The following is a 71,881-nucleotide window of genomic DNA, read 5'->3' as shown; positions in this document are numbered from 1 at the left end:
GTATTACATCTATTTTCAAGTGGAGCCCTAGTTCCATCTCTACTCTGCAGGTATGAACTACCTCCACACCAGTAGGGTCGCGGGATAGCTAGCTCCGAGTGGCTCGCCAGCGGAGGCGACCACCTCAGCACCGACGGCGGCGACCACCTCTGCACCGATGACTCGCCAGCAGTGGCGATCACCTCAGCATGTGCGCCATTGCGAAAAGGTCCTCGCCCCCGTCTTCCTATGGGGGGGCGACAACGAGGCCATTAAAGCCAAAGAGTTGGAGGCTCGGCGGCAGGTGGCACTGATGGTCTTGCCAGCGGAGGCAACCACCTCTGCAATGGGCAGCCTCACCAGCGACGACGACCACCTCAGCACCGACGACAGGGCCACCCCTACACCAGTGGGCGACAGCTGCCTCAGCACGCGCGAAGAGGTCCTCGCTCCCGTCCTCCTACAGAGTCAGGACAAGACCATCCAAGAACACGGCGGTCGCTCCCGCGGCGTACGACGTCTTGTACGACCCCCGGTACGGCCGGCGGCGCGGGAGAAGCCGTGGATGTGGTGGACCTGCGCACGACGCGACCATCGCCCGTGCGGTGGACAGGCAGCCACGCCCCGACCAGGTAGCAGGAGGCAGCGTCGGAGGCGGCGCCGAAGCCACCTAAGCCGAGGCACCGGGCACGCGGTGGCTGGCGGCGCCTGCAGTCGGCCGGCCCCGCGTACCCGAAGTTCACCTCCTTCGCAAGGCTGGTAAACACCCTTCTCCCCCGAATGCTGGAGGAAGAAGCGGGCCGCCAGCCCATGCGAAAGACGGGGCCCCAACTCGGCTCACCCTCCTCCCTAGCGCGGATGATGAACATCCTTGAAGCTGAGGGCAGGGGGGAGGCCGCAGCCCGGCTCACTTCTCTCCACCACAAGGCTGGTGGTCATCCCTCTAGATGACCACTGGCAGGAGATTGCAGCCGGGCTGCATGATGAAAATCCTTGAAGCCGAGTGATGGCGGAAGAGCGCCAACCCCCACGGGGTTGCGCTCCTCTAACAGCAGTAAGAAGAAGACAAGATCGGTAGCGCCACAACGAGCGCGAGCTCTCCGGCGGTGAGATCGCCAGAGGGGATGGCCCTGATGCGAATCCCTCCAGAGAGTACTAGCGCACCCCATCTGGAGGCCCAAAAGGCGGAAGGGCGCGAAGAATGCAAGAGGAGCGAGGCATGGCTACTGCCCGGGAGATCGACCCCTTTTTAAAGGCAGATTTCCCCCTCGCGCCCCGAAGCGTCACGGGCAAAGTCTCCCCCGACGAGCACCAGGGTTCCCACCCTATGACACGGGGGCCAGGCCCCACATGTCATGCAGACTGACCTGAGGCACGAAGAAGGCAAACCACCGCACAAGGAGCGTGCAACTGCCCCGCGGTTATGCGCCCCTTCATTTTCGGGGCAACCAGCGGTCAGGAAGACGAACCACTGCACAAGGAGCGTGCAACTGCCCCGCGGTTATGCGCCCCTTCATTTCCGGGGCAACCAGCGGTCAGGAAGACGAACCGCCACATAAGGAGCATGCAACCGCCCCGCGGTTGTGCGCCCCTTCATCTTCGCCGAAACCAGCGGTCGAAAAGGCGAACCGCCACGCAGGAAGCGTACAACCGCCCCGCGGTTGTGCGCCCCCTCAGCTTCGCTGCAACTGGCGGTCCAACATCGGGTCCCAGGCCCACATGTCATGCAACCGGCGCGCCGGTTACCGGGTGCGGAAAAATCGCACCGCCGCTCGCGCCAATGCCACGTCTTCTCGGGGTCGTCGCGGAGGACTGAAAAGATAAGTTTTCAGAACCAGTGCGGCAACTCGAGGCATCCCGCGCATGGCCCAACAGTGACATTAAGTACAAAGGTCATGGGTCAGTCAACCGTGGGAATAGGCGTAGCAGTCGGCATGACCGTAGGCGGGCCGGCAGTAATTGCGTCAATAGGCATGCAGGAGCAGCAGGCCAACCGTCAATCAGACTCTGGCCCCACCTACAGGCTCGCATCCTCCCCTGAGGCGGGCCCGGGGGCCACTGTCGGTACCCTGAATCAGGGGTACCCTCTTCTATAGTATGAAGACGCTGTACACGTACGACGTCTCCAGGTCACGCGGAGAACGACACCCGACCCCACCACATGGGCAGGTCTAAGGGCACCACGTGGCAAGGAAAGATAATGCATCCTAGGATGCATCATTGGGTCCGGACCTCCACAGAGAGACACCGTACCCCGGTACGTACAAGTCCAGAGCTCCCAAGAAGGCATGCTGGGTCCCTCGGGTGGGCCCTAGGTCCCTCCGAGTAAGGTTCGGGCCTTGGCAAGGTCCCGGGACGGGGAGGACCCCGGCATGAGTAAGGGTTCGGTGCTGGCACGTGTCCAGGCCTTGCCCTACGCTCCTCGCTCAGGCGGAGACCCGCTGCTGTCGCGTGGCTTGTGGCCCGTGACGTAAGCCAACGGGCCGAGCCTGACGTAAGGCCCCTAAATTCGCGCAGCCTCTGCATTTATTGCAGAGAGGACGCGCCGCCTGCCACCACGCTGACGGGCGACATGCCCTCTCAGCATTTAATGTGTTCTGTCCAATCCGCTGGCAGACGGTGTCAGGGTCATCCAGCAGACGGCGCGCCTGTCTAGTCTGTTAACAAACAGTGCATCCGTGCCATGCGGCGCACTCTGCTCATCATCCCTTCTACAAGAAGCTCCCCCTGCGCGCCGAGGATATGCAGATCTCGGATGTCAGGGCACAAGAAGATTGCCCCAGCAATGAACATTTGTAGCTCCAAGAGCTATATTCATTATGTCCCTGGGCCCACATGTCGGGGCTCAGTACCTTTGTGCATGCCCCCCTTCAGCTATAAAAGGGGAGGCATGCGACATTACAAGGGAGATCGAATCTTAGGCTCACTCAGACACTCACAAGTTCATACAAGCTCTCAAGCAATACATCACACAGTGGAGTAGGGTGTTACACTCCGGCGGCCCAAACCACTCTAAATCCTTGCGTGTTCTTGTGTTCTTCCTATTTTCCGACTAACAAGCAAAACGCTTAGGCCCCTCCTCGTCTTAGGATTTAGGGCGGGTGCACTCCGCCACCCGGCCGGAGATTTCCTCTCCGACAAGTATTAAATATAACCTTAATTAGTTTTCTAATTATATTTAACAAATTCGTTTAATCTTCTAGGTTGTGGTTAAAAATCCCCTCGTCTGTCCCATGCAAAGCACACGTCTAAGGCCCGGTCACGGTCGCAGTCATTTATCAAATGGACTACGATGCCACTTTGTATGGTTGAGACAAGGTTCGGGAGTTTTCTCGATCTGCGTGAAAATGTCTTCTTCTTAATATAATATATGTGGACTGTCTTACCTCCCATAGGTCGAAATTTTTAATATCCGTAATTAACATTTAAACATTTGATGTGTGAAGGACTAATTTTTAGGTGGAACCAGCATGGACCATGCTAAGGATACAAATAGATCGTTCTTCATATCTCTACAACCTATTAAGAGTCTAATATAGATCGTGTGGAACCATGCCCACGCCCCCGTCCTCCCAGCGGCAGACCCCTCGTACCATTCGCGCTCTGCTCGACCGTTCGTGTGTCACCCTCCCCACACCTGACTGTCATCCCCGTCACACCCTTCCCTTGCTCGTGTGTGGGGGTGCATCTTCGTGCTCCATGGCCTCCATCCACCGCCACCCTCTCCCGCATCGCCTCCATGCTCACCGACCATCTCAAGCCTCGCCATCGTCGGCCTTGCTATTGTGTGCCCCCACCCATGCCGACCCCTACATCGTCTTCCCGCATCCGTAATCTGCATCTCCATGTCCCAGCATCACCAGCCTTGCTTGCGCGTGGGCTCGCATCTCTGTGCTCCATCCACCGCCAGTCGTGCCCGCATCTCCTGCATGCTCACCGACCCCTGCTCACAGGTAATAAACACTGCCTATGCCAGGAACCCCTCGAGCAGCCCCTCCACAACAAACGACATGCTTCCATGGCTGAGCGCCTCGCCGCATCCGTGCACGATATGCGCCCACCACACGCGTGCCTCGCAACAGACGCCATGCTTCCATGGCCGAGCGCTTCTCCCAACTCTGATTTTTGTGCCACCCGCACACAAGATGTAGAGGGGATAAGAAGTTGTCCCTGCCACCTCTTTTGGCGTGTGTGTAGTCGAGGAGGAGACAGGGAGATGAGAGGGGGAGGCGGCGGCGCACCGACCTACTGTGGGACTGAGAGGAGATAGTGGCGTTGACCAGTACCAGTTCTATGGTCGCCGCGGCTCGAGGCGAACGACGCCGATGGCATGGGGACGGACAACTTCGTCGCATACCACGACACTCTCTAGTGTAGATAATATATATAACATAACATGAGTGGACTGGGCTCTGAAGTCTGAGGTCCCCTTTAGGCCCTATTTGGGAGGGCTTCACTTCAAATATTACAATTTCGGTTTTGTAGCTTCACCATGAAACAACTTCATCAGATTGGTAAGGCGTTGTTGAAAGGGAAATAGGGTTTAACCTTTTCCTATAAATAATTTTGGTGGTGGAATGCCCAACACAAATATTGGACTAACTAGTTTGCTCTAGATTATATATTCTACAGGTGCATAAAGGTTCAACGCAAACCAATAAAAAGATCAAAGTGAGGGTTCAAAAGCTAAGGAGTAAGAAACCCAAGTGTGCCTTGGTCTGGCGCATCGGACTGTCCGGTGTGCCACCGGACAGTGTCCGGTGCACCAGGACCGTACAACTCCGAACTCTTCACATTCGGGTTTCTCAGGCCGCACTCCGCTATAATTCATCGGACTGTCCGATGCACCAAGCGGAGCAATGACTATCCAGTGCAACGGTCGAGTGCAACGGACACCTACAAACGCTACAGTGCGCGGACAGTTCGCGCAGAAGTCAGAGCAGCCGCCAGAGGCGCACCGGATAGTGAAAAGTACCTATCCGGTGTGGCACCAGACTGTCCGGTGCCACTAGAAGACAAAGCTCCAACGGTCGTCTGCGTCCGAACCCTAACGGTTGGGTGACGTGGCTGGCGCACCAGACAACGTCCGATGGCGCATCGGACTGTCCGGTGCCACCCCCAACGGCTGTTTTGGTGGTTGAGGGCCATAAAAACCCCTCAACCACCTTCTCTCCAACCATCCAAGCATTCATCACTCTCCATTCAATACAGGAGCAAAGTGCAACACTCTAAGGCATAAATCAAAGCCACCGATCCGGTCAAAGTCCCCAATTCAATTCTAGTGCATTAGGACTTGTGAGAGGATCATTTGTGTTTCTTTGTTGTTCTTGTTTGCTTGGCTTGGCTTTCTTTTCTTTCTCACTTCTTACTCTCAAGATTTGTAAGCGAGGCAAGAGACACCAATTGTGTGGTGGTCCTTGCGGGGTCTAAGTGACCTGTGAGATTAAGGAAGAAGCCTCACTCGGTCTAAGTGACCGTTTGAGAGAGGGAAAGGGTTGAAAGAGACCCGGTCTTTACGACCACCTCAACGGGGACTATGTTCTTTAGAACCGAACCTCGGTAAAACAAATCACCTTGTTCATTCGCTTTACTTTCTTTGTTGATTTGTTTTCCCCTCTCTCCCGGACTCGGATTTTATTCTAATGCTAACCCCGGCTTGTAGTGTGTTTAAAGTTGTAGATTTCAGTTTCCGCCTATCCACTTCCCCTCTAGGAGACTTTCAATTGGTATCAAAGCTCGGTACTTTATTAGAGTCTAACCACTCGAAGTGATGTCGGGAGGATCCGCCAAGAGGGAGATGGAAACGGGCACAAGCCACGGGAAGGCTCCATCAAAGGAGTTCAGCGCCAAAGAAAGGGACAAATCACCTCCACGAGTCAAGTCGCATCGGAGTGGCGACAAGAAGAAGAACATAAAGAAAGTGGTCTACTACGAGACCGATTCTTCGTCGCCATCCACCTCCAGCTCCGATGCAACGTCCGTCACTTCTAAGCGCCATGAGCGCAAGAAGTTTAGTAAGATCCCCTTATGCTATCCCCGCATTTCTAAACGCGCTTCTTTGCTTTCCGTTCCATTAGTCAAACCACCATTTTTTTATGGTGAGGATTATTGCATGTGGAGTGATAAAATGAGGCATCACCTAACCTCACTCCACGCTAGCATATGGGATATTGTTGAGTTTGGAGCATGGGTACCTACCATAGGGGACGAGGGCTATGACTCGGATGAGGTCGCCCAAATCCGGCACTTCAACTCACAAGCCACTACTATACTCCTCACCTCTCTATGTCGAGAGGAGTATAATAAGGTGCAAGGGTTGAAGAGCGCCAAGGAGATTTGGGACGTGCTCAAGACCGTGCACAACAGAGATGAGGTGACCAAAATCACCAAACGGGAGACGATCGAGGGGGAGCTCGGTCGTTTCATCCTCAACCAAGGAGAGGAGCCACAAGTTATGTACAACCGGCTCAAGACCTTAGTGAATCAAGTGCGCAACCTCGGGAGCACCAAATGGGATGACCATGAAATGGTCAAGGTTATTCTAAGATCACTCGTTTTTCACAATACTACGCAAGTTCAATTAATATGTGGTGATCCTAGATATAAGCTAATGTTTCTCGAGGAGGTTATAGGGAAGTTTGTGAGCTTTGAATTGATGATCAAAGGCTCCAAACAAATCGTCAACTTGGAGCAAGGCGGTACCTCCACACCCGTGGTGCAACCCGTCGCATTCAAAGCGACAGGGGAGAAGAAAGAAGAGTCTACATCAAGTATGCTCCCCATCGACGCCTCCAAGCTCGACAACGAGGAAATGACGCTCATCATCAAGAGCCTCCGCCAAATCCTTAAGCAAAGGAGGGGGAAAGATTACAAGCCCCGCTCCAAGAGGGTGTGTTACAAGTGTGGTAAGCCCAGTCATTTTATTACAAAATGTCCTATGTCTAGTGATAGTGACAGGGGCGACGACAAGAGGGGAAAAAAGAAGGAAAAGAAGAGGTACTACAAGAAGAAGGGCGGTGATGCCCACGTGTGTCGGGAATGGGACTCCGATGAGAGCTCCACTGACTCCTCCGACGAGGATGCCGCCAACATCACCGTCAACAAGGGTCTTCTCTTCCCCAACATCGGCCATAAGTGCCTCCTGGCAAAGGACGGCAAAAGGAAGAAGGTAAAATCTAGAGCCTCCACCAAATATACAACATCTAGTGATGAGGGTAGCTCTAGTGAAGATGAGGATAATTTGCTCACCCTTTTTGCCAACCTTAACATGCAACAAAAGAAAAAAAACTAAATGAATTGATAGGTGCTATTCATGAGAAGGATGAACTCTTGGATAGCCAAGAGGAATTCCTTATTAAGGAAAACAAAAAGCATATTAAAGTGAAAAATGCCTATGCTCAGGAAGTAGAGAAAAATGAAAAGTTGACTAAGGAGCTTAGCATTTGCCATGACACTATTTCAAACCTTAGAACTGAGAATGATAGTTTAATTGCTAAGGTTGAAAAATTAAATGCTTGCCATGATTCAATTGCCAATCTTAGAAATGAAAATGCTAGTTTAATTGCTAAGATTGATAAATTGAATGAATCAAATTCTAGTCTTAAAACTGAGAATGCTGGTTTAATTTCCAAGGCTAGAGACTTAAATGTTTGCAGTGATTCTATTTCCTGTCTTAGAGATGAGAATGACATATTACATGCTAAGATAGAAGAATTAAATGCTTGCAAACCCTCTACATCTAGTGTTGATTGTGTTACTATTTGTACTAGATGTAGAGATGTTAATATTGATGCTATTCATGATCACCTTGCTTTAATTAAACAACAAAATGATCATATAGCTCAATTAACTAGTAAAATCAATGAGCATGAGATAGAAAATGAAAAATTTAAATTTGCTAGAAGCATGCTCTATAATGGGAGACGCCCTGGCATCAAGGATGTCATTGGTTTCCATCAGGGAAGCAATGTCAAACTTAATGCCCCTAAAAGATTGTCCAATTTTGTTAAGGACAAGGCGCCCATGGTTCAGGATAACGAGGGCTATATTTTATATTCTGCTGGTTATCCCGAACACAAAATTAGGAGAATTCATGCTAAGAAATCTCATTATGTTTCCCAGCATGCTTTTATGTACAAGAATGAGGCTTCTAGCTCTAGGCAATCAACCCATGTTAAATTGCCTAAAAAGAAAACTCCTACTGCATCAAATGAACCTAATATTTCATTTAAGACTTTTGATGCTTCTTATGTTTTAACTAACAAATCAGGCAAAGTAGTTGCCAAATATGTTGGGGGCAAACACAAGGGCTCCAAGACTTGTGTTTGGGTACCCAAGGTGCTTGTTTCTAATGTGAAAGGACCTAAGACCGTTTGGGTACCTAAGAACAAGACCTAATTTGTTTTGTAGGTTTATGCATCTGGGGGCTCAAGTTAGATAATTGATAGCGGGTGCACCAACCACATGATAGGGGAGAAAAGAATGTTCTCCTACGAGAAAAACGAAGATCCCCAACGAGCTATCACATTCGGGATAAAAATCAAGGTTTGGTCAAAGGACTTGGTAAAATTGATATATCACCTGACCATTCCATTTCCAATGTTTTTCTTGTAGATTCTTTAGATTACAATTTACTTTCTATATCTCAATTATGCAAAATGGGTCACAACTGTCTTTTTACGGATATAGGTGTTACTGTCTTTAGAAGAAGCGATGATTCAGTAGCATTTAAGGGAGTATTAGAGGGTCAGCTATACTTAGTTGATTTTAACAAAGCCAAACTCGATACTTGCTTAATTGCTAAGACTAATATGGGTTGGCTCTGGCATCGCCGACTAGCCCATGTTGGGATGAAGAATCTTCACAAGCTTTTAAAGGGAGAGCACATTTTGGGACTAACCAATGTTCATTTTGAGAAAGACAGGGTTTGTAGCGCATGTCAAGCAGGGAAGCAAGTTGGTACCCACCATCCACACAAGAACATAATGACAACGGACAGGCCACTGGAGTTACTCCACATGGATCTATTCGGTCCGATAGCTTACATAAGCATCGACGAGAGTAAGTACTGTCTTGTGATTGTGGATGATTATTCTCGCTTCACTTGGGTATTCTTTTTGCAGGAAAAATCACAAACCCAAGAGACCTTAAACGGATTCTTGAGACGGGCTCAAAATGAGTTCGGATTGAGAATAAAAAAGATAAGAAGCGACAATGGGACGGAGTTCAAGAACTCTCAAATTGAAGGCTTTCTTCAGGAGGAGGGCATCAAGCATGAGTTCTCTTCTCTCTACACACCTCAACAAAATGGTGTAGTGGAGAGGAAGAATATAACACTATTGGACATGGCGAGGACCATGCTTGATGAGTACAAGACACCGGACCGATTTTGGGCTGAGACAATTAACACCGCCTGCTACTCCATTAACCGGCTCTACCTTCACCGAATCCTCAAGAAGACATCTTATGAACTCCTCATCGGTAAAAAGCTCAATGTTTCATATTTTAGAGTCTTTGGTAGCAAATGTTTTATTCTTGTTAAAAGAGGTAGAAAAACTAAATTTGCTCCTAAGGCTGTAGAAGACTTTTTACTTGGTTATGACTCAAACACAAGGGCATATAGAGTCTTCAACAAATCCACTGGATTAGTCGAGGTTTCTTGTGACATTGTGTTTGATGAGACTAATGGCTCCCAAGTGGAGCAAGTTGATCTTGATGAGCTAGATGATGAAGAGGCTCCGTGCGTCGCGCTAAGGAACATGTCCATTGGGGATGTGTGTCCTAATGAATCCGAAGAACCTCCACAAGCACAAGATCAACCGTCATCTTCCAATCATGCATCTCCACCAACTCAAGATGAGAACCAAGCTCAAGACAATGAAGATGAAGATCAAGAGGATGAGCCACCTCAAGAGGAGGACAATGATCAAGGGGGAGATGACCATGATAAGGAAGATGAGCAAGAAATTCAGGGTCAAAGACCGCCACACCCATGAGTCCACTAAGCGATTCAAAGAGATCACACCGTGAACTCCATTCTCGGTGATATTCATAAGGGGGTAACCACTCGATCTCCGCAACAAGCAAGATGAGCATGGTGTGGTGACAAGGAACAAAGCTCGACTTGTGGCCAAGGGATATTCACAAGTCGAAGGTTTGGATTTCGGTGAAACCTATGCACCCATAGCTAGGCTTGAGTCAATTCGTATATTACTTGCCTATGCTACTTACCATGGCTTTAAGCTTTACCAAATGGACGTGAAAAGTGCCTTCCTCAATGGACCAATCAAGGAAGAGGTCTATGTTGAGCAACCTCCTGACTTCGAAGATAGTGAGTACCCTAACCATGTTTATAAACTCTCAAAAGCGCTTTGTGGGCTCAAGCGAGCCCCAAGAGCATGGTATGAATGCCTACGAGATTTTCTTATCACTAATGGCTTCAAAGTCGGAAAAGCCGGCCCTACTCTCTTTACTAAAACCATTGCAAAAGATTTGTTTGTATGCCAAATTTGTGTTGATGATATCATATTTGGGTCTACTAACAAATCTACTTGTGAAGAGTTTAGTAGGATCATGATTCAGAAATTCGAGATGTCTATAATGGGGGAGTTGAAGTACTTTCTAGGATTTCAAGTCAAGAAACTCCAAGAAGGCACCTTCATCAGCCAAACAAAGTACATTCAAGACATACTTACAAAGTTTGGAATGAAGGATGCCAAGCCCATCAAGACACCCATGGGAACAAATGGGCATCTCGACCCCGACACAGGAGGTAAGTCCGTAGATCAAAAGGTATACCGGTCGATGATAGGATCTCTACTCTATTTATGTGCATCTCGACCAGATATTATGCTTTCTGTATGCATGTGTGCAAGGTTCCAAGCCGATCCTAAGGAAGTTCACCTTAGGGTCGTGAAAAGAATTATGAGATATTTAGTTTATACTCTTAAGTTTGGACTTTGGTACCCTAAGGGATCCACGTTTGATTTAATAGGATATTCAAATGCTGATTGAGCAGGGTGTAAAATTGATAGGAAGAGCACATCAGGGACTTGTCGGTTTCTGGGAAGATCCCTAGTGTCTTGGGCTTCAAAGAAACAAAACTCAGTAGCTCTTTCTATCGCCGAAGCCGAGTACATTGCCGCATGCCATTGTTGTGCACAATTACTATGGATGAGGCAAGCCCTCAGGGACTATGGCTACAAATTGAGCAAAGTCCCTCTCCTATGTGATAATGAGAGTGCAATCCGCATGGCGGATAATCCCGTTGAACACAGCCGCACTAAGCACATAGACATTCGGTATCACTTTTTGAGGGATCACCAACAAAGGGGGATATCAAGATAGCTTATGTTAGCACCAAAGAACAATTAGCTGATATCTTTACCAATTCTTTAGATGAGAAAACCTTTAGCAAACTTAGGAATGAGCTAAATATACTTGATTCTCGGAAATTTGATTGAAACATTGCACACATAGCTCATTTATATACCTTTGATCATATCTCTTTTATGTCTACGACTAATATGTTTTCAAGTGTATTTCTATACTAAGTCATAGATTGAAAGGGAAATGGAGTCTTCGACGAAGACAAGGCTTTCACTCCACTCTATCGGTATCATTTACCCTTCGCCGTCACTTCACACCACTCTCAAATTGGTATAATCTTCCACCCATATTTAATTGTACCAATGGGGGAGAAAATAAAAGGGCTCACAAAGTCTCCGTTTTTGGCGATTAATGCCAAAGGGGGAGAAAGTATTAGCCCAAAGCAAAAGCACCGCATCACCACCTTTCGAAAAATTTTAAAAAGATATATTTCAAATTGATGTGTTGATTTTCAATTGGTATATTTTCAAAACTAGCATCTAAATATATTTTCAATTGATATCTATTAAAACCCTCTTGAAAGCTAAGAGGAGAATTTCATTCAGTGGGAGTTTTGTTTTGGCAAACGGAAAGCATTTGAAACAGGGGAGAAAATTTCAAATCTTGAAAATGCTTCTTGCAATGTTATTCATATACCTTTGACTATTTGCAAAAAGATTTTGAAAAGACTTTCCAAAAGAATTTGCAAAAACAAAACATGTGGTGCAAACGTGGTCCAAAATGTTAAATAAAAGAAAGCAAACCATACATATCTAGTGAAAGTATAAATTGGTTTAATTCTAAGTAACCTATGCACTTACCTTATTCAAACTAGTTTAATTCTGCACTTATATACCTGCTTTGGTTTGTGTTGGCATCAATCACCAAAAAGGGGGAGATTGAAAGGGAAATATGGTTTAACCATTTCCTATAAATAATTTTGGTGGTTGAATGCCCAACATAAATATTGGACTAACTAATTTGCTCTAGATTATACATTCTACAGGCGCATAAAGGTTCAACACAAACCAATAAAAAGATCAAAGTGAGGGTTCAAAAGCTAAGGATCAAGAAACCCAAGTGTGCCCTGGTCTGGCGCACCGGACTGTCCGGTGTGCCACCGGACAGTGTCCGGTGCACCAGGACCGTACAACTCCGAACTCTTCACCTTCGGGTTTCTCAGGCCGCACTCCGCTATAATTCACCGGACTGTCCAGTGTGCCACCGGACTGTTCGGTGCACCAAGCAGAGCAACTTCTATCTAGCGCAACGGTCGAGTGCAACGAACACCTGTAAACGCTACAGTGCGCGAACAGTTCACGTAGAAGTCAGAGCAGCCGCTAGAGGCGCACCGGACATTGAACAGTACCTGTCCGGTGCCACTAGAAGACAAAGTTCCAACAGTTGTCTGCGTCCGAACCCTAACGGTTGGGTGACGTGGCTGGCGCACCGGACTGTCCGGTGCACCCATCGACAGCAGCCACCCCCAACGGCTATTTTGGTGGTTGAGGGCTATAAATACCCCTCAACCACCTCCACTCCAACCATCCAAGCATTCATCACTCTCCATTTAGTACAAGAGCAAAGTGCAACACTCTAAGACACAAATCAAAGCCACCGATCCGATCAAAGTCCCCAATTCAATTCTAGTGCATTAGGACTTGTGAGAGGATCATTTGTGTTTCTTTGTTGCTCTTGTTTGCTTGGCTTGGCTTTCTTTTCTTTATCACTTATTACTCTCAAGCTTTGTAAGCGAGGCAAGAGACACCAATTGTGTGGTGGTCCTTGCGGGGTCTAAGTGACCCGTGAGATTAAGGAAGAAGCCTCACTCGGTCTAAGTGACCGTTTGAGAGAGGGGAATGGTTGAAAGAGACCCGGTCTTTGTGACCACCTCAACGGGGACTAGGTTTTTTAGAACCGAACCTCGATAAAACAAATCACTGTGTTCATCCGCTTTACTTTCTTAGTTGATTTGTTTTCCCCTCTCTCTCGGACTCGGATTTTATTCTAACGCTAACCCCGGCTTGTAGTGTGTTTAAAGTTGTAAATTTCAGTTTCCGCCTATCCACCCCCTTTAGACGACTTTCAATTGTTTAAGAGTGTTTGACTTATATATAGACTATAGCTTCTGTAATACAACTAATTCATGTGAGTTTTCTTAATTACCCTTGATGATTAGCGGGTGGAGAAAGAGACATGAATCGGTAGGTCATGTAACCAATGATGCGATATGTACTTTTGGTGCAACTTCATGAGAAGGTATAAAAACAGTTTTTGAAGACCATTTGAGGAGCTTAAAAAATTTCATGAAATTGGATTTAGTTTCAGTTATTTTTGAAGCTAGAGCTTATAAAGCTGGATCTGCTTGATAGAAGAAATTAAAATAGACTTGAATTTTTTAAAGTGAAGCTCTTCCAAACATGGACTTATTTAAGAGAATTTTTCGATTTCTTGTGCTTTTCCTACAAAAATGATCCGATTCCTGTAAAATCCATCCTTCTATGGGCGTGTTTGGTTCGGCTTTTTTCTGACCAGCTTTTCTGAAAAGCTGGCTGTGGGGAAAAGCTGGCTGTTGGGAAAAGCTGGTGGTTAGAATTTAGGTGTTTGGTTCGCCAGCTGTGCAGAAAAGCTGTTCGTTAGAATCTACGTGTTTGGATAAACAGATTTTCATATTGCAGATTCTGTTCGAACAAACGATAAACTAAAGCACTAAACCAACAAAAGGTCATTACACAATAATTAGTGGAGTTGATTACATCATAAGTACCGTTACATTCACAAAGTTAACTATGACACTAATGCATTAGCAATTGCATCTCGAAAAGCACTCATGTCTAACTCATCAGATGTGCTACTACTACTACTCTCACCTACAGGTACATGATGACTCAGGCTATTAGGTCCTACTTCATCAAAATCTCTATCGTGTAGAGCACTATCTCTAATGAAGTTATGCAATGTCATACATGCAATAATTATCTTCGATTGTTTCTCAAGCGAAAAAGAAGGGAGACTTAATAGAATTCTCCACTTCATTTTGAGCACCCCGAACGATCGCTCAATAACATTGCGTAGCGATGAGTGTGCATAGTTGAATACTTCTTTGCTCCCAATAGGTTGCCTCGCATTTTGCCATTCCGAAATGTGGTACTTCTGACCCTTATAAGGTGCAAGGTACCCCTTTCTATTTGGATAACCTGAATCGACAAGATAGTATTTACCTGCACAAACATGAAATACAAATGTTAAATACTTAAGACATAAATTAATACCATATTATACAAAAGTACAACATATTTATATACCTTCCGGTGGATGGGGGAACCTGTCCGCATAAGTTATCAAAGTATCTTGTAATACTCTTGTGTCATGTACGGATCCTGGCCATCCTGTGACAACAAATGTGAACCTCATATCGAAGTCACAAACGACCATTACATTCTGCGATGCGTAACCGTGCCGGCCAATATATTTCGCTTGCTCCGAGGCTGGGACTGCCGCTGGAAAGTGACTACCATCAATTGCGCCTATGCAATCCTTGAAGTGTGGCCAAAACCTCGCCTCTCGCAAACGAGGATGAATCTCGATGAAATTTGGGTCTTTGGGCTTGATTATGTCAGATGACATCTTAAACAGTGCATTAAGGACTTCACTATACTTGCGACTAATTGTTTCCAAGGAGTGACCAAACTTATTCCTTATCTGCCTAAAAGATTGTGGTCCCCCACATGCCCACAAGAATATGCCAAGAGCTTCCATAGTACTGACACCCCGACTTGGAAGCAGACCATAATTTTCTACCAACGTGTCATGCAATCGTCTAAAAACAGTTCGTCGCATGCGAAACATGTCGAAGCAGTCGTTACTATTCTCCATCGTTCTCTCAACCTATTGAATACCAGTTTCCACCAATGTTCTTCTAGGAACCTGACTGAAATGGCTGCCCCAAACGTCTACAGCATATAGAGCAACAAGCAATTCTGCATCTGTGTCATCCATTTCATGATCATATGTGTGTGCATAAGGGTCACACATCTGCAAGCACAGAAACATAAGCCAGAAATTCATATGCAGCCACAGTTTGTAAGCCACATATTAATATAGAAGCATAGTTTACAAGCCACATATTCATTGTATCATAGGTGACATAAAGTTCACAGATTCACATTCATCACAAGCTTACAACTCAGATTATTGAAATACATGTTCAACTCGAATATTTGGAAAATTGTTTGAAAGGGAAAATGATGCGTACGAAAAGTTTATGTTCTAAGACGACAATCCTCATAAAACTGAAACGACATGACTCATAAACCAGACACACCTAACATAATACTCAACATAAGCCTCTGTTGTCGGACCAGCAGCATCTAATTGGACTTTTTAACATCTATCTCGAATGCATAGCGCAGCCAAGCGTTCCTTCCTTCTACGGTCTTCAGTGAAGCAAATATATCTTTATACTTTTTCTCAATGAACAGATGAGTGGCAAACAAATGGAGGTCGCTGCCTTCTGGTGAACCATCATCGATCACTTGTTGCAACTGCGCACTAACCTCAACACGCACAGGGTCGGTCTCAGTAGAGGTGATGGACTTGTTAGTGGTCCTTGAACGCGACTCAAAAGCCTCCACAAGGCGTTTCATGTACTCTTCCCTCGAATTTTTTTTCCTCTTTGGTTTAGGAGAATCATGACGCACCTTACACTTCCTAGTCGCATTTGAGCAAGAGTCAGGTGTGCTGTTTTCACCCCCACCTAAAGTGGCTTCTAAATGATCATCAGATGATGAATTAGCATCCTCAACGCCTGGAACAAGGGTTCTTTCATTTGTGCACACAATGGGTCCAAACATAGTCTTTAGCTCGTCCTCATTCTCTAGGGGGCTGTTTTGAACATAATACAACCTGACATTGCCTGCACCAACATGGTAGTTCCTAGTTTCAGATGGCCAATACTATTGTTAGTCTAGAAAAAAAAGATCTACTTACTTCATTTTGCTTGGCCCACCACTCATCTGGCGCACTGATTGAACCAGTATGAGGGTCTCGACCAAGACCTGTAGCCCTTTCATTAAGAGTTTTCCACTGGGTGAACATTCTCTTCAACAAATCCCACCTATTCTTCATTTGATCCCTTGTGTAAGTGCGACCAGTGCGTTCCTTAAACTTTCTTATTAGGTTAGCATACCCTTCGGCGTTTAGAAAATGTTGTGGCCTGTTCCGTGCATTGACCTCTTCTACACATATTTCTGTGTAAATTTTTGTTGCTCTACTATCCCACTGTCACACCCGGATTTCAGGGGCACTAATACCCGGGCGCGAACATAATCACCAGGTGTGCTGGGACCAAGTCTCACACATATGATGAATCATGGCACAGGATCGAATGTCACATCTTTACTATATAACAGGAGTTCTATACAAAATAAATAAATAATTACATTATAAGGAGACAACGGTCCAGCAACCCAAAGTTGACTGGGAGACGACGGCCTAGACCACTCACGAACACATCACAGCATCCTCCAAGCGCCTCATCCTGTGGTACCTGTTCTTGACCTGTGGGGGGGTGTGAGACAGCAAGAGTGAGCTCACATACGTTCATCGCTCAACAAGTTGTGGGGAATAATGTGCATGAACTCGCCAAAGGTGGGAGCTCACGTGAAGTGTAAGGCTTACCAAAGAGGATGGCTGAAGCTGAGCATTGCTTTTAAAGTTGGTCAAAATTTTATTAGCCATTACTAAGTATAAGTAAATACCAACCCAATTAAATAGTAGAACAGAAGTAACAACATCACCTGCGATGCAATGCATATGACAAATTGAATTTAAGTTCCATAAATTAATCATGTGAGGGTCCGAGCCGCTCATGACCGTGAGCACGGCTAGTATACTAGTTTTACACTCTGCAGAGGTTGCGCATCTTTACCCACAAGCCGTGTTACCCATCTGCCAAGGGGTCGTGAGTCCCATACACCTCTACCGAGGAGGCGAGGCAGGGTAACACTACGAGGCCTTTACAAAGTTCCACTAGCTTCAGAAATCCCGCTACAGTTTATAGGAAGCTCCAATGCAGGAATCCCTTGCAGGACCGCCATCGCAGCAAAATCCTCCCGAGGGCCTCCCTACACTGACCACTCCCCTACTGCCCTTGCCCCTTTCGGGTAAGGAAGACCTCCACTAGCTTTCCTAGTTAATCAGCCAAGGGCGTCCCATTAAACCCTTGTGGTAGCACTGTTTTCCCGGGTGGTCGCTCCATGTTCCAATTAACATAATGATCTTATCATGAACATAAATAACATAACAGAATAATTGGAACATGGATGTAATGAAATATTAACCCGAAAACCATATAAAGCAATAGCATAACTACCCAATTGATTCAGGGGTAAACAAGGTAAACAGGATAAACAAACTAGGGTAACCTATTGGGTCCCATCAAAATTAACCTATGCAGATCATTATGATTAATTAGAACATGAGTGGGTAAAAAGAAGTGATCAAGGGCACAACTTGCCTGGGACTTGAGATTCCAGGTACCAGGATGATCTTCAGGTGACACGTATCCTCACTGCTAAACGTAGCAATATAGACAAACATGGTATAGGGAAAAATTAACATCACACCAATCATAAGAATAAACTGCGTAATAATAATCTACGCGCTTGTACGAGACTCACGCAACTTGAACGGATCAAATCGGAGTTAAAACGACGGAGTTATGATTTTTCTAAGGTTTTATGTATTTGATATAAGATTAATTAGAATATAAATTTTAATGTGACTTAATGTCAAAACCAGGGTACTATGTGATAAACAATAATATTATATAATTATAGAAACTGGAATGAACTGATTTGGACATTATATGAATTTTCTACAAATTAAACAAGAATCTGCATTTAAATATGTACTAAAAACTATTTTCTAAATGATTTTCCCTGTTTTATTAATTATCTGAACTGGGCGTCAAATACTGGAAAAGTCAGGGGCCTAAACCGAAGTTCTCTAAGACTCAGTGAATAATGAATGTGGACGGCGGGTTTATATCAAGAAACGGTAGGGTCTCTTTAGCTAAAAGTCACGGCGAAGGGGTAAGCTTCAATGTCAGCCGTTGGATCCCCAACCGAGCGCCCGGATTAGATGCACGCCGATATGAACCAGTATCCAACCACAGCGCTCAGATCCGAAATCAAGGGCATGGATTTTAAATCACTCAGACTGCTTGAAATCCATCCGATCTACCTTCTACGGCTCAGATCTTATCAGGCGAAGAGGTATTCGCGTTCAAATCGGAACCGCTCGTCTGGGAATCTACGGCTCCGGTTTAACGCGGCGAAGGGGTATGATATCAACTAATCCTAGCCGTTCAAAATCAGACAAACGGCCAGGGACTTATCCCCTTCCCCCAGCCAAGCCGAGCGCAGTGGCGCACAGGTTTCCCCCCCACAACGGCGCCATTGTCGGCGGTAGCCACGCACCCCACTGGTGCCCGATTCAACCGATTCTAATGACGTTATTCACAACAGAGAAGAGCGAGATATTCGAAGAGGTATACCTGAAGGGCTGCGACGACAGAAGCATGGCTGGCCATGATATGGTGCGGCTGGCGCCGCGGCATAGATCCCCGACGAGCAATTCGCGCCAAGCCAGCCACCGTATGAGCTTGCCACCGCCATGAACACGTTCGTATTGATGTCGTGATGCTCCAAAGCTATGCGCCCTTACAGGAGTGATGGAGCACACCAGATTTTTGGCATACGGCGCCTGTAACCCCCGCGGCGGATCTGCGGCGTTTGGAGTAACCCCGGTGATCCCCACCCTGCCAGACCTGCAGCCGTTCCATGGCTCCACGGCGAAGTCTCCCCTGGCGAGCAACGATTCGAGGCCATCCCTCCCTACTTCTTGCGCTCGAGGAAGACCCGCACAGGATGTTCTTAATCTCTCTCCCTCACCGCCCTTGAGGAGCCAACCGGGTTCGATGGCTGGGTCAAGGGGGGTCGCGGAGCTCAACCTTTATACATCACGGACGAAGTCCGCGTGAGGGGGGGGGGGAAGAGAAATTCGACTGGCAACTTGGCGGCGAGGATCACGCGCGGACTTCTCCCGGTTGTTACGGCGGAGAAGAACGGTCTGACGGAGTGGTCCCACCAGCAGAGGGCGATCCGCGAATCTGGACATGCGCGCGCAGACTGGTTGGCCGACGAGGGAGGCTGACCACAAGGGTCCACCCGACGGTGACACGGGGAGATGAGTCCGCGAGCGCACGCCTGAGTGTCTGACCGGATGGGCACACAAGTCAGCGAATTCACCCCCATACGCAGGTTGGGCCAAGCGCGGGGCAAGTGTTGATGGGCCGACCAGGCATAATCGGCCCACGCGGGGGTGTAAGGTTCTTTCTCTTTTTTTTCAGCTCTTTTCTATATAAATTCCTATTTTGAATTCAAGTCTAGATTGAGGTTCAAATCTTTAATATGCACAAACAAAGATCCAACATGATGCAAGTTTATTATCTCTAAGTAGACAAAGAAAATAATGTTTTTAAATATGAAATGCACTCTCACATGATTCCATTTATGAAACAGAGAATAGTTCACATTTTTTTAGGGAATTATAATTTATATTGTAGATTATATATTTAGAAATAGTTTAATCATAATTCTTATAATTTCACTCTAAGGGTAATTTAGTTTATTTAGGTATCTTTTATTTTAGTTTAAAACAAAATTATGTTAATTTTTGGAGTAGCAACTTTGAAATTATGAATATTCTCAAGGAAAGGTGTTTGATTGAATAATTTTCCTCGTTTTCACAAGATTGAACTTTAGGGTGTTACAAATCCTACCCCCTTAACAGAAATCTCGTCCTCGAGATTTGTAAGAAAAGGGTTACAATAGGTTTGGTCTAGAATTTTAGTTTCTCATTTGGTTTTGGGAATCAAAGTTTTGTTCAAGTTTTTTTTTACATAACAGTTAGTAGATGATTTGGAAAATATGAGTATTGTATGTCTAGCCATTTATTAGGTCAGATGAGGTACGATTATGGCCAGTGGAGGTTGTGGCAAGGGTATGATAAGGAGAGACTTCATCCTGAACTGTGGATCTTGATTCCGCTGGCGATTCAACTTGATCTTTGAAGTCTTGAGTTGATGCTTATCTTTCTTTGACGTGGTTGATCTCCTTTGGCCTTTCATATTGGAGTTGCCATCCGAGTTAAGGACATATGGTTAGGATATATGTGAGTAGGATGGATTGTATGGTGTAGGTAGGTTAGAATCTCTTGCTAGGTTAAAATTGTGGGGTTATGCAACTATTGGATGGTTAAGGTAGTTGCATATGGCCAAGTCGATCTGTCATTCTTAATTTAGTGCAGGGTGAACTAAGTTAAGACCCGTTCTATAGGAGTAGAGTCTAATCTATTTCATCAGTATTACCTAACATGTTTGATAAGTCACTTTAGATTAGATCAGATCTAGGTTAGATTGGTGTGACTAGTTTGACTAGATAAGATCTTATTTATTTTAGGCTAGATCATGGTTGTTACACTAGCGTGGGATAAATATGCTTATTGGGGTAAGATGAATCCATAAGGATAAGGTAGAATCTTTTGAGGTCAGATAGATCTATTAGGATAAGATAAATTTTCAAGATAAGATGAGAATCTATTTTTTTAGGATAACATGGATCTATGAGTGTAGGATAGAATTTTTCAAGATAAGATGGATTTTGCTAGGCTAGATTCTTTGATGAGGGATAACCTAGTTCATTTAGATATTTTTATAACCGTTTTTTTTCTATATGTATATGCAGATGTAATTGTGGACATTACTCCAAAACTCATCACACTCAATCAAAGATCCAAATCAAACAAGTATCATAAGAACAAACATTCAAGTTCATAGATATCTATAAAAATAGTTTTTTTTTGTTCCTAAGATTAGGTCTCCTATTCTTAAAAGTCACTTTAGACACCGGATTTCAAAGTGTGAAATCCACATTTGTCTTTAGAAAGAAAAGATAAGAATAATCAGAGTAAAGCGGAAATAGATGAGAAAAGATTAAGAGAAGTTTAGAAAAGAATAAGAGTAGCAAAGGTAAGTAGATAATGATTGTCCAGTTCTATCTAGGTTTCGTCCTACAGTCAACATTGCTCTGATACCACTTCTGTCACACCCGGATTTCAGGGGCACTAAGACCCGGGCGCGAACATAATCACCAGGTGTGCTGGGACCAAGTCTCACACATATGATGAATCATGGCACAGGATCGAATGTCACATCTTTACTATATAACAGGAGTTCTATACAAAATAAATAAATAATTACATTATAAGGAGACAACGGTCCAGCAACCCAAAGTTGACTGGGAGACGACGGCCTAGACCACTCACGAACACATCACAGCATCCTCCAAGCGCCTCATCCTGTGGTACCTGTTCTTGACCTGTGGGGGGGTGTGAGACAGCAAGAGTGAGCTCACATACGTTCATCGCTCAACAAGTTGTGGGGAATAATGTGCATGAACTCGCCAAAGGTGGGAGCTCACGTGAAGTGTAAGGCTTACCAAAGAGGATGGCTGAAGCTGAGCATTGCTTTTAAAGTTGGTCAAAATTTTATTAGCCATTACTAAGTATAAGTAAATACCAACCCAATTAAATAGTAGAACAGAAGTAACAACATCACCTGCGATGCAATGCATATGACAAATTGAATTTAAGTTCCATAAATTAATCATGTGAGGGTCCGAGCCGCTCATGACCGTGAGCACGGCTAGTATACTAGTTTTACACTCTGCAGAGGTTGCGCATCTTTACCCACAAGCCGTGTTACCCATCTGCCAAGGGGTCGTGAGTCCCATACACCTCTACCGAGGAGGCGAGGCAGGGTAACACTACGAGGCCTTTACAAAGTTCCACTAGCTTCAGAAATCCCGCTACAGTTTATAGGAAGCTCCAATGCAGGAATCCCTTGCAGGACCGCCATCGCAGCAAAATCCTCCCGAGGGCCTCCCTACACTGACCACTCCCCTACTGCCCTTGCCCCTTTCGGGTAAGGAAGACCTCCACTAGCTTTCCTAGTTAATCAGCCAAGGGCGTCCCATTAAACCCTTGTGGTAGCACTGTTTTCCCGGGTGGTCGCTCCATGTTCCAATTAACATAATGATCTTATCATGAACATAAATAACATAACAGAATAATTGGAACATGGATGTAATGAAATATTAACCCGAAAACCATATAAAGCAATAGCATAACTACCCAATTGATTCAGGGGTAAACAAGGTAAACAGGATAAACAAACTAGGGTAACCTATTGGGTCCCATCAAAATTAACCTATGCAGATCATTATGATTAATTAGAACATGAGTGGGTAAAAAGAAGTGATCAAGGGCACAACTTGCCTGGGACTTGAGATTCCAGGTACCAGGATGATCTTCAGGTGACACGTATCCTCACTGCTAAACGTAGCAATATAGACAAACATGGTATAGGGAAAAATTAACATCACACCAATCATAAGAATAAACTGCGTAATAATAATCTACGCGCTTGTACGAGACTCACGCAACTTGAACGGATCAAATCGGAGTTAAAACGACGGAGTTATGATTTTTCTAAGGTTTTATGTATTTGATATAAGATTAATTAGAATATAAATTTTAATGTGACTTAATGTCAAAACCAGGGTACTATGTGATAAACAATAATATTATATAATTATAGAAACTGGAATGAACTGATTTGGACATTATATGAATTTTCTACAAATTAAACAAGAATCTGCATTTAAATATGTACTAAAAACTATTTTCTAAATGATTTTCCCTGTTTTATTAATTATCTGAACTGGGCGTCAAATACTGGAAAAGTCAGGGGCCTAAACCGAAGTTCTCTAAGACTCAGTGAATAATGAATGTGGACGGCGGGTTTATATCAAGAAACGGTAGGGTCTCTTTAGCTAAAAGTCACGGCGAAGGGGTAAGCTTCAATGTCAGCCGTTGGATCCCCAACCGAGCGCCCGGATTAGATGCACGCCGATATGAACCAGTATCCAACCACAGCGCTCAGATCCGAAATCAAGGGCATGGATTTTAAATCACTCAGACTGCTTGAAATCCATCCGATCTACCTTCTACGGCTCAGATCTTATCAGGCGAAGAGGTATTCGCGTTCAAATCGGAACCGCTCGTCTGGGAATCTACGGCTCCGGTTTAACGCGGCGAAGGGGTATGATATCAACTAATCCTAGCCGTTCAAAATCAGACAAACGGCCAGGGACTTATCCCCTTCCCCCAGCCAAGCCGAGCGCAGTGGCGCACAGGTTTCCCCCCCACAACGGCGCCATTGTCGGCGGTAGCCACGCATCCCACTGGTGCCCGATTCAACCGATTCTAATGACGTTATTCACAACAGAGAAGAGCGAGATATTCGAAGAGGTATACCTGAAGGGCTGCGACGACAGAAGCATGGCTGGCCATGATATGGTGCGGCTGGCGCCGCGGCATAGATCCCCGACGAGCAATTCGCGCCAAGCCAGCCACCGTATGAGCTTGCCACCGCCATGAACACGTTCGTATTGATGTCGTGATGCTCCAAAGCTATGCGCCCTTACAGGAGTGATGGAGCACACCAGATTTTTGGCATACGGCGCCTGTAACCCCCGCGGCGGATCTGCGGCGTTTGGAGTAACCCCGGTGATCCCCACCCTGCCAGACCTGCAGCCGTTCCATGGCTCCACGGCGAAGTCTCCCCTGGCGAGCAACGATTCGAGGCCATCCCTCCCTACTTCTTGCGCTCGAGGAAGACCCGCACAGGATGTTCTTAATCTCTCTCCCTCACCGCCCTTGAGGAGCCAACCGGGTTCGATGGCTGGGTCAAGGGGGGTCGCGGAGCTCAACCTTTATACATCACGGACGAAGTCCGCGTGAGGGGGGGGGGAAGAGAAATTCGACTGGCAACTTGGCGGCGAGGATCACGCGCGGACTTCTCCCGGTTGTTACGGCGGAGAAGAACGGTCTGACGGAGTGGTCCCACCAGCAGAGGGCGATCCGCGAATCTGGACATGCGCGCGCAGACTGGTTGGCCGACGAGGGAGGCTGACCACAAGGGTCCACCCGACGGTGACACAGGGAGATGAGTCCGCGAGCGCACGCCTGAGTGTCTGACCGGATGGGCACACAAGTCAGCGAATTCACCCCCATACACAGGTTGGGCCAAGCGCGGGGCAAGTGTTGATGGGCCGACCAGGCATAATCGGCCCACGCAGGGGTGTAAGGTTCTTTCTCTTTTTTTTCAGCTCTTTTCTATATAAATTCCTATTTTGAATTCAAGTCTAGATTGAGGTTCAAATCTTTAATATGCACAAACAAAGATCCAACATGATGCAAGTTTATTATCTCTAAGTAGACAAAGAAAATAATGTTTTTAAATATGAAATGCACTCTCACATGATTCCATTTATGAAACAGAGAATAGTTCACATTTTTTTAGGGAATTATAATTTATATTGTAGATTATATATTTAGAAATAGTTTAATCATAATTCTTATAATTTCACTCTAAGGGTAATTTAGTTTATTTAGGTATCTTTTATTTTAGTTTAAAACAAAATTATGTTAATTTTTGGAGTAGCAACTTTGAAATTATGAATATTCTCAAGGAAAGGTGTTTGATTGAATAATTTTCCTCGTTTTCACAAGATTGAACTTTAGGGTGTTACACCCACTTAGCAATGACTTTGTCAGACTTGTCCATCTAGGGGGAAAAGTGTACAAGATTGAAAATGCGTATTGAAGTGCAGTTAGTACGACAACAAATTGAACTGGTAATTGACCTTAATATAATAAAGTAGTACCATAAGCAGTCCCATTCGTTTGCCATAATTACATATAGGGTCTGACGAAATTAAAGAGCTGCTCAACACAAAAGCACAAGGAACAGTTTAGAACTGCGCATCAACCAAAAGCCTGATCTATCCCAGTAACACTAACACCTGACTCTAACATGATGCTACTTAAACTTCATTGTCACTAAACGATGGCATATGGTCGGAGTCATATTCAACACCCCAGAAGTTTGCAAAGTGCTCAGTAAAGTCCCAATCCGGACTAAGGTACTCGTCATCTGGGGGGGGGTGAGGACAAGGCTGACGGTTCGTAGCTGCTGTCACCAGGGTTGTTTACGTTGTTCACGTTGTCCAAATTCTCTTGCAACACCAGAGAGTCTTGCTCTAGCATGCAAGCAATGTCCTCCAATGCTACACGTAATTTGGTAGCGTCAAATGAGGTCAACCCGCGTCCAGGACGGATTGTTTCCCTCGCTACAGAAAAAATCTTGTCCGCAACCTCTTGCATCCTTCCAATTGCCTTGTCGGCTATGGAGTCTGCTGAATCCATCTGATGTGGATTTATTAGGTCGTTAGTATACCAGACATGGGGACTATCTACACAAATTAGGCGTACTGACATGTCCAGTGCCTCGGCTGCTATCAAACTAGGGTACAAGTAGCCAAATTAACTACATACGTGTGTACTAATTAAATTACAAAACACAGTCAATGGATTGTCCAAAAACGTGAACATATTTGCTTATACTTAGTCGAATACTTACACAACAAGTAAAGCAGTATAAGGGACAAAGAAAATGATGTGAACATCACCTTTGTAGGAGTGGAGCTTGTGATGCAGCAGGGAATAACCGGTGAGTCGCCGAAATCTAAACAGCAAATGTCACACAATAATCGTTAGTAACCAGTTATGAAATAGTATTGATTAGGGGGGAACTATTAACCACGGCCGTCGATGCTACCTAAACCCTAATCACTACATGGGGGAGGAACGGATCCGTAACAGCACATGGGGGAGAAGACACGGTACAAATGGTAGTTACGAATGTACCTGCGAAGACGAGAAGTTCGGATACGGGAGGAGTGCAACCTTGACGATGACTTGCGATGCGGGAGGAGTGCAACCTTGCCGAGGGACTTGCAGAGGCGCGGGCAAAACCCTGGCGCCGGCAACGGTTAGGGCCCTTTTCGAAACGAGGCAGCCGGAGGAGGAGGACGAGCGGATACGAAACGGAATGGAATGAACCGCGTACCTGAGGAGGAATGCGGCGGATGAGCAAAGGGGAGTGTGGTCGTGGCCCCCGAGCCGCTGCGGCGGAGGCGGCGACGGCGGTCCTTGCGAGGGGAGAGAGCTGAGGCGCAGGCACGGTGGAAACCCTATCGCGAGACCGCGACTTCCAGAGGAAGCCTGCTTCGGGCGGCTTTTCGTTTCTGTGACGCGCGCGGCTTCTGTGCGAAACGCGGCCGTGAGAAGCTGCCCAGAATCTGGGCGTTTGGCTGCGGCTTCTGCTTGTGGCGGCCAGAAGCCGCCCAGAATCTCAACCAAACCGGGGCTACAATTGTTCTAAAATTCTTGTATTTCAAAGGGGCTTGAACAAATGAAAACAAAGGCCAGGTAACCCAAACGAGAAAAAATGAAAGGGAATACACAAACCACTGTGTGAGGACCTCCGCCAACCTCCAGTGGCTCCCATCTCTCCTCTAGTCCGTACCATCGGTGAAGGCAGGGCAGGGCGAGGCGGGGGCCGCCTCCGCATCGCCGCCTGGCTGGGTCGGTTTCCCCGCGATATCAAGCTGGCTACCCCGCGCTCCTCCCACCACCTCTCCGCTGCCGCGGCAGCGGGGGTCTCGTACCCCCCGCCGCTGCCCCCCACGCCGCCCAGCGCCGCGGCCTCGACGTCCGACATGGGCGCTGGCGGCGCCGCCAAGCAGATCGTCGATTCCCTCCTCGCCCGCTTCCTCCCGCTTGCCCGCCGCCGCATCGAGACCGCCCAGGCACAGGTCAGCTCCCCCCTCTCCCCTTTTCGATTCGATTCTGGATGATTCCGCGATTGCATTTCCTACCCCATGCGCTTTCCCCTGGGCGTTGCCACCTTGCTGTCCCGAATAGGCTCACCTGACAATTACGTGACATTACATCACGGCCATCGGTTGGGTTCGATATCGCGGCGCTACCATTACCATTACCATTACCGACTTCTGTGGCAGGGCTTCCCACTATTCAGGGATTTCTGGCCAACTTCTTCCTTTTCCAGTCCTTTCCTCACATCAGAAGGCAATAGTTGCTCACAAGATGCACCTCTAGTTCACCTCTAACAGTCCCTCATCATCTGCACAAAACTTCTTACCAAAGATACCACACCGCGCTCAACCTTGCCACGAGCATATTGTAAATACTTTCTTCTTTATCTCTAGCTACTTTGCGCTGGTCCCCAACAACAATAATGGAAAACAACTTATTTGTAGCTTCCCTTGAAAGTTTCCCCAGAATGTGTTAAGTCTCTGTCTAATATTAGTATTCTTTTCAACTGGTGTTCGATTAATGGCCTTAAAATTTTGTTGACATGCACATATGTTTATTTGATCACAGCTTTAGTGTCTCATGTTGGTGTTTCATCTCTAACCTGCCTGGGACTAAAATGCTTTGCTGTTCGCCTGTTCTTTATAGTTTACAGGCTCAGTTATAACTTGGTGGTAGAAGACTCAAGTTGTTAAATTGTCCCTTATGCCGAGCTAGTTAGGTTGTTTCCTTCTGTAAAAGCTTAATAAACATACTGATCTTGATACATACATCCATTATAGGCATAGTATCGTAGTGACACACAAGAATACAAGATTCACTTGATTCATTTAAGGAGGTTATACACCTTTTTCATATAGCAGGAAGGCATCTATCCATGTAGTTACCAGCCATATGGGCATGATGCCGAATTACTTTTGGTCTGTTGTTGGGTATGGCATTTTAAGTAAACACAATCATTTTGAGAATGTCAGGATGGGCAATACCTCCGGCCATGTGATCCAAGCTATGAGCAAGTATTGGATTCTCTAGCCATGGTTGCTAGACACACACCTCTACCTCTTTTGGAAGCTCTTCTTCGGTGGAGAGAAAGGTACGCTGATTAAACTATGTTAAAAACTCCACCCTTACAATATTATTAGATTTGATTTATTTAGCAATGAGCTCTTTTTCATCCTTTCCCTTTTACTGAAATTTGTTCATAACTGGCTGGCAGTGAATCCCCGAAAGGTGCTCACGACGCGTCAACATACCAAAAGAAGGTTTGTTATCTATTAACCTTTTTTTTGTAAAGACCACTTTATTTTCTACTGTCATTTGTATATTAATAAACAACACCAGACACACATACTGTAAACTATAGCATAGCTGCAAGTAGTCAATGGAATTACTTTTCATTATTATAAGTAATTGCATCCTCTTGTTACCAAGTTTTATAGTTTCGTTTGTCTTTACTCAGCTTGCTGTTGAGTGCATATTCTCTTCTGCCTGCATTCGGTTTGCTGAGTGTTGTCCACAAGAGGGAATAACAGGTGGTTACTTTCCCCCTTTTTTGCTTCTTTAAGTTCATTGCAGAGTTACTTTTTGAAGTAGTTGACTGACATCTTGCACTTTCTAATTTGTGTAGAAAAACTTTGGATTGGCTTAGAAAGTTTCGTATTTGATTGGCTAATTAATGCAGACAGGTAAGGTTTAACTGCCTTTCCTAACATGTTTCTTGTATGGTAAAAGTAGCAAAAATCTAGTATAGCAGTTTCAGTTTGTATTTGTGGCCAATTTTTTCTAGCACTTCATTACAAATGTTAAGCGAAAGGGCCTCTAGCTGAGTTGGTTAGGCGGTCTCCCCTCGTCTGTCCCACACATAGTCACAATGTTCCCGGGTCAATTGGGTTGAGGAACGGGGTCGTGGGTTGAGGAAAAAATATGGTACAAGGGGGCTATACCTCTATGGGACGTGAATCATGAGTTTGGTATGTGAACCCGAGTCTAATGCGTCGATGATCCTGGGTCAATTCCATAGGTCGAGGGCTGTGTTCCAAAATCCCAAGGACCCTATGTGCTATGCTCCATCGGCTCTAGCCTAATACCAGCTTAACACAACCTAACACTAGCCCAATACTAGCCCATTATAGCAATGATCCATCTGCCCTAGACGCACATAGGAGCCATAGAGCTCATGAGGCAGAAGCCCCGCCGCCCCGCCTAAGACCTCTACAACCTGCAGGAGGAGCGTCGACGCAGGAAGCCAGAGCACCACTTCTTGCTGTCCATGAGAGGATCCCCGTCCTCACCACCATACATGTCGCCCTGCCGTCATCTACGTTGCCTTGCCCCAATCCGCGTCGCCTTGCCCCAACCTGCATGATCCTCCTCTGTCACGAACGAGCACCGGCCATCATTCCCATATGCACTGGTACAACGACTCCCTAGTGTTCGGGATGATTTGGGACGACGACCCCGACCCACGATTTGGGACGACGGCCTCAAATCACGAAACACGACACCAATCCCATTTGCTGTGACTATGGTTCCACGCTAAATCACAGATCTAAGTTTTGGTCTCGGTCATGGTCGTTCTCACATAGGCATAGGCTACAATGCTGCTATGTACGGATGGGACAAAGTTTCAGGGGGTTTCTCGACCTGCGTGAGGTCTTCTCAATGCAATATCAGGGGCTGTCTTATCCCCAGCAGGTCGATTTTTTTTAAAATGTTAATTCAATAAATGCTTACTGTCTCGTTTCAATGACATTTGCCGATTTTCTGAGTCCTGTCATTGTGTTTGCTTTCCTTTTTAATTGCAGCACCAGCTTATATACTTATGGTCTTGTGGAAGCTAATTTCCCCTCCTGCCTTCTATATTTTCTGCAGGGTTGTGAGCCAAGTAGAGTATCCGTCATTGGTTGATTTACGAGGTCTACTCTTAGATCTTGTTGCACAGCTTTTAGGAGCTTTATCACGCATAAGGTATACTTATATTATTGACTTCTATGAGTAAAGGGGGAGGGAGATATCTATGTGATTGAAAATATTACATGAAATCTGTTGCATCGTGTATAAGTTGCTGAGACCTATGATGTTTTGTTCTTACAGATTCAGTTCTGTGACTGAAAGGTTTTTCATAGAGCTTAATGTGCGGCGTATTGATTCACTTGCTCTTAGAAGTGAGACACTCAGCATAATCAACGGGATGCGCTACCTTAAATTGGGGGTATGATATGCAAAAACTGCTCCAGTGCTTTATAATTTCAACATTTGTATTTGTTGATAGGATATATGTAAGGATGAAAGGCATGATTGGACCAAACTAGAAGAATTATGTTCATGATTGATGTTGTTGTTTACTTAGAATAAGATGCACACACCATCTGTTGTTTACTTATGCATCCATTAATTTGTATTATAATAAGAAGTTATTGTTTATATGAAAACACTGATAATATTTGTGACCTGTTCATTTCATTACTTTTTTCAGGTGAAGACAGAGGGTGGGCTGAATGCTTCTGTATCCTTTATTGCAAAAGCAAATCCTCTAAATCGTCCTCCCAACAAAAGAAAGAGTGAATTGCAACATGCTTTGTGTAACATGCTCTCAAGTATACTTGCCCCACTTGCGGAGGGTGGAAAAAACCATTGGCCTCCACTTGGTGTCGAACCTGCACTGTCACTTTGGTATGATGCTGTTGCACGAATAAGAGTCCAGCTCATGTATTGGATGGATAAGCAGAGCAAACATGTTGCTGTAAGTTGATGCAATGATATTTTAGTTGTGTAATTGATATATTGCATCTGTACAAACAATATACATTAGCTTTGCTCATAGTGTGGTGCCTGTCATTCTCTTTGGGTGGCTCTGAAAATGGTCTTTTACTAGTCTTTTTCTTTTGTATAAATCAGGCCCTTTTCTAATTTATTTTTTACAAGGTCCAAGTAATCCAACACTATAAGTTTTGAGTCCCTTCATATTATGTCTTTATTGTTGGATAAGTGATAAAATTCTTTACATGATCCTAAGTACTTCCTGAAACATTTAATTTTTTACCTAGGGATCCAATATTTCAACCCTATTGAGGTTATCTGATCAAGTATTTGATGGAATAATGAGCTGGCTATGTTATATAGGGCCCATTTGACACAGCTCTAGCTCTGAGATCTATGCTGGATCTGTAATTCGTAGACTAAATTAAAGTGGTTTAAATATTTTTATTTTTAGAAGGGCATGTCTGGTGCAATAGTGAGAGCTGTCTCACTGAGTCACCAGGTTGCGGTTTCGAAGCAGCCTCTCCGTATTTGCGGGGGAAGTCTTGGGTCTGTCCCTTTTTAATATTTTTATTTTTAATCTAAAATATAAACAAAATGAGTCCTGTAAATGCACTTAACATGCCTCCAGTCCAGATCCAAGATATCTCTTACAGCTCTAGGAAATCCACATATTTCTTACAGCTAGAGCTCTGCCAAACAGGGCCATAGTTACTTGACTGCTTATAGTAGGACCAAAACTCACTTGAAACTTATTGCATGCTTAATTGGAGGTAACGAGGATTTTAATGTCATATGGATGAAATAATGTAAAAGTTATTTGTAAAGTTGAGCATGTTAACAAGCTTTAGCAATATGTGAACAAAGCAACAAGCTCCTTACTTTCTCTCATTATTTTGGTATATAACATTGTTAATATGCGATGCTGAACCTTTATTCCAGGTTGGCTTTCCACTTGTCACCCTTCTACTTTGTCTTGGTGATGCCAATGCATTCAACTCTAGTTTTTCCCAGCATATGGAAATCCTGTATAAGTATCTCAAGGTGATGCTTCTGTAAACATGTGCTATGATCACAAGAACATAAATTCATGTGATAGTATCATAATATTTCATCACCGAATATTATTTTCAACTTTTTTTTGGTCACTGAAACTTAATATTCTTCCTTTGGAATGCTTTTTAGAATAATTCTGATTTATCAATTATTATACAGGATAAGAACCATCGATCAATGGCTTTGGATTGTCTTCATCGGCTAGTAAAATTCTATTTGAATATTTATGCCGATTACCAACCTCGAAATCATGTTTGGGACTATTTAGACAGTGTAACCTCTCAATTACTGACTGTTCTGAAGAAAGGCTTGCTGACCCAAGATGTGCAGCATGATAAACTTGTTGAGTTCTGTGTGACCTTAGCTCAGAGCAATCTGGATTTTGCAATGAATCATATGATACTGGAATTATTGAAACCAGATAGTTTGAGTGAAGCAAAGGTTGTTGGTCTTAGGGCTTTGCTCGAGATAGTTGTTTCTCCATCAAATCAACAAATTGGCTTGGATGTTTTGCAAGGTAATCTGGCACTGGCAATATTTTCGAAGGCTTTGGTGACGATGTTTATCCAAGTTTTGTCTGTATGGTAAGTGCTTACTTTTTAATTTCAGTATTTGGTATTGGGCACTATATTCCTAAGGTGAAGTCAGCAATTGAGTCAATACTAAGGTCTTGCAACAAGGCATATAGCCTGGCACTTCTCACATCATCAAAGACTACAATAGGTATGCTTCTATATCTCATTATATTTAGCAAAAAATTGGAATTGTTTGACCAATGCTGTTGTTACTGTGTATTATTTGGACAATGCTCTAGAAACTGCTGTATTAATTATGAAAAGACAGGACCAGTTTGTAATATCCTAATATAGTTCACCTTTTTCCCATTTACTCTGATTTCTAATACTAATATTTTCAGATAATGTAACCAAGGATAAATCTCAGGGATCACTCTTCAGGTCTGTGCTTAAATGTATCCCATACTTGATAGAAGAGGCGGGCCGTAATGATAAAATGACTGAGATTATACCTCAGCATGGCATAAGTATTGACCCTGGTGTTCGTGAAGAAGCAGTGCAAGTGTTGAACAGGATCGTACGTTGCCTACCAAATCGTAGGTTTGCTGTGTTGAAAGGAATGGCCAATTTCATCCTAAAACTTCCTGATGAATTTCCTCTCTTAATTCAAACATCACTTGGACGCCTGGTGGAGCTAATGCGTTTGTGGAGAGTATGCCTATCTGAGGAGGCCTTGGCAAAAGACATGCAAAGTGGTAGGCGTTTGAGTATAGGAGGGGATGCACTACAGAGGTCTCCTTTTCATAGGTCCAGGGATGTATCTGAATTTCGCGCCTCAGAAATGGATGCAGTTGGCCTTGTCTTTCTCAGTTCTGCTGATGTTCAAATAAGGCTCACTGCCCTGGAGTTACTGCGATGTGTTCGAGCACTGCAAAATAATCTCAGGGATTACTCAGCAAATGAATGGGGTGACAATAAGCTGAAACTTGAACCAGAGCCAATATTTATCATAGATATCATAGAGGAGAATGGGGTGAGTGCTTCTTTTTGTGCATTTTCATTTTTTATTCTCTTTGAACCACCAGAAGTTTGTTTGGAATGTTCGAAGTTCTTAGGAAAGGAAACATATACTACAGTAAATTTTCTCTTTCCTCCTAAACCCCCTTGGACTTCTTATGTTGCTGTGAGCTTTAGATTTCATTGGCACAAGTGTTGTCATCAAACTGTTTGTTTTTTTTATTTCTCACGATCCCTGATCACACAAGTAAGGATGACTTAAAGTAAGGTTTTCTTTATTAATTCGCAGGAAGACATTGTTCAAAGCTGTTATTGGGATCCGGGACGACCTTATGATCTAAGACGTGAAATGGACCCTATTCCTTTGGATGTGACTCTTCAATCCATTTTGGAGAGTGTAGATAAAAACAGATGGGCGCGCTACCTCAGTGAAATTGTGAAATATGCAGCTGAACTTTGCCCGAGTTCTGTGCAGGATGCAAGGCATGAACTCTGGTCTTTTCTGGAACGTCTGCACGCACAATTTAGTATGATAAATGCAGTTGCGTCTTATTTATTTTCTTCCATTGTTAATTTTGACCTTATTTTCTGAAGTTCAATTAGGCACTGGCTTTTCTGCATCCTGTGCTATTAAAAAGTTTACCACAAAAAGTTGTAGTTACATCTTAGGCAGAAGCTCAGAATGTGAGCATGACTAGGTTACACTGATGGCGAGTTGACCGAGAGCCTAACATAGTAACATGTTCAATAGAACTGAATACTGATAGTATACAATTATCCTTTTTTTTCAAACCCAAGCATTTTTTCTTTTTCAATTATTGCCTGTATCTTTTGAGAACTGATTGGTGCTTTTACTGATTTCAGTTTTGTCAAAATTTAAGTATATTGCTATGTTTTCATTCCATAGAAACACTATTTTATGCATTCATTTGATTTTGATAATTTGATTGTATGATCAGCTATAATTGGGCATCTTATTAACTTTACTGCAAAACTCCACAGATTAGAGGTTATTAGAAGGCTTGAACAGATTACTCCTGCCGATCTCGGTGGGAAGGCTCAGCAACCACAAGATTCTGAAACTAAACTTGACCAATGGTTGATATATGCCATGTTTGCATGCTCTTGTCCACCTGATATTAGAGAAGAATTTTCCATCAAATCAGCAAGAGAAGTCTTCCATATGATTTTTCCATCATTGCGTCATGGTTCAGAAGCATATGCAGTAAGTTAATGCAATGATTAATTTTGCTGGTTTATCTTGCCTTGCATAAGTTATTACCAGGTTATGGGCTCGGAGCAGCCTCTCCGCGTTTGCGGGAAGAAGGCTTGCCTCGGTTTATCCCTTTCCTAGACCCCACTTATGTGGAAGCTTCCAACACTGGGTCTGCCTCCTTTTTTCATCTTGCCTTGCATATTACATTGCAATTGCATGCACTGCTGTTTGTTCTTGTCCTTCCCTTCCAGACTCTTCATTTGGCTGCAACAATATTGGTTTTGTGTAGTGAAATCATATAGAATTAGGTGATTAGTGCTGACTCCAATACACTCTGAAATTGGTTTTCAAATGCTTTCTGCAGCTTGCTGCTACATCTGCCCTTGGTCACTCACATTTAGAAGTATGTGAAATCATGTTTGGAGATCTGGCATTATTTGTTGAGGAGGTGTCATCAGAAACTGAAGGAAAACCTAAATGGAAGGTACAGAGGCTTAACTTTCTTAAGTTAATGCATTTGTGAAATTTGTATTGAATTAGTTAGGTATTAATGCTTATTTCACAGCTTTCTTTCAAGGGAGATCATAAGTTTCACAGACCTGCCCATGTTGCTGCAAAAACTAAACGTTGCACTTCACTTTTTTTTGAGACATAGTATAGACTATAGACATACTACCTCTTACGCCCCACCCCCAAATGATCTACTGGAGATTGGGACTGCAGATCTTGAGATTGTTACCATTGAGTACATATCCCCAAGATCTCAAACATCCCTTCTGCAGTACTTGTCCAAATTCTTGGGAAATGTTGATCGAAGTGTTTGTTCATTGAGAAAATCATTTTTTTCCTGTTCTATACTTTGATTTTGTGAGAGGTTAAGTGGTGGTAGTGTCTCACTTAGGAGCAAGTAGTAATTTCACTGGGTCTGCCCTCTTCCTTGATTTAGTGCTTCCTTGGTTTATTTCCATGGTCGGTTAGTGGGCTTATTAATTATCCATTGTGAAACAGGGGGGGGGGGTTGAGCACATGTCTACTTATCTCTCTGTTCTTTTACTTCATGTTTGAACTCGTACATATTAACAAAATGCATAATGTAACCTTGTGCCCCTGTTAAAGACGTGTCTGTTTCGAGCTCATTAAATTCTTCCAAGTCCTATAAATGTACTACTCCCTCCGTTCTTTTTTATTTGTCGCGGTTTAGTTCAAAAATAAACTAGCGAGTGACAAATATTCGAAAACGGAACCAGTACAAACTAAACAATGCTAGTTCCCTTTAGGAGGAGTTAACTTTTTCCCCTGAATTATGTGAGGCTATAACATCAAAGAAAAGGGAACATCTTTTTGGTTCCTGATATAAAAAGTACTAATTTCTGACTGAATAGTGTCAGCTTGACCTTGTATTGCAACTTGCAGAATATGGTACTGAATACTGATACTCTGGTAGGGGGAGGCAAGTTCAAACTATCTTGTGTCATCTAGTCGACCCAAAAATTTGATCAAATGAACTAGAATGGCATTTAAGCGTAATTAGTTAGCTGACCCAAAAACACCATTGGGTACCCACTTGCATCCCCATGTTCTGTCATCTCTATGTCCATTGCTTGACAAGGCACATCATCACCTGTGAAATAAATTGAAACAAAAGAGGATTATAGGCACAGCTCTTCAAATACTTTTTCTGATGGCTACTTGTGTTTGGTTCAGCAGAATCCTAGGTCCCGCCGTGAGGATCTGCGCACTCATGTTGCTAATATACACCGAATTCTAGCTGAGAAGGTTTGGCCTGGGATGCTTAGTCGGAAACCTGTCCTCTGCCAGCATTTTTTGAAGTTCATTGAAGAAACATACCGCCAAATTACTATTTCCTTGGCTGATAGCTTTCAAGACTTGCAGCCTCTGCGATACGCATTAGCATCTGTTCTGAGATACCTAGCTCCAGAATTTGTTGATGCGAAAGCTGAGCGATTTGACAACAGAATACGTAAGAAGCTTTTTGATCTTCTCCTTACTTGGAGTGAGGATTCTGGTAGTTCATGGGGACAGGAAAGCAGCAGCGACTATCGTCGTGAAATTGAACGATATAAAAGTAATCAACATACGAGGTCAAGGGAATCATTTGACAAACTTGCATTTGACAGGGAAATGGCTGAACAGCTAGAAGCTATTAATTGGGCTTCCATGAATGCTATTGCTTCATTGCTTTATGGGCCTTGTTTTGATGATAATGCGAGAAAGATGTCTGGCCGGGTGATATCATGGATTAATAGTTTATTCATGGAACCATCTGCAAGAGCACCTTTTGGGCATTCACCAGTTGATCCACGAACACCATCATATTCAAAGCATACTGATGGACGTTTTGGTGGGAGGGACAAACAGAAAACTAGCCACTTGCGACTCCTCTTAGCAAAAACTGCGCTGAAGAATATTTTGCAGACAAATCTGGACTTGTTTCCTGCTTGCATAGATCAGGTAAGTTTTATATTTCTCATGTCTACCTTATCAATATTTTTTTTATATTTTGGTAGGTAGACTAAATACACATCTGCAATTATTGGAAAGGAGAATGGGGTAGTCTTCTGTATTGATAGAGGAGAGCAGGTCTTACAATATATAGGCATACACAGGTGACGCACCAGGGAAGGGTGCGGCAGCCTGGAGCCAATCAGACCACACCTACCAAAGATAGAAATCCTCCTTTCTATACTAGTACAGCATATCTTTCTATCTAAGGAAGAAACCTCTAGTTGCCATAGAAGACTATATTGCTATACTAGCCTGCATAGGAGAGCCTCACGCAGGAATATTACCAAAACCGTCTAACCCCCCCCCCCCCCCCCCCCCCCCCCCCCCGCAGCCAAAACATCTAGTCACTGCAAATGTTGAGACTGGACTTGAACTCAAGAAACACGGAGGAAGGAAGCCCTTTCGTGAAGATGTCTGCAAACTGAGAGGTGGTAGGAACATGCTGAACACGAACTTCACCAGTAGCAACCCGCTCACGAACAAAATGGAGATCTATCTCAACGTGCTTCGTTTGATGATGCTGAACTGGATTAGTGGATAAGTAGACAACGCTTCTATGAAGAGGACTGTGAAGTTCTTGGAGGAGTTGACGCAGCCAACAAGCCTCGGCAACACCATTGGCAACAACACGGTACTCAGCTTCAGCACTAGAGCGAGAGACAACCTTTTGTCGCTTGGAGGACCAGGAGACAAGATTATCACCAAGAAACACCGCATAACTAGAAGTGGAGCGACGAGTGTCCGGACACCCAGCCCAATCAGCATCAGTATAGACCACAAGCTCGGAAATAGATGTGGAGCGTGGTAGAAGAAGACCATGATCAGCCGTACCTTGAAGGTAGCGAATAATACGTTTCAGAGCAGTCAGATGGGACTCACGGGGATCATGCATATGGAGACAAATCTGTTGAACTGCATATGTAATATCAGGTCTTGCGAAAGTTAGATACTGAAGAGCACCAGCCAGACTCAGGTACTGGGTAGCATCCTGAACAGCAGGTCCACTGTCAGCAGCGAGCTTGGACTGGAGATCAACCGGTGTAGAACAAGGTTTGCAACCAGACATGCCTGCACGGTCAATGATATCAAGGACATATGTACGCTGATGGAGGAAGAGACCAGCCGGTCGTTGCTCAACTGCAATACCAAGAAAGTGATGTAGAGGTCCGAGATCCTTCATGGGAAAATTTGTCTGAAGTGCTGCAATGACACACTGCAATAGAGCTGAACTGGATGCAGTGAGGATAATATCATCAACATAAAGAAGCAAGTAAGCTGTCTCAGTGCCATTGTGAAAAATGAACAGGGAGGTATCTGCTTTGGCTTCGACAAAACCCAGAGTCTTCATGTGGGAAGCAAAGCAACTGTACCAAGCACGTGGTGCTTGCTTCAGGCCATAAAGAGACTTGTTGAGACGACAGACATAAGTGGGGTGAGCAGGGTCAACAAAACCTGCAGGTTGGCTGCAATAGACTGTCTCAGAAAGAGTACCATGAAGAAATGCATTCTTTACATCAAGTTGGTGGATAGGCCAATCCCTCGACAGAGCTATCGAGAGAACAGTGCGAACCGTGGCAGGTTTGACCACCGGACTGAAAGTCTCATCATAATCAACCCCAGGACGCTGAGTGAATTCACGACATACCCAACGAGCTTTGTAGCGCTCAAGAGAACCATCTGCATGAAATTTGTGATGGAAATGTCATTTCCCTGTGATAACATGGGCACCTGGAGGAAGAGGAACAAGTTCCCAGGTATTATTAGAGACCAGAGCCTGGAACTCCTCTTCCATGGCACGACGCCATAGGGGATCAGCCAAACCTTGGCGAACTGAAGTTGGCTCGGGGGAGATGGCTGCAGTAGTGAAGGCAGTCGGCACTCGAAAACCAGCCTTGGCCCGGGTGGTCATTGGATGATTGTTGACCACCACAGGTGTAGGAACAGCGCCGGGAGGAAGACCAGACATCGGCGAAGGTGCAGGCTCAATCGGAACTGCAGAAGCACCAGAGGCATCAGCCGCTGGAAGATCTGTAGGGGAAGTAGTCTGCTGGCGCCGACGAGTGTACACGTGCAGAGGTAGGGGCGGCGCAGGGGCAGAAGGCACCAAGTCCTGGTTTGGAGAAGACAGGGACAACGCAGGCGGTGTAGAAGCTGAGACGGGCGTGAGTAGAAGCTGAGACGGGTCCTGCCAGATCAGCCACTGAGCCACAACCGGAACCGGACACCAAGGGGGACGCCATGGTACCTGCAGAAGAGGGCAAAGTCCCAGTTGAAGGGGACAAGTGCGCACTCTCAGGATCCAAAAAATTCAAGTTGTTAGTTAGATGGGGCGAGACAGAGAAGGGGAAATCTGCCTCATCAAAGGTGACATGTCGAGAAATGATGATACGATTTGTGGAGAGATCAAGACATCGATAGCCTTTGTGGTTGGAAGAATAACCAAGGAAGACACACTTGGTAGAGCGGGGAGCGAGTTTGTGCGGTGCAGTAGCAGTGATATTAGGGTAGCAGGCACAACCAAAAACCCGAAGATGATCACATGATGGAATTGTGCCAAAGAGAGCAACATAAGGACAGATGGCTTGTATAGTTTTGGTAGGAAGGCGATTCAAAAGATAGGTGGTTGTGTGCAGACCTTCAACCCAATATTGAGCAGGAAGGGAAGCCTGAAAGAGTAAGGAACGAATGATATTGTTGGTGGTGCGAATGATGCGCTCGGCTTTACATTCTGGGGAGAAGTATAGGGGCAAGACATGTGTAGAAGAGTGCCACGAGCGAGGAGAAAAGAACGAGTGGAGGAGTTGTCGAATTCACGCCCATTATCACACTGCAAATGTTTAATGGAGCGACCAAATTGCGTTGTGACATACGCAAAAAGGATGAAAGAGCATCAAAAGTATCAGACTTAAGACGTAAAGGAAAAGTCCACAGGTAATGGGTAAAATCATCAATGATGACAAGATAGTACTTATAACCCGACACACTGGCAATTGGAGATGTCCATAGATCACAATGTATGATATCGAAGGGTTGCTCAGTACAGGTAGACAAACTAGAAAAAGGTAATCTAATGTGACAACCTAATTGACAAGCATGACATAAATCAAGGGAACTACGAGAGCACTGAATGACGGAGGAGCTAGTGAGTTGGGACAAAACATCGATGCCGGGATGACCAAGTCGTCGGTGCCAAGTAGGAGTAGAAATTGCAGCCAGGGCACAAGTTGTCGATAGGGATGAACTGGGCAGGCGCAGGGTGTAGAGTGGGCCAACACTATTGGACCTGATAATCACGTTCTTGGAGCGAAGATCCTTCACAGAGACACCAAAAGGATCAAATTCCATAGAGCAACAGTTATCAGTAGTAAACCGACGAACAAATAGAAGGTTTTGAATAATGTGAGGTGTGTGGAGAATATTATTAAGATATAAAGGTCCTGGCAAAACTGTGTCGCCTACTGAGGAGACAGGGAGAGTGGCGCCATTTCCAACAATGATGGAGGAAGGAGTAGTGAGATCAGGTGGTCGAAAGAGGGAGATGTTACCAGCATGTGGTGTGGTATGGTTGGTGGCGCCCGAGTCAGGAATCCAATCTGTAAGGGGGTGTTTGGTTTGAGGAATCACTTCATCCAAAATGTGGTGGTGTATCATGGGTTCATTCCTCAAATTTGGTGGGATGACCTCATTCCTCATATTAGTACTAACTAAATAACTATAAGGAATGAGGTGATGATGGATTAACTCAATCCATTCCACAAACCAAACAAAAAAGTGAGGAGTGAGAAGACGAAGGATTAAATCATTCCTCAAACCAAACAGCTTGTAATTGTGGCCGGTGGTTGAAGAGTCTTTGTGCTGAAGGTGTTGGCGAGGGCACGCTGATCCCAAGATCCAGTCCAAGGGGACCAGGGCTGAGGAGCAGGAGGTGCTGTTGGTGCCGGCATGGGCGCAGGAGGGGGCCCAAGCAGACCAGCCTGCAGGGTAGGCAGACCTGGTGCTGCCAGATAGGACTGCGACGGACCTGGTGGACGGTACTGCTGTCCGGGGCGAGGGGAGGATCCTGCAGACATGGATCCAGGCCACATATGAATTGTACCTGTCCAGGGATTGTAGACGGAAGGCCAAGGTGAGCCACCACCACGACCATGGCCGTGACGACGATTTTTGTTGCGACGACCAGCACTCGAACCCGGCACACCACCCTGGGCAGGTGGGTGAGTTCCCTGGGCAGGAGGACGGGCTGGTGATGAAGCCGATGGAGCTGCAGTGGAGGTGTACAGGGCGCTGGCCGCAGAGTCAGGAGGCACAGCCCCTGCGACAATCTCTTCCAAGACCAAATCATCTCGGACTTTGTGAAAAGTCGGGAAGGGAACAGAACGGGTGATGATGGTCCGGAGATTGGCATACTTGGGGTTCAGGCCCCGAAGGACATTGAGCACCAGAATGCGGTCGGAGACGGGGGCGTCGAGGTCGGAGAGAGCATCAGCGAAGCCTTTCATCTTCCGACAATACTCACCAACAGTGAGATCGCCCTGGACAAAGTTGCGGAAGGTGGCGTCGAGGTGAAGAGCACGTGTCTTGCGATTTCCAATGAAATGGTTTTCAAGGGCGAGCCAAGCCTGACGTGCCGTACCATGGCGCTCCTGCAGCTCGATGGAGACGGTGCCAAAGATCCAAGACAGAACGATGCTGTCCATGCGATCCCATGCCGGGTCGTTGGGAAAGTAGGAGTCAGCAAGTACATGATCCGTCAAGGCATACCGTTTGAGGGTAAGAAGATGGCCGTGCCATGTTGCAAAGTTGGTGGAGGACGGCTCGAGGGTCACTGGAACCAAAGAACGGATGTTCTGAACGCCAGCAGCCTGTAGGTGCAGATTGGCGACGACGGTCGCCTCATAGCTACCAGAGGGCTCGAGCGTCGGAGAAGAAAAAGCGCCAGTGTACGGAGGCGGCGTCATCTGCTTGGCAGCGGTGACTGCTTGCTCCTCCAGAGCAGCGGCAGTGGCTCGTTCCTTCTCAAGAACAGCCGCGGCAGCCTGGACCCGGGCGCGTGCTGCAGCAGCCTGCTGCTCAGCATCCTGAGCAGTCTTGATCATGGCGGCGATTTGCTGAAGAAAAGCGGCTTCATCGTCGGACGTCGCCATAGAGGGTGAGGGGAGGGGGGAGAAAAAAAAGGAACAGCCACTGCTGGAGAGGCAGAGGCCAGAGAGGCGGAAGACAGGGGCTAGGAACGTAGAATCTCTGATACCATATTGGAAAGGAGAATGGGGTAGTCTTCTGTATTGATAGAGGAGAGCAGGCCTTACAATATATAGGCATACACAGGTGACACACCAGGGAAGGGTGCGGCAGCCTGGAGCCAATCAGACCACACCTACCAAAGATAGAAATCCTCCTTTCTATACTAGTACAGCATATCTGTCTATCTAAGTAAGAAACCTCTAGTTGCCATAGAAGACTATATTGCTATACTAGCCTGGATAGGAGAGCCTCACGCAGGAATATTACCAAAACTGTCTAACAGCAATGTCGTTCATAACATATGAATCATGAAATAGTCACATCAGCTCTAAGAACTAATCTTTCTTAAGTTTTCTTCTCAAAACAATGCATACATTAACTGTAGGTCTTATTGACTGCTTTATCCTCCACAAGTTTACACTTCAAAGTTTTTCCTTTCCTTTTTTGGTCCCTTGGGTTTATGCTTTGTTATCTCCTTTAAGAAGCGCTTTTCTTTTGAGCAAAACATTCTTGGAGATTTCTGTTACTGTTGCAGTATCTCAGTTTGATCTGAAAGTAAATGATATGTTGTCACTTCTCAATGACTTGGGCATTATTCTATTTATATGCTTGCTACCAGCTGTTAAATCACTGATCTTTTGTCAATAATTTGCAGTGCTACTCTCCAGACCCTCAAATAGCAGATGGCTATTTCAGTGTTCTGGCTGAAGTCTACATGCGCCAGGAGATTCCAAAATGTGAAATCCAGAGACTTGTGAGCTTGATCCTCTACAAGGTGGTTGATCAGACAAAACTAATCCGTGACAGTGCCCTCCAGATGTTGGAGACTCTCTCTCTTCGCGAATGGGCTGAAGACGATACTGATGGTGTTGGGCATTACCGGGCTTCTGTCGTTGGCAACCTCCCCGATTCCTACCAACAATTCCAGTATAAGTTGTCTTCAAAGCTTGCCAAGGACCATCCTGAGCTCAGTGAGCATCTGTGCGAGGAAATAATGCAACGTCAGCTTGATGCAGTGGACATTATTGCACAACATCAGGTCCTTACATGCATGGCTCCTTGGATAGAAAATCTCAACTTTGTGAGACTGAAGGAATCTGGCTGGAGCGAGAGGTTACTGAAAAGTCTTTATTATGTGACATGGAAACATGGTGATCAGTTTCCTGATGAGATTGAGAAACTTTGGAGCACTGTGGCAAGCAATACTCGCAATATCATCCCAGTTTTGAACTTCTTGATCACCAGAGGGATTGAGGACTGCGATGCCAATCCATCGGCAGAGATCACTGGTGCATTTGCAACTTATTTTTCTGTTGCAAAGCGTGTTAGTCTATATCTTGCTCGGATCTGCCCACAGCAGACCATCGATCACTTGGTCTTCGAGCTATCTCAGAGAATGCTCGAGGACGACGAAGAACCAGTCAGGCTTGGGAAGGTTGATGTCTCTGCAAATGTTGTATTGGAGTTTTCTCAAGGGCCTACTGCCTCTCAGGTTGCAACAGTTGTGGATAGCCAGCCTCACATGTCCCCCCTTCTTGTTCGTGGTTCACTTGATGGTGCAGTTAGAAATGTCAGTGGAAACCTGAGCTGGCGGACATCTGCAGTTACCGGCCGAAGTGTATCTGGCCCATTGAGTCCGTTGGCTCATGAGGTAAGCATTCCAAACCCAACGGCAGGCCGATCAGGACAGCTACTTCCAGCGTTAATTACTATGTCGGGGCCATTGAGTGGTGTTCGAAGCTCTGCTGGTAATCTGAGGAGCCGCCATGTTTCCAGAGATAGTGGTGACTACTACTTTGATACCCCAAACTCAACAGATGATATTTTGCATCAAGGGGGCAGTGGAATTCACGGGATCAATGCCAATGAGCTCCAGTCAGCACTACAAGGGCACCAACACTTGCTTTCACGTGCTGACATAGCTTTGATTCTTCTGGCTGAAATTGCTTATGAAAATGATGAAGACTTTCGTGAAAATTTACCTCTGTTGTTCCACGTCACATGTGTTTCGATGGATAGCTCAGAAGACATTGTGCTCGAGCATTGCCAAGATTTGCTCGTGAATCTCCTCTACTCGTTGGCTGGACGTCATCTTGAACTGTATGAGATCGAAAGTAGTGAAAGAGAGAATAAGCATCATGTGGTGAGCTTGATCAAATACATCCAGTCTAAGAGGGGCAGCTTGATGTGGGAGAACGAGGACCCTACCCTTTTCCGGATCGAACTTCCCAGCGCTTCACTCTTATCAGCACTTGTGCAAAGCATGGTTAGTGCTATTTTCTTCCAGGGGGACCTTCGTGAGACTTGGGGTTCTGAAGCTCTTAAGTGGGCCATGGAGTGCACATCTCGTCACCTGGCTTGCCGGTCGCACCAGATATACCGTGCCTTGCGTCCCAGTGTTAAAAGTGATAGCTGCGTATTGCTTCTGAGATGCATCCATAGATGCTTGGGGAATCCTGTTCCAGCCGTTCTGGGCTTTGCAATGGAGATACTGCTGACTTTACAGGTCATGGTTGAAAACATGGAGCCTGAGAAGGTTATACTTTACCCGCAGCTCTTTTGGGGCTGCGTTGCACTGATGCATACCGACTTTGTGCACATCTACTGCCAGGTGCTTGAGTTGTTTTGTAGAGTAATCGATCGCTTGACATTCCGTGACCGGACAACAGAAAACGTGTTGCTCTCAAGCATGCCACGTGATGAGTTTGACATCAATGGGTATGCAAGTGACCTCCACAGGCTGGAGTCTAGAACTACTTCAGAGAGATTGCTATCTGTGACTGGGACCGGGAAGGTGCCTGCTTTTGAAGGGGTGCAGCCGCTGGTGCTGAAGGGGCTCATGTCCACAGTTAGCCATGGATCTGCAATCGAGTTGCTATCTAGGATCACGATACCTACGTGCGACTCTATATTTGGGAGCCCCGATACAAGGTTACTGATGCACATCACAGGCCTTCTTCCATGGCTCGGATTGCAGCTCACGAGGGAAGCACCACCTTCCCTTGGGTCAGCTTCGCCACTGCAAGAGCAGAACCAGAAAGCTTACTATGTGTCATCCAATATTTCGGCATGGTGCCGTGCCAAGTCTCTGGACGATTTGGCCGAAGTGTTCAGAGCGTATTCCTTCGGGGAAATCATGTCGTTGGAAGATCTGTTTGCACGAGCTTCACCACCAATCTGTGCGGAGTGGTTCCCTAGGCACTCATCTTTGGCCTTTGGGCACCTGCTGAGGCTCCTGGAGAGAGGCCCTCTGGATTACCAGCGGGTGGTTCTTCTGATGCTTAAATCGCTGCTGCAGCAAACCCCTGTGGATCCGTCACAGATACCCCAGGTGTACAACTTCGTGTCGCAGCTGGTGGAGAGCACATTATGCTCGGAGGCGCTGAATGTGCTGGAGGCGCTGCTGCGGAGCTGCGGCGGCGGCGGGCAAGGCGAGGAGGCTGGGTTTGGTGATAACGGCGGGCATGGGAGCGGGGAGAAGGTCCTCCAGAGCATGCTGCTTCCTCAGTCGTCTTTCAAGGCAAGGAGTGGGCCGCTGCAGTACGCTGCGGGGTCGGGGTTGGGGTCCTTGATGGGGCAAGGCGGCGGTGGCAGCAGCAGCGCCGCAGATAGCGGGTTGGTGGCACGGGATGTAGCGCTGCAGAACACCCGGCTGCTGCTTGGGCGAGTTCTTGATACCTGCGCGCTTGGGCGCAAGAGGGATCACAAGCGGCTGGTGCCATTTGTGGCGAACGTCGGGTAGACCTTGCCAACATATAGCAGCACAATTTTGAGTGGGCAGGGCAGCAGCCGCCAGCAGAGCGCACGCAGAGTGCGTGCGTGCGTTTGTGACCGGGTCAGTGTCGTGCAAAGGTGGCCACGCACATAGACGTAGCTGCAGTTCTTGAAACTATTTATTTATTTGTTTATTTATTTTATTGTTTTGTTTTGATGAGTGAGGCCGTGTGTGATGTATGTATGCATGTAATTCGAAACCAACTATGGCCGTGGATGGCATTTGTATTGTGGAAAGGAGAGTAGAAATTGATGATGAAACACAACAAACAGGTTTGGAGGCGTCCTTGTGTGGTGTGTGGATATGATCAGCCAGTCACAGTGTGGGGATGAGAGTGAAAGTTGCTTTCTTGAGTTTCTTCCGTCGTGTGTCCGGGCACCAAGGTTGTCTTCAGTGGACCGTATAAAGCAAGAGATTTGCACTTAGATGATACTATTTGTATAGTAAAGTTTAAAATAGGGAATGAGATAGGATACATGGTGAGGATAGCCAAAGATGATAGGTGATTCAAAGTCTCCTACATAGCATCCTGACTGTGACTTTGAATCATGACACAACATAGCACAAGATTAGTTGGTTAAGGCTGTCTCCAGTAGATCCTCGATTTTATCCCCTATTCTATTTTCTATTTTAAACTTCATTATATCTATAGTTTTATGTCCCATATTTTACACTACCTACTGGAGACAGTCTAAAGACTGTTTGTTTGAGCTAGAACTTTTCTAAAAAGGTGCTACTGGGATTTTGATCTTGAGTAGTTAATGATAGCTTTTTGATGATGCTATTAGTTTCCTAAACTTAGAAAGCTAAAAAAGTTTAAAAAATCAGGCTTTTCAGCTTCCCATACAAATTTAACTTTTCTGATCTTCGAAAGCTAAACCAAAAAGCTAGATTGTTGTTTTAGCTTCTGGCTTTTTACATTTGAGAAACTTTCCAGATGCTTGCTTAAACAAATAGAGCCTACACAATATACTACATGATAGCATAGGTTAATCACGTAAAATATGATCGTTTGTATTGAGGTATATAGAGCTATTAGAAAAGGGTCTTAATGTTCTTCAACTTCCATACACTTTAAACGACGATGCTGTCATTGGATATGCTGGTGTTGCCCATGTTAACTATCGCCATTGGAGATTGGGTATCCTTGTGCCTTACTAGATACGTTAAATGCCTCATGGCCATCCAAGTCGCTTTGCAACCTCTTGGGTTATATTGTCTGATGGGGGGTATTCGGTGTTACCGGATGCATCTGATGCCTTTATATTCCTCCAAACAAGCTACAGTCTTCTATGAGTGTCATATTCGGTGTGGCGTTCTGGTGTACTCTATTACAGTAGCCCTTCTTTGGTACAATACTACTCGTATCCAGTGCTTCGCCGACATGTTAAGTGATGCTTAGTATTATATTCTTCTTCATTTCTTTGTGTGTCCATCTTGGATTCTTTCAACTTGTGTCTTAGACTTGCATGCGCTTGAAGGTCTTCAACACGTTTTCTGATGTCTATGCTTGATGCGTTGATCATTTGAATTACCGTTTTACCTTTGTCTAAGTCCACCATGCATCATTTAAATTATAATCAAAGATACTAGCAAATATGTTAGTCTAAATGGTTATATTGATTATCAAATACCAAAATTAAACTATCGATATAACTTAGTCCATTTTCTCATAATCTCTTCTTTTTGGTGATTGACGACAAGTCGACAACACAACTAATACAAACAAATAACAAATATGAAAAATTGATCAATCTACTTACTAGGATGCAAATGCAAAGGCAAGATTCATATAATGTTGAAAGATACCACTTAGAAAATTTTGATAAAAAATATTTTGCCCTTGCTAAAAAGTCCTTATTGTGGTATTATGGACTTAAGCCTCCCTCTAACTCTATAAACCACTACCTCCCTTTTTAGAACCATTTTCAAAATAGGATTACATTCTCCCCATTTACAACCTCTCCCTTTTACCAAATATAGCTTCCACTATGTTAGATGCCAATTCAAAAAATGAATATTCTGTGGTTTTTGTACTTGTAATGGGTTGGGCTTTCTTTTGCTCCTGCATACTCTCTCTCTCATTTCTCTCTTTGATCACACAAAAATTGATATTAGCATTATGTAGACTAAGCTCCCCCTGTATGTATACATACATATGGTGAAAGACAAACCATGTGTGTTAGTGCCCCTGGGTATGGGTACCCTAGGCGCTACAAGCAAATTAGGCTTATGCATGAGGACATGCTACGTACCCCAGCTTTGAGGTGGGTCAGATCAACAAGACTCCATTAAAGAGATAAAAGAATGCATGGTTGGGACTCAGGACCCCTACCACGCGACATCATGAGGGGGGTCCCTTACCATGCAAGCCTTCATCAAGATCCCATCTTGCAACCTCCCTTGTTGAATCATCTGTGGGGTCTGGTTGTTCCATGTATCGCTGGTGGTCCCCTGCCTAGGTGGGACTCAACAGCGCCACATGTCCTCGGGGTCCCACTTGGGGCTTCAAACCCTAGGGAGGTCTCCCTCAAGTACTCGCTCCGCCGACTATAGTGCACAACCTAGGAGCGCCATGTGCCCCAGGCACCAGGACTCTAGACTATTCCAGGTAGGGGTGATAATGTGCTCTAATTTTTGCACTAGAAAATTTAAGGATCAGATCGGATTAGGATCGAGCTCTATTTCTATTTATTTTTGAACTAAAATTAATTTAGGGCCTTAACAAATTATGAAGAAATATTTTGCATCGTGATCCATTACCACCCCTAGTTGTAGGGTTCGAGCATGCCACAAAACATCCGAGCCTCATGTCGACCACAGTCAAAAGTGGATCTTCCGACGCGCCATGTGTCCTAGCCACTCACACCACAGTTGGTTAAGGAGTTGGAGTCATAAGATATGCCATGCCTGTCTGAAGGAACTGGCGCGATTGTAGCTGCATCGTACCCACTCACAGGTTGTCAGGCCCAAACATTCTAGGCATGGCACTAGTGTAGCACTGTGGTGGCATGGATGACATGCGCCATTACCTGCCATGTACTGGGTCATCCATGATGTGCAGACAACATTTTGACAAGACTACAGACTAATGTCTACAAGATGTCCATTAAAATAGATTGGGTCAGCCTGCTAGTCTGGCCCCCACTTATCAGCTGTAACCTCATCTCCCTTGGGATATAGAAGGGAGAGGGTGCCCCTGCTACAAGTACTTCCTTTTGGACTCCTTTTTCACGATTTCACACTTTGACTTTCCTGCTCTCACACTCTCATAATCATCTTCGTGCTCGACACCTAGTCATTTCCCAGCAATAAAAACCACCCAAAAGAGGACGTAGGGTATTACGCTCCGGCAACACAAACCCCTCTACATCTGTTGTTTCCCTTGCGGTGTCCACGTGTTCAACGTGTTCTCTCTTGAATTATCCGGATAGGGCCCAACCGGTCACCAGTGTTGATATCGCAACAACGCTAAACCCTTGTAGAACCTAAACGGGGTGGGGGTACTTTCTTGTATCCCTAACGGTTAGATGACGACAACTGGTGTGCCAGATAGGGACCACATTTGGCATGTTGATGTAGCATCTCCATGGCCAACCGTGAGTCTGAGTCTATTAGCGATGACCACGGTAACCACTCCGACATCGCATCTCACAACCACGATCAACATCCTCGCCAAGTTTGCACTCCCGCATCCATCAGTCTGCTTTGGTGGTCCCATCTCTTCTACCTTTGCCCTGATGGAGCAGGAGCACTACCCCTAGTTGGGGGAGCACCATCCATGCATGACAACGTCCCCATGACATGCCTTCACAACAGTTGGGCGCCTCTAATGCCCAGAACTCCGGTGGCCCAATGCCAAGCTAAAAGGGGAAGCATTGAGTTGCCTCTTCAGTAGCAAGGGTAGGTCTGTCCTGCTTACTCCACGACGATCGTCGTCCCCTTGACTTTAGGTAGCCCCAACAATTGCCCAAACGCTACTCTACAACCCCTAGGCCCAATCGTGGGTCCGGAGGCCAAGCAATAGTGTTGATCTGACATCGCTAATTTCATTGTCGTTGCACAAGATGCCCTCGGGCAACACACTACACTCCTCCGACATTCCGCGCCCAGATCGCTAGGTCGAGGGTGCCCCATGGGGGCATCTTGACCTTGCGTAGGTCAAGGTGAGGCTTGGAACTAGATAGGGTGACTAACGCTGACAAGGATCTCGACTTCTAGGAGGCCTTTTTCGTTGTGGCCGTCATCTTCAGAAGGTATAGCTGATTTGGCCTCCAGGCAGGCTGTCAAAACTCGGCGCCGTGATATCACCGCCGTCGCACCAAAGCCACAAGGGTCCAATCCCCTCAGGGCTTGGTTAGGGGGAAATGAAGATGATTGGAGGAGATTAAATTCCTTTGTAGTCAAAATTTAAATAGGAGATTTAATCCCCTTGCAACTGAACATGCCTTCAAGTAGACTTTCACCCTCCCCCGACAATATTGGCGGGGCCGTCATCTATGATCTACTACGGTGACGATGCAATTTACTGATGGATTGTCAACACTTATGATCTATTAGTACTCTGAATGTTTCATGGACCATAATCTATGAAAGTTTGAATAAGAGATTGAATCTTTATTATCGACGTATATCCAACACATATCCCATCATAACGAAAGTTATTTATTAGTCCAAAGTGTCACTGAATCAGGCATCAACCAGACCACACAAGACGACACGGCACTGTTGAGCAGAGACTAGAGTGAGAGAGTAGCAGCCGGTGCAGGGCTGGCTTGGCAGATTGGGATCCCCTCCCCTCCCTCCTCCCACCCCCTTGCCTTGAGCTGGGGGTTCGTTCAGGAAGCTGATCTGAGAGCTCGCGACCGCAACCACAACCAACCCAAAAAGCTGCAGCAGATCCATCCTTCTCACCCGAAACAATCGATCCCCTCTTATAGACTTCGCCTGCCTCCAACCCTTAATCTTCAGCTATGGATTCAGCCGCCGCGCGACCCGACGAGGAGGAGGCGCGCCGCCGCCGGAGCACCGACTGCATCTACTTCCTCGCCTCCCCGTTGACCTGCAAAAAGGTACCACCTACTCCTGCTACTTCCCCAGGCCTAGCCCCTTCTATCTTCTCTTAATTCTTCTGCGATAACATGTTGCTCGCTCCCTTGAATTATAGAAGATGCGCCACAGCATCTCTCTTCGCCTCCTCCTCCAGGACCAGATGCATGCCATGTTCGCCACCTAGCATACCCTAGCCTTCGATCTGGATCCCCACCTTACTTTCCTTGTTCCTTTCGGAATCTCATGCTATAGATCTCTTTAAGCAGTTCGTCGCAGGCATCGCATGCGTACGTAGTTCCTTTCAACGCTCCGCTGCCATCGCCACCTGCATCATTTCCAGATCCATAGCCATGGCAGACACTTCAATTTTTGTAACTCCTAGCCTACCCTAGTAGTACTTGTTAGTTGAGCTTGAGTTGGACTCACCTCGCTTACATACCTGCATCACTCACATGTTGTCTTGCATGCAGGGAAGTGAATGCGAGTACCGTCATAGCGATGCTGCGAGGATGAATCCCAGGGACTGCTGGTATTGGTTCCATGGCAACTGCGCAAATCCTAAATGCTCCTTTAGGCACCCGGTGCGTCCTCCGTCCATCCTCCGCTCTCTTCAATGCAAACACAAATGCCATGATTGCTTATTACGTAACACAAGCATGACGATGCTTCACTCTGCTTCTATCTTCTTTTTTCCCCCAGCCATTAGACAACATGGCCGGAGCACCAACGACTCCACGTCCAGCTCAACAGTCTGTACCCCATCAAGCTTCAGCTTCTGTTCCAGCTCAGCCCCAGGGATCTGTTCCTGCCACTGCCAAGCAGGGTGTTCCATGCTATTACTTTCAGAAGGGCATGTGCACGAAAGGGGACAGGTGTGCCTTTCTGCATGCGCCCCGGTCTGCTGGAAACCCTGCTCCACAGCCTCCGGCCAAGGTCTTCACCACCCCTGCCTTGCAGCCTAATCTCCATCCACCGTTGAACAACTCGTGGACAAAACCCAACTTGAGTGCTCCTGCAGTAGCCGTAGTTGACAAGCCAAAGGCCAGCACTTATCATGATGGTAAACCGCTTCATCACAAGGAAAATCTGACGAGTAGGACCGAAAACCCATCAAGAGTAGTTTATCAGAATCACAGTAGTTCTTATGCACAGCCCGGTGCACCAAAGCGTTACCAGCCTCAGCCTTCAGCCCGAGATGGCTTAACCGACAATGGTATGGAGGCTGGCGAATTTGCGAGAGAACCATCCGCCGGTTCTTGTGTAACTGCCGGTTTTAATGGTGCTGGAGGGATGACGAGGCAAACACATGGTGGCTATGAACCAGAAAGGTCATACAGAAATTCAGCAGAGAGGTCTTCGTCAGAGAAAAGGATTCCCCAGAGAGAGCATATCCCCTCTGTGGCTGCCGGCAGTTCGGATCTGCGCCATAGGCTACTGAAGCAAAGAAAGTCCAATAATAATTCAAGGTCGGCTGAAGCCCTGGGCAGGCATGATACACATCTTGAGGATGAGCGCAATGACCAACATCGTCCGCGAGGTGAACAGCAGGATGGCCTCTCACGGTCTCGACTGCATGATAGAATAAGACTACCTGGGGAGACAGCGTTTGACAGTCTTGGGTCACGGTCAGAGGAGTGGGATAGAGGGTCTAGAGCCAGATTGTCGCCACCAAAATCCTCAGATCTTCGAGGGAGGCTTCATGAAAGGCTAAAGGGTAGATTGGGTGAGGAGATACCGGGTAGCAGTGCAAAAGGTTTGGCAGTGAAGGCAAGTAGCAGTGAGGATACTGAATCACTGAACTTTGCTGGTCCAAAGAGCCTTGCAGAGTTGAAGGCAAAGAAAGGTGTCGGCAGGTCAGGAGAAGATGCCGTCGTCAAGGGCTTAGGTTCTTCTCGTATGACTTCAGAAATAGTTTGGAGCAGGGAGGCTGCTTCGTTTGAAGGTCCAAAGCCCCTAAGTGCCATACTGAAGAGAAAAAGAGAGCCAGCTTCTGAAATCCCCGCTGCCCAGCCTGGCATCACACAGGAAGCAGATAACTACGCCGCAGGAGCTGAAGAAGAAATCCAAACCCTAGCAAATGACACGGTTGGGGAGAACATGGAGGGGATTGGAGAAGAAGAGGAGGAAGAGGAAGCTTTCCATCCTGAAGATGATGTGGCGTACGACGATAACGCCAATGAAGCTGCAGTGGCCCAAGAGCTGGATGAGTATGAAGACGCAGATGCGGCAGCACAAGACTATGACGATGAAGCTGCAGCTGCCCAAGAGGTGGAGGAGCATCAAGACGGAGAGGCAGCAGCAGAAGACTACGACTATGAGGAGGCAGACGTCAACGCCGAGGAAGAGAATGAGTACCAGGACTACCAAGACGAGGACGACGACGATTTGGAGGATGGGGACGACGATTTTGCACGAAAAGTGAGCGTGATGATCTCCTGATAGCGACAGAAAGCGGTTCATTCCCCACAAAGTGTTTATCTCCTTTGGCGCGAGGTACTTTTTAGTTCACTGCGCAAAAGACAGAGACTAATATAGGTGGGAGAAGAGAGATAGAAGAATGGACATTGTTGAGAAAATGAGCTCCTCCATCCATCGGAGAGCTCGCTTGTTGACCTGTCTGTCTGTACTGTACTACTCACGCAAATGTGATGCGGCTTCTCTATAGACTCCTGCATGTATTTTTAGTTGACATGAGAACAGTACTGTATCCGTATTTGCTGCTGCTTCTTTTTTTTTTTGAAGAAAACATATTGCTGCCTGGTAGAAGATACATCTACAGTTCATTCTACACGAACCCTTGCCTCCAGATGTACAGTACAGTCTGTTTATTCGATGTCTATTTGTTTGTGAACAGCACATAACTAGCTAGTTTACACAATAATAGAACACAGTAGAAGTGAATACTGCGCTACATTAACAGCAAGCACTGCTCTCTTGTTTCTGACATCCATCATCTCTAGGCTTGCTGACTGCAATATAAAACATCGCCCAGCACGCTCTTCACCTAGCTAAAAACCCTTGCAAAATATCTACCAGACTCGTCTTGCTCCACAACCAACCAACTAGCCCAGACCACAACCCTGCAATAGTAATTTCCTTCTCAGGTCCGTCCAAATCCCCGATCTGATGTTACCACGCAATGCAAAACCAGTAGATGTCACACCTCCCTTGCTAGTCTTTGCACTTAATGCCATCCCCTCTCACTGAGGTTACCACCAACCCACATTGAAAAGGTCTACAAAGATACAAATATTAGGTCACGGGAACAAAAAAAAAAAAGCCTCACCAGCTTTAGAGCATGAAAACGTTGGTGGCGGAGCATAGAAAGACATGAAAATGACTACTCGACCATAAAACCACGTGCTATAGCTCACCGGTGCCTAAAAATGTCTTGTCGGACTCTAGGGACTAATTAAAACGTAGGTGATAGTCCGGAGACATGAAATTGACTGTTTAGTCATATAAACGTGTGGCCAAAAACTGGTTTTATCGTGCTCCATGGACTAAAATGTGGAGGGTGAAATGGAGACATAAAAATGTTTGTTCGACTATGAAAATGTGCGCTATAGCTCACCAGAGGCTAAAAAACTGCTTTTACCGTGCTCTATGGACCAAAATGTGGATGGCGAAATAAAGACATAAAAATGGCTGTTGGGCCATGAAAACATGTGCTATAGCTCACTAGAGACCAAAACTAGCCTTACCAGTCTCAGGACGAAAACATGTGTTATAAGTCACGGAAGGCCACAAACAACGTTACTGTAGAGAAACAGGGTTGAGGGCAATTGGCCACACCTCAATGAGAGGGGCACCTTCTATTATATAGAGCTGGCTGGCCTGCTTTACAAGGCAGGGATAATTCCCCTGATTTATCTCTGATTTACATCTGCTATATTTAGCAACTAATCCCTGATTTACATCTGCTATTTATAGTAGCTAGGATTCCATCCCTGATTTACATCTGCTATCTATAGCAGCTAGGATATCCACAGATGACATATTCTATTGCCTAACACCCGCCCGCAGTCGCAGCCGGAGGCTTTCGGACGCAAAGACTAGATCGAAATTCTCGAAAGAGTGCTGTCGGAAGCCCTTTAGTCATGATGTCGGCAAACTGGTGAGAGAAGGGCACATGGAGAACCCGAATTTCACCAAGGGCCACCTTTTCGCGGACGAAGTGAATGTCGATCTCGATGTGCTTCGTTCGCTTGTGGTGGAGGGGGTTGGCCGTCATGTAGACGACGCTGACATTGTCGTAGAAGACAACTGTGGCAGAAGGCAGCGGGATGTGTAGCTCCTGGAGTAACTGTCGAAGCCAGCAGCACTCAGCCACAACGTGAGCCACAACCCGATACTCGGCCTCGGCGCTAGAGCGGGACACCGTGGTCTAGCGTTTGGAGGACCATGAAACTAGATTGTCGCCGAGATAGACACAGAAGCCAGAGATGGATCGACGAGAGTCTGGGCAGCCTGCCCAGTCGGCGTCAGAGTAGGCAGTCAGCTTGGTGACAGACCTGGTGCCAATGTGAAGACCCGAGGAGAGAGTCCCCTGGACGAAGCGTAAGATGCGCTTGACGAGCGCACGGTGAGGCTCGCGCGGGGCGTGCATGAAGAGGCACACCTGCTGAACAGCATATGCCAGATCAGGACGAGTCAACGTCAGGTACTGGAGAGCCCCCGCTAAGCTCCTGTACTCTGATGCATCCTTCTCTGACAGTAGATCCCCGTCGGTCGCGGATAGCTTGGCGTGAGTGTCAACAGGCGTCGATGTCGGAAGACACTCAGCCATGCCTGCGCGCTGAAGAAGCTCGATCGCGTACTGTCGCTGGGAGAGGAAGAGACCATCGGAGGAGCGCGTGACAGCGATGCCGAGGAAGTGGTGGAGGGCGCCAAGATCCGTCATGGCAAACTCGGAGCTCAACCGAGTCATAATGCGTTGTAGGAGGGCCGACGATGAGGCGGTGAGGATGATGTCGTCGACGTACAATAGTAGGTAGGCGAGACTTGTCCCCTCTCGTAGAACAAAAAGAGACGTGTCGGAGATGGAGGCGACGAAGCCGAGGTGCCGGACGAAGGTGGCGAAGCGCTGGTACCATGCCCGCGGAGCCTGCTTCAGGCCATACAAGGACTTCTGTAGATGGCAGACGTGATCTGGAGCGCCAGGGTCGACGAATCCTGGCGGCTGTTGGCAGTAGACGGTCTCCTCGAGGTGGCCGTGAAGAAAGGCGTTCTTCACGTCCAGTTGATGAATGGGCCAGGCGCGGGATGCGGCGATGCTAAGTACAGACCGTATGGTAGCCGGTTTGACAACTGGGCTGAAGGTCTCGTCGTAGTCAACGCCCTCGCGCTGGGAGAAGCCACAGACAACCCAGCGAGCCTTGTGGCGAGCAAGGGACCCATCAGCATGGAACTTGTGCCGGAAGATCCACTTCCCCGTTACGACGTTGGCTCCGGGGGCCGCGAAACAAGCTGCCAGGTGTTGTTGTCGACGAGGGCCTGATATTCATCCATCATCGCGACACGCCAGTTGGCGTCGGCCAGCACGCTACGGTAGTTCGTCGGAAGCGGCGACAGTGAGGATGACGTCGTGGCCGCCAGCCCCTCATAGCAGACACGAGGAATGGCACCCATCATGGTGCGAGTGACGCGTGGCGGCGGCGGAGGCGATGAAGTCATAGGGGCTGCTGGGACAGCTGCCGGCTCGGACGTAGACGTCGTACGGGAACGACGGACGTAGACTCGTGGGAAGGGAACCACGCCGGGTCCAGGCGGGGGCACGGGACCATGCTCGCCCGGTGTCGCAGAAGGCGAGTCGTGTGAGGCTGCAACGTCTGGGGGCAGCTGCTCAACATCCGAGTGGGATGGAGCAACCACGAGCGTCGAGGATGGAGTCCCACCTGCAACAACAGTAGGACAGGGCACCGAAACCATATCGTCGTCGAGGAGGAATTCTAGGGAAGCAGAGGACGAGACGTCTGAGGTGGCTCCAAAGGGAAAGGTGGTCTCGTCGAATGTGACATGGCGAGAGATGATGATGCGACGGGTTGATAGGTCGAGACAGCGGTAACCTTTGTGTGAGCTAGGATATCCTAGGAAGATGCATGCTGTGGAGCGAGGGGCGAGCTTATGTTTAGAGGTTGCTTGCATGTTGGGGTAACAGAGAGACCCAAAAACACGCAGATGGCTATAAGTTGGTGGTTGATTATGCAGACGAGTATAGGGAATTTCATGCTGAATAGAGGAGGATGGGTGCCTATTATGGAGGTAGCAGGCTGTCAGGAGTCCCTCGGCCCAATATGTGGGTGGTAGGGAGGCATGTAGAAGCATGATGCGAATGGAATTATTGAGTGTGCGGATGATACGTTCAGCCTTGCCATTTTGGGGAGATGTGCAGGGGCAGGAGAGGCGAAGGTGAGTGCCTTGAGCAGCGAGGAATTTGATGGTGGCAGTGCTAACAAATTCAGTGCCGTTATCAGCCTGAAAGCATTTGACGGGGAGGCTGAATTGTGTTTGGGCAGAGGCAGCAAGCTCGACTAAGTGTTGGTGGACATCAGATTTTTTTCGGAGCGGAAAAACCCATCAGTAGTGAGTGTAATCATCCAAACAGACCAAGTAATATGAAAAACCAGACAGACTATTGATGGGTGAAGTCCATACATCACAGTGAACGAGTTCAAAGGGTGCATGAGTTATGGAATGCGAAGAGCTAAAAGGTAGACACATATGCTTGCCTAGTTGACATGAGTGACATAAGGAGTGTTGTACTTTATTACAGGAAATAACATGAAGTTTATTGAGACGCTCTAAAACAGCGGGGGCGGGGTGACCGAGACGTTGATGCCAGAGAGTTGACGATGCAACCAGGAGAGCATGAGGTGGAGCGCCAGGTGTGGAGGCAGGCATGGTGTATAGGCCCCCGTCGCAGTTACAACGGAGAATCATGCGTTCCGTCCTGAGATCCTTAATAGAGAAACCATGGGCGTCAAATTCAAAGGAACAATTGTTGTCGCGAGTGAATTGACGAACGGATAACAGGTTGCGGACTATGGATGGGGCGACAAGGATATTATTAAGAGCAAAATTTGTTGTAGGTGTAGGAGGGACGGAATGACCTCTAGACATAACAGGTATACTAGTGCCATTACCTACTGTTATTGAGGAGATGGAGGGGGGAAGGCGCTGAGTAAGCATACCATCCGAGGACGTCATGTGCGTAGAGGCGCCAGAGTCAACAACCTAGGGCGAGTTGCCCTGAAGTTGCATGTTTTGCAGCGCAGCGATGAGGCCTGCTGCATCCCAGGTGCTGGTGGAGGTGTTGGAGCTGCTGGAGGACGCCTGGAGTGGAGCGAAGGCGGTGTGGGCCTGCGGGGAAGACCCGAGAATGCCCAGGGTGCGCCCAGCCTGGGCACCAGAACATCCCTGGCGGCGCTGTCCAGGAGGGGCGACTGAAAGTCGCCTAGAGGGAGGGGGGGGGGGGTGAATAGGCGGAATCTGAAAATTGTAAACTTAAGCACAACTACAAGCCGGGGTTAGCGTTAGAAATATAGACAAGTCCGAAAGAGAGGGCTAAAACAAATCACAAGCAAATGAAGAGTGAGACGCGATGATTTGTTTTATCGAGGTTCGGTTCTTGCAAACCTACTCCCCGTTGAGGTGGTCACAAAGACCAGGTCTCTTTCAACCCTTTCCCTCTCTCAAACAGTCACCTAGACCGAGTGAGCTTCTCTTCTCAATCAATCGGGACACTAAGTCCCCACAAGGACCACCACACAATTGATGTCTCTTGCCTTGATTACAATTGAGTTGGAAACAAGAAGGAAAGAAGAAGAAAAGCGATCCAAGCGCAAGAACTCAAAAGAACACAAATGTCTCTCTCACTGGTCACTATTTGATTGGAATAAACTTTCGACTTGGGAGAGGATTTGATCTCTTTGTTTATGTCTTGTAGTGAAGTCTAGAGCTCTTTTATTGAATGCAAATGGCTGAAACTTGGATACATTGAAGTGTGGTGGTTGGGGAGGTATTTATAGCCCCAACCACCAAAATGACCGTTGGTGGAGGCTGTTGTCGTATGGCGCACTGGACAGTCCGGTGCGCCAGCCACGTCACCAGGCCGTTGGGTTCCGACTGTTGGAGCTTCTGACAACTAGGCCACCGGACAGTCCGGTGGTGCACCGGACAGTCACTATTCACAGTTCGATGCGCCTTCTGCGCCTGCTCTGACTTCTGCGCGCGCAGTCACGCACTGTAGCGTTTCACTGTAGCGTTGCTGAAAGGGAATTAGGCTTACACCTTTTTTCTAATTGATTTTGGTGGTTGAATTGCCCAACACAAATAATTGGACTAACTAGTTTGCTCTAGTCTATAAGTTTTACAGGTGCCAAAGGTTCACTATAAGCCAATAAAAAGACCAAGAAAGGATTCAAATACAAGGGAGCAAAGTCAGCCGAAGTGTGCCCTGGTTTGGCGCACCGGACTGTCCGGTGTGCCACCGGACAGTGTTCGGTGCACCAGGGTCTCCAACTCCGAACTGCTCACCTTCGGGAATTCTGGAGGCCAGTCCGCTATAATTCACCGGACTGTTCGGTGCAGCACCAGACAGTGTCTGGTGGCGCACCGGACTGTCCGGTGTGCCAGCGGAGCAACGACTTCTTCCGCGCCAACGGTCACCTGCAACGGCATTTAATGCGCGCCAGAGCACGCAGAAGTCAGGCACACGCGAGAAGGAGCACCGGACAATCTACAGGACCTGTCCGGTGCACCACCGGACTGTCCGGTGGTCCAGAAGACTTCAGCTCCAACGGTCAGAATCCAACGGCTCTGTGACGTGGCAGGCACACCAGACAGTGTCCAGTGGCGCACCGTACTGTCCGGTGGCGCACCGGACTGTCCGGTGCGCCATGCGACAACAGCCTTCCAACGGCCATATTTTGGTGGTTGGGGCTATAAATACCCCAACCACCCCACATTCAATGGCATCCAAGTTTTCCACCTTCAACACATTACAAGAGCTATTGCATTCAATTCTAGACACTCCAAAGAGATCAAATCCTCTCCCAAGTCCAAAGACAACTCAAATCAATAGTGGCTAGTGAGAGAGTGATATTTGTGTTCATTTGAGCTCTTGCGCTTGGATTGCTTCTTTTCTTTCTCATTCTTCTCGTGATCAACTCAATTGTAACCGAGACAAGAGACACCAATTGTGTGGTGGTCCTTGCGGGAACTTTGTGTTCCGTTTGATTGAGAAGAGAAGCTCACTCGGTCTAAGTGACCGTTTGAGAGAGGGAAAGGGTTGAAAGAGACCCGGTCTTCGTGACCACCACAACGGGGAGTAGGTTTGCAAGAACCGAACCTCGGTAAAACTGAAAGGGAAATGTGCCCTTGGGCCATTTCTAAGTATTTTGGTGAATGAGTGCCAACACAAGTGGACTTATGTTAATCTAGGCAAAGTGGTGGACAAAGTGCAAATCAAGTAAAAAGGTATGTTTCTAAGACTTAGTACATTATTTTGGAGACTAATGTATTGTGTCTAAGTGCTGGAAACAGGAGAAATCAAGTTGGAAAAGAGATGACTTTGTTCAGCCAAAGTCTGCTCAGTCTGGGTGCACCGGACTGTCCGGTGGTGCACCGGACAATGTCCGGTGGTGCACCGAACAGTGTCCGGTGCGCCAGGCTAGCATCTGCGAACTAGTTGTTCTCGGGACTTCAACGGCGGCGTACGACTATAAATCACCGGACTGTCCGGTGGTGCACCGGACTGTCCGGTGAAGCCAACAGTCGGCCAGGCCAACGGTCGGCCAGGCCAACGGTCGGCCGTGGAATCCGCGCGCGACGCGTGGCATAGCCAACGGTCAGAAGGGGGCACCGGACTGTCCGGTGTGCACCGGACAGTGTCCGACGCGCCAACGACTAGGAATCTGCAACGGTCGGCTTCGCCAAAGAAGGAAAGAAATCCGCACCGGACTGTCCGGTGCGCCAGGCGACAGAAGGCAAGAATTGCCTTCTTGAAATGCTCTCAACAGCTCCTAGCTGCCTTGGGGCTATAAAAGGGACCCCTAGGCGCATGGAGAAGGACACCAAGCATTCCTTGAGCATTGTTGATCACTCACACTTCATTCTTGCACACTTGTTCGACATTCTTAGTGATTTGAGCTCTGTTCTAGTGAGAACCTCGAGATATTGTCTTGAGCTCAAGTCTTGATCTTGTGTGTGCGTATTTGCTGTGGATTTGAGTGTGTTGCTTCCCTCCCTTACTTTTGTGCTTCATTGAGATTCTTATTGTAAGGGCGAGAGACTCCAAGTTGTGGAGATTCCTCGCAAACGGGAAAAAGAGTAAAGTAAAGAAGAACACCGTGGTATTCAAGTTGATCATCAGATCACTTGAGAGGAGTTGAGTGCAACTCTCGTCCGTTGGGACGCCACAACGTGGAGTAGGCAAGTTTTGTACTTGGCCGAACCACGGGATAAATCCTCGTGTCTCTTGTGCTTCTTTATTGTGTCTATTGTGCTTCACAAGAGATCTCCTCTCTACTCACTTGATTTCATCGTTCTAACTCTCAATCAAGTTTGTGGTGTTAAATATTAAGTTTTACAGGATCACCTATTCACCCCCCTCTAGGTGCTCTCAATTGGTATCAGAGCCGTTCTCTTCAAGAAAGGGACTAATCGCCCGAAGAGATGGATCCTAAGGGCAAGGGGATGGTGGTCAACGATAAGGAGAAGGAGTCCTTCGTCAATGATCCAAAAGATGACAAGCCTACCGACTCGGGCTCAAGCCACAAAAGAAAAGACGGGAAGAAGAAGAAAACAAGGCGCTTCAAGGAGATCGTCTACTACGACGACAGCGACGAGTCCTCTTCTTCCCAAAAGGACGACGACAACTACGAGAAAAAGAAAATGGTCAATTCAAACTTTTCTTTTGATTATTCTCGTATTCCGCAAAATACAAATGCTCATTTACTCTCGATTCCACTTGGTAAACCTCCTCACTTTGATGGAGAGGACTACGGATTTTGGAGTCACAAAATGCGTAGTCACTTGTTCTCTCTCCATCCAAGCATATGGGAGATAGTAGAGAGTGGAATGCAATTTGATAGTAGTGATAGTCCCATGTTTATCAATGAGCAAATTCACAAAAATGCACAAGCTACTACTGTTCTTCTAGCATCATTGTGCAGGGATGAATACCATAAGGTGAGCGGCTTGGATAACGCCAAGCAGATTTGGGACACCCTCAAGATCTCACATGAGGGGAACGACGTCACCATGCTCACCAAGATGGAGTTGGTGGAGGGCAAACTTGGGAGATTCGCAATGATCAGGGGCAAGGAGCCAACCCAAACGTACAACCGGCTCAAGACCCTCGTCAACAAAATAAGGAGCTATGGAAGCATGTGATGGACGGACCACGACGTCGTCCGCCTAATGCTAAGGTCGTTTACTGTCCTTGATCCACATCTTGTGAACAATATTCGTGAGAATCCTAGGTACACCAAGATGACGCCCGAGGAGATCCTTGGAAAATTCGTAAGCGGGCGGATGATGATTAAGGAGGCAAGATACGTTGACGATGCGTTGAATGGCCCAATCCAAGAGCCTCAAACCATTGCTCTCAAGGCAACGAGAAGCAAGGAGGCGCTACCTAGCAAGGTGACACAAATTGAGGCGGCCGGGCTTAATGATGAAGAAATGGCCCTCATCATCAAGCGATTCAAGACGGCACTAAGGGGTCGCAAGGAGCATCCAAACAAGACCAAGACGAAGGGGAAGCGCTCATGCTTCAAATGTGGTAAGATTGGTCATTTTATCGCTAACTGTCCCGATAATGATAGTGACCAGGAACAAGGGAACAAGAGCGAAAAGAAGAAGGCGTACAAGAAGGCTAAGGGCGAGGCACACCTTGGAAAGGAGTGGGACTCGGATTGTTCATCATCCGACTCCGACAATGAAGGACTCGCCGCCACCGCCTTCAACAAATCGCCCCTCTTCCCCAACGAGCATCACACCTGCCTCATGGCAAGGGAAAAGAAGGTAAGCACTCGTGATACTTGTACTTACGCTTCCTCAAGTGATGAAGAATCTAGCGATGATGAAATAGACTATTCATGTTTATTTAAGGGCCTAGATAGAACTAAGGTTGATAAGATTAACGAATTAATTGATGCCTTGAATGATAAAAATAGTTTATTAGAAAAGCAAGAGGATCTTTTGTATGAAGAACATGATAAGTTTGTAGAGGCACAAAAATCCCTTGCTTTAGAAATAAAAAGGAATGAAATGCTTTCTTGTGAATTGTCTACTTGCCATGACTCTATTTCTAGTTTAAAGAGCATAAATGATGATTTGAATGCTAAGTTAGAAATAGCCAATAAATCAACATCTTGTGTAGAACGTGTTGCAATTTGCAATAGGTGTAAAGATTTTAATATTGATGCTTGTAGTGAACACCTAGTTTCAATTTCTAAATTGAATGATGAAGTGGCTAGTTTTAATGCCCAACTTAAGACTAGCAAAAATGATTTTGATAAACTAAAATTTGCAAGGGATGCCTACACGGTTGGTAGACACCCCTCAATTAAGGATGGTCTTGGCTTCAAGAGGGAAGTTAAGAACTTAACAAGCCATAAGGCTTCCATCTCCATCAAGGAGAAAGGGAAGGCCCCTATGACAAATAGTATTCAAAAGAACCATGCTTTCTTATACCATGATAGGAGATATTCTAGGAATGTTCATCATGATAGGAGTTGCAATGATGTTGTTTCACATGCTTATGATTCAAATGCAATGTTTGCTTCTAGTTCTTCTATGCATCATAGAAATTTGGCTAGAAAAAATGCTATGCCTAGAAGAAATATTGTTCATGTTCCTAGGAAAGTAATGAATGTACCTTCTACAATTTATTATGCTTGCAATGCTTCCTTTGCTATTTGTAGAAAGGATAAGAAGGTAATTGCTAGGAAATTAGGGGCCAAATGTAAGGGAGACAAGACTTGCATTTGGGTCCCTAAGACTATTGTAACTAACCTTGTAGGACCCAACATGAGTTGGGTACCTAAGACCCAAGTCTAAATTTGCCTTGCAGGTTTATGCATCCGGGGGCTCAAGCTGGATTATCGACAGCGGATGCACAAACCACATGACGGGGGAAAAGAGGATGTTCTCTTCCTACGTCAAGAACAAGGATCCCCAAGATTCAATCATATTCGGTGATGGGAACCAAGGCAAGGTAAAAGGGTTAGGAAAAATTGCTATTTCGTCCGAGCACTCTATTTCTAATGTGTTCTTAGTTGAGTCGCTTGGATATAACTTGTTGTCTGTAAGCCAACTGTGTAATATGGGATATAACTGTTTATTCACAAATGTAGATGTGTCTGTCTTTAGAAGAAGTGATGATTCATTAGCTTTTAAGGGTATACTAGACGACAAACTTTATTTAGTTGATTTTGCAAAAGAGGAGTCCGGTCTAGATGCATGCTTAATTGCTAAGACTAGCATGGGCTGTCTGTGGCATCGCCGTTTAGCACATGTGGGGATGAAGAACCTTCACAAGCTTCTAAAGGGAGAACACGTAATAGGTCTAACTAATGTAACTTTCGAAAAAGATAGACCTTGTGCAGCTTGTCAAGCATGTAAACAGGTGGGAAGCTCTCATCATGCCAAAAATGTGATGACAACATCAAGACCCCTGGAGTTACTTCATATGGACCTCTTTGGACCCGCCGCCTATCTAAGCATAGAAGGAAGTAAGTATGGTCTTGTTATAGTTGATGATTTTTCTCGCTTCACTTGGGTATTCTTTTTGCAGGATAAATCTGAAACCCAAGGGACCCTCAAGCGCTTCCTAAGGAGAGCCCAAAACGAGTTTGAGCTCAAAGTGAAGAAGATAAGAAGCGACAATGAGTCCGAGTTCAAGAACCTTCAAGTGGAGGAGTACCTTGAGGAGGAGGGGATCAAGCACGAGTTCTCCGCTCCCTACACACCACAACAAAACGGTGTGGTAGAGAGGAAGAACAGGACACTCATTGACATGGCAAGGACGATGCTTGGAGAGTTCAAGACCCCCGAGCGGTTTTGGTCGGAAGCCGTGAACACGGCTTGCCACGCCATCAACCGGGTCTACCTTCATCGCCTCCTCAAGAAGACTTCATATGAGCTTCTAACCGGTAACAAACCCAATATATCTTACTTTCGTGTATTTGGGAGTAAATGCTACATTTTAGTGAAGAAAGGTAGAAATTCTAAGTTTGCTCCCAAAGCTGTAGAAGGGTTTTTATTAGGTTATGATTCAAATACAAAGGCGTATAGGGTCTTCAACAAATCATCGGGTTTGGTTGAAGTCTCTAGCGACGTTGTATTTGATGAGACTAATGGCTCCCCAAGAGAGCAAGTTGTTGATCTTGATGATGTAGATGAAGAAGACGTTCCAACGGCTACAATGCGCACCATGGCGATTGGAGATGTGAGGCCACTGGAACAAAGGGAGCAAGATCAACCTTCTTCCTCAACAATGGTGCATCCCCCAACTCAAGACGATGAACAGGTTCATCAAAAGGAGGCATGTGATCAAGGGGGAGCACAAGATGTTCATGTGATAGAGGAAGAAGCACAACCGGCACCTTCAACCCAAGTTCGAGCGACAATTCAAAGGAATCATCCCGTCGACCAAATATTGGGTGACATAAGCAAGGGAGTAACTACTCGTTCTAGATTAGTTAATTTTTGTGAGCATTGCTCCTTTGTCTCTTCTATTGAGCCTTTCAGGGTAGAAGAGGCCTTGCAAGATCCGGACTGGGTGTTGGCCATACAGGAAGAGCTCAACAACTTCAAGAGAAATGAAGTTTGGACACTGGTGCCTCGTCCCCAGCAAAACATTGTGGGAACCAAGTGGGTGTTCCGCAACAAACAAGACGAGCACGGGGTGGTGACAAGGAACAAGGCACGACTTGTGGCAAAAGGTTATGCCCAAGTCGCAGGTTTGGACTTTGAGGAGACTTTTGCTCCTGTGGCTAGGCTAGAGTCAATTCGCATATTGTTAGCCTATGCTACTCATCATTCTTTCAGGTTGTTCCAAATGGATGTGAAGAGCGCTTTCCTCAACGGGCCAATCAAGGAGGAGGTGTACGTGGAGCAACCCCCTGGCTTCGAGGATGAACGGTACCCCGACCACGTGTGTAAGCTCTCTAAGGCGCTCTATGGACTTAAGCACGCCCCAAGAGCATGGTATGAATGTCTTAGAGACTTTTTAATTGCTAATGCTTTCAAGTTTGGGAAAGCCGATCCGACTTTATTCACTAAGACTTGTGATGGTGATTTATTTGTGTGCCAAATTTATGTCGATGACATAATATTTGGTTCTACTAACCAAAAGTCTTGTGAAGAATTTAGCAGGGTGATGACTCAGAAATTCGAGATGTTGATGATGGGCGAGTTGAACTACTTCCTGGGGTTCCAAGTGAAGCAACTAAAGGACGACACCTTCATCTCCCAAACGAAGTACACGCAAGACTTGATCAAGCGGTTTGGGATGAAGGACGACAAGCCCGCCAAGACTCCAATGGGAACCAACAGACACACCGACCTCAACAAAGGAGGTAAGTCCATTGATCAAAAGGCATACCGGTCTATGATAGGGTCTTTACTTTATTTATGTGCTAGTAGACCGGATATTATGCTTAGCGTATGCATGTGTGCTAGATTTCAATCTGATCCAAGGGAGTGTCACTTAGTGGCCGTGAAGCGAATTCTTAGATATTTAGTCGCTACACCTTGCTTCGGGATCTGGTATCCAAAGGGGTCTACTTTTGACTTGATTGGATATTCAGACTCTGACTATGCTGGATGTAAGGTCGATAGTGTTAGAATAGGAACCCATACCCTAAACAGGGGTTGGGAGTGATATTAATAGAGTGAGTAACTGGGCCAGGCCCATTACACAGGGGGTATAACGGTCATTACAAGGGGAATAACACAAACCCTAGACGGGTAGTCTAACACCCCCCCGCAGTCACAACTCTATCCTGTACAGATGTTGAGACTGGATCGAAAGTCTAAAAAGACACTCGACGGTAACCCCTTGGTGAAGATGTCGGCGAACTGAAGCGTGGTGGGGACGCTGAGAACGCGGACGTCACCGGCAGCGACACGCTCGCGGACGAAGTGCAGGTCGATCTCCACATGCTTCGTGCGCTGATGCTGCACGGGGTTGGTGGAGAGGTAGACCGCGCTGACGTTGTCGCAGTAGACGAGGGTGGCGCGCTGGAGGGGACTGTGGAGCTCGTGGAGGAGCTGGCGCAGCCAGGAGGCCTCGGCCACGCCGTTGGCCACGGCACGGTACTCGGCCTCAGCGCTGGAGCGAGAGACAACGAGCTGCCTCTTGGCGGCCCAAGAGACGAGGTTGGCGCCCAGGAAGACGGCGTAGCCGGAGGTGGACCGGCGCGTGTCGGGACAGCCAGCCCAGTCAGCGTCGGTGTAGACCACGAGCTCCAACGTCGGGGATGGGCGGAGTAGGAGGCCGTAGTCGAGGGAGCCGCGGAGGTAGCGTAGAATCCGCTTGAGCGCAGTGAGATGGGGCTCCCGCGGAGTGTGCATATGCAGGCACACCTGCTGGACGGCGTAGGCGATGTCGGGCCTGGAGAACGTGAGGTACTGGAGCGCGCCGGTGAGGCTCCGGTATGACGTCGCGTCGGCGACCGGAGGCCCGTCGTCCTCAGAGAGCTTCGCCTGAGTGTCGACAGGCGTGGAGCAGGGCTTGCAGTCAGACATGCCAGCCCGCTCCAGGATGTCGATGGCGTACTGGCGCTGGTGGAGGAAGAGACCCTGAGGCCGACGTTCGGCGGTGATGCCGAGGAAGTGGTGGAGGGGCCCCAGGTCCTTCATCACGAACTCCCGCTGAAGGGCGACGATCGTGCAGTGAAGGAGGTCGGCGGTGGATGCCGTGAGCACAATGTCGTCGACGTAGAGCAGGAGGTAGACGGTGTCGTCGCCGCGCCGGTAGATGAACAGGGACGTGTCCGACTTGGCCTCGACGAAGCCGACGGAGGCTAGGTAGGAGGCGAAGCGACTGTACCAAGCCCGTGGCGCCTGCTTGAGGCCGTACAGGGACCGGTTCAGCCGGCAAACCAGGTCCGGACGGTCAGCGTCGACGAAGCCGGTGGGCTGGCTGCAGTAGACAGTCTCCGTCAGAGTGCCATGGAGGAAGGCATTCTTGACATCGAGGTGATGGATCGCCCAGTCGCGGGAGAGGGCGAGGGAGAGGACGGCGCAAACAGTGGCGAACTTGACGACAGGGCTGAAGGTCTCGTCGTAGTCCACTCCGGGGCGCTGGGTGAAGCCCCGAAGGACCCAACGGGCCTTGTAGCGGTCGAGGGAGCCGTCCGAGGTCAGCTTGTGGCGAAATAGCCACTTGCCGGTGACCACGTTGGTGCCTGGTGGACGCGGCACCAGGTCCCAGGTGTGGTTGGCCAAGAGGGCCGCGTACTCCTCCTCCATAGCGCGACGCCAATGTGGGTCGGCGAGGGCAGTGCGAACGGAGGAGGGTACCGGGGAAGCGTCGGGTGGAGTGCTGGTCGTAGCGGCTGCCAGGATGAGCCGGTCAATGGGGCGGAGAACGCCAGCAGCACGCCGAGTCACCATCGGGTGGACGTGCCCGGGGTCGCGGTGGATGGCGACCGGGTGGTATACGGACGACTCGGAGTGAGCCGCCGGAACGTCGGGAGCGGCTGGTGGGGCCGGCTCACGGCGGTGATAGACGACGGCGGGGTCGGCGAATCGGGCCGCGCTCGTCGACGGGCCCGAGTCGGGGGCACCGAGGTAGTGGCGTGGCCGCGACGATGGTAGACGAGGGCGGGGTTGGCGAATCGAGCCGGAGTCGACGGGGCCGCGCGTGGCGCAGGCGGGGTCGACGGGGCCGCGCGTGGCGCAGGCAGGATCGACGGGGCCACGCGTGGCGCAGGCGGGGTCGACGGGGCCGCGCGTGGCGCAGGCAGGACCGACGGGGCCGCGCGTGGCGCAGGCGTGGTCGACGGGGCCGCGCGTGGCGCAGGCGGGGTCGACGGGGCCGCGCGTGTCGCGGAAGAGGTCGTGGGGGCCGCACGAGGAGCAGGTAACGGCGCAAGACGGGGAGCCGAAGGTGGGGGAGGAATCGGATCGGACTCGAGGAGGGAGTCAAGATCGGTGGGTGGGATGGAGCCAGCAAGGGGAAACACATCTTCGTCAAAGATGACATGACGAGAGATGATGATGCGGTGGGAGGTGAGGTCCAGACACCGGTATCCCTTGTGGTCAGGGGAGTAGCCAAGGAATAGACAGCGGGTGGAGCGAGGAGAAAGCTTATGTGGAGCGGTAGCGGAAGTGTTAGGGTAGCAGGCACAGCCGAACACGCGAAGGTGGTCATAGGAAGGGGTTGTGCCGTATAGGGCGAAGTGGGGGGTAGGGTGGCGAACCGCCTTCGAGGGAAGACGGTTGAGGAGGTGGGTGGCAGTGTGCAGGGCCTCTGCCCAGTAGCTGGCAGGGAGAGACGCCTGGAAGAGGAGGCAGCGGAGCATATTAGTGGTGGTGCGGATCATGCGTTCGGCTCGGCCGTTCTGTGCAGAAGTGTAGGGGCACGAGAGACGCAACTGGACGCCATGAGTGAGGAAGAAGGAGCGAGAGGCGTGGTTATCAAACTCGCGGCCATTGTCACACTGCAGAGCACGGACCGGGCGACGAAATTGAGTGGATACCCAGGTGAAGAAGTGTGTGAGGGTGGTGAATGTGTCCGACTTCAACCGAAGCGGGAAGGTCCAGAGAAAATGGGAAAAATCATCCAAAATCACCAAATAATATTTATAGCCAGAAAGACTGAGTACAGGGGAGGTCCAAAGATCACAATGAACCAGGTCAAAAGCCTGCTCAGCCCGAGAAGAAGTAGTAAATGGGAGACGAGTATGTCGGCCTAACTGACAAGCATGACAGAGACCCTCAAAATGTCCCCTACTACATGAAAGATCTAGACTGCTGGTAATCTTGGTCATGACGTCGGGTCCAGGATGGCCGAGACGTCGATGCCATGTGGTGGAGGAGGTGGTGGAGACCAGGGCAGGAGGTGGAGACACGCCAGCGGTGGAGGGCTGGAGCGTGTAGAGTGGCCCCGAGCTGTCACAGCGGGCGAGAAGGGTCCTGGTGGCCAGATCCTTCACATAAAAACCAGAGGGGTCAAACTCAATGGAACAGGAGTTGTCAGTGGTGAATCGACGAACAGAAAGAAGGTTGTGAGTGATGTGGGGAGCTACGAGAACATCGTTGAGGTAAAACGGCCCAGGGAGAACCGAGGCACCTACTGAGGTGACTGGCAGAGTGGAACCGTTTCCAACGACGATCGAGGATGGGTGAGAGGGGAGGGGGGATGAGAGCGAGAGAGCGTGCCTGCCGTGGGAGTGGTGTGGTACGAGGCACCGGAGTCGATCACCCAGTCGGAGGGGGGTGGGGTCATCGCCATGGTGCTGAAGGCAGCAGCGAGGGAGGCGCTGTCCCAACCACCGGCCGGCGGGGACCAAGGCGTCGAGGTGTGGGTCCCCGGGGGCAGGAGCACGGGCGGAGCCTGGGGCACGACGGGAACACCATAAGGAGGTGCGCCGTAGTGAGGTGTAGTCAGGAGGGCTAGCGCCGGAGGACGGGGGGTACTCGGTGCCTGGCCCGGCCACATGGCGATGGTCCCGGTCCAGGGGTTGTAGAATGACGGCCACGCGTGGCCGCCACCCCGGCCGGAGGGACCGCCACGAGAGGAGCCACCGCTCCCACGGCCGCCCTTGCGGGAGCGACGACCCCCGTCGGTCGTGGAAGTCGGACGAGGTGCCGCCGGGACGGCAGGTGGGGGGCGGGTGGGAGCCCCGGTCGACGGAGGACGTGTGGCCTGCCCCCCTGAAGGCGGCTGACCACTGGTAGGAGCGCTGTAGAAGGCCGAGGCAGGGGTGGGTGCCTCATTCGCCATGGTGAGCTCCTCGAGGAGAAGCTCGTTCCGCACGGCGAGGAAGGTGGGGAAGGGCACGCTCCTCTTGATGAGAGCCTTCAGGTGGCCGTAGCGAGGGCTGAGGCCACGCAGGAGGTTCAGCACCAGGGTACGATCGGCAACTGGCTCGCCGAGATCGCGGAGAGAGTCAGCCAGGCCCTTCATCTGGCGGCAGTATTCTCCCACGGAGAGGTCCCCCTGAGAGAACAGGTGGAACTGGGCGTCGAGGTGGAGTGCCCGCGCATCCCGATTCCCGAGGAATTGGTCCTCGAGAGCGAGCCACGCCTGGCGTGCAGTGTCCGCCTGATCGCGGATGATGTCCTGCAGCTCAACGGTGATGGTGCCGTGGAGCCACGAGAGGACAACGCTGTCCATGAGGCACCAGGAGCGAGGCGGAGGAGCGTCGTGGTCGACGAGGACGTGATCGTCGAGGACGAACCGCCGCAGCGTGAGAAGGACCTGTCCTCGCCAGCGTGGGTAGTGGGAGGACGCCGGATCCAGCACCACGGACACGAGGGCCCGGATGTTGT

The 71,881-nt window shown here is 47.4% G+C and overlaps 2 protein-coding genes across 3 annotated transcripts; both read left to right on the top strand.

The window, feature by feature from the left end:
- Positions 1-26,449: 26,449 nt before the first annotated feature.
- On the top strand, positions 26,450-46,991 carry LOC100278485 (ARM repeat superfamily protein). 2 transcript variants are annotated; one of them, XM_008678821.4, is made up of 17 exons: positions 26,450-27,191; positions 28,185-28,303; positions 28,427-28,472; positions 28,670-28,742; positions 28,838-28,895; positions 30,082-30,177; positions 30,304-30,421; positions 30,686-30,952; positions 31,912-32,013; positions 32,185-32,542; positions 32,635-32,748; positions 32,942-33,573; positions 33,847-34,040; positions 34,560-34,782; positions 35,138-35,257; positions 36,478-37,245; positions 43,196-46,673. In XM_008678821.4, exons 1-17 carry the CDS (start codon positions 27,096-27,098, stop codon positions 46,280-46,282), a joined length of 6,471 nt encoding a protein of 2,156 aa, XP_008677043.1. In that variant the 5' UTR covers positions 26,450-27,095; the 3' UTR covers positions 46,283-46,673. The 2 variants fall into 2 exon arrangements, with proteins under 2 accessions (XP_008677043.1, XP_008677044.1); XM_008678822.4 differs by having other exon boundaries at positions 26,804-27,191; positions 36,481-37,245; positions 43,196-46,991.
- A 4,032-nt stretch (positions 46,992-51,023) lies between these two features.
- On the top strand, positions 51,024-54,200 carry LOC100286049 (zinc finger C-x8-C-x5-C-x3-H type family protein). Its single transcript, NM_001158937.2, has 3 exons — positions 51,024-51,387; positions 51,838-51,948; positions 52,067-54,200. The coding sequence occupies exons 1-3, from the start codon at positions 51,289-51,291 to the stop codon at positions 53,804-53,806; spliced, it is 1,950 nt and encodes a 649-aa protein (NP_001152409.2). The 5' UTR covers positions 51,024-51,288; the 3' UTR covers positions 53,807-54,200.
- The last annotated feature ends 17,681 nt before the right edge of the window (positions 54,201-71,881 follow it).

This window comes from Zea mays, chromosome 4, assembly GCF_902167145.1.
Source record: "Zea mays cultivar B73 chromosome 4, Zm-B73-REFERENCE-NAM-5.0, whole genome shotgun sequence".
In the NCBI taxonomy this organism is placed as follows: Eukaryota; Viridiplantae; Streptophyta; class Magnoliopsida; order Poales; family Poaceae; genus Zea; species Zea mays.
The sequence above is the reverse complement of the archived record's forward strand: the minus strand, read 5'-3'. Positions and strand labels throughout refer to the sequence as shown.

Coding starts and splice junctions, on each gene's coding strand:
- LOC100278485 (XM_008678821.4), top strand. CDS start 27,096: ATGGGCGCTGGCGGCGCCGCCAAGCAGATCGTCGATTCCCTCCTCGCC. Junction 30,178..30,303: donor GGAGCTTTATCACGCATAAG/GTATACTTATAT, acceptor TTGTTCTTACAG/ATTCAGTTCTGTGACTGAAA. Junction 34,041..34,559: donor AGTTCTGTGCAGGATGCAAG/GCATGAACTCTG, acceptor AAAACTCCACAG/ATTAGAGGTTATTAGAAGGC.
- LOC100286049 (NM_001158937.2), top strand. CDS start 51,289: ATGGATTCAGCCGCCGCGCGACCCGACGAGGAGGAGGCGCGCCGCCGC. Junction 51,388..51,837: donor CCCCGTTGACCTGCAAAAAG/GTACCACCTACT, acceptor TCTTGCATGCAG/GGAAGTGAATGCGAGTACCG. Junction 51,949..52,066: donor AATGCTCCTTTAGGCACCCG/GTGCGTCCTCCG, acceptor TTTTTCCCCCAG/CCATTAGACAACATGGCCGG.